The sequence below is a fragment of the Babylonia areolata genome, chromosome 9, assembly GCF_041734735.1.
Source record: "Babylonia areolata isolate BAREFJ2019XMU chromosome 9, ASM4173473v1, whole genome shotgun sequence".
Classification (NCBI taxonomy): Eukaryota; Metazoa; Mollusca; class Gastropoda; order Neogastropoda; family Buccinidae; genus Babylonia; species Babylonia areolata.
Window position 1 is genome coordinate 21,902,807 of NC_134884.1, and position 72,089 is coordinate 21,974,895.

At 40.9% G+C, this 72,089-nt stretch overlaps 4 protein-coding genes across 8 annotated transcripts in view; 3 read left to right on the forward strand and 1 right to left on the reverse strand.

The window, feature by feature from the left end:
* The window catches only part of LOC143285782 (uncharacterized), a 22,467-nt gene extending 19,106 nt beyond the window's left edge, over positions 1-3,361 (forward strand). For all 4 annotated transcript variants that reach the window (XM_076593197.1, XM_076593198.1, XM_076593199.1 and 1 more), the window contains one exon: positions 2,781-3,361. In XM_076593197.1, coding sequence (XP_076449312.1) covers positions 2,781-3,335 — 555 coding nt within the window. In that variant the 3' untranslated portion in view covers positions 3,336-3,361. The remainder of the gene's footprint in view (positions 1-2,780) is intronic.
* Positions 3,362-7,698: 4,337 nt separating this feature from the next.
* Positions 7,699-28,480, forward strand: LOC143286132 (dysbindin-A-like). Its single transcript, XM_076593729.1, has 8 exons — positions 7,699-7,852; positions 8,995-9,099; positions 10,642-10,702; positions 13,083-13,215; positions 17,211-17,366; positions 19,911-20,051; positions 20,844-20,957; positions 27,629-28,480. Exons 1-8 carry the CDS (start codon positions 7,791-7,793, stop codon positions 27,982-27,984), a joined length of 1,128 nt encoding a protein of 375 aa, XP_076449844.1. The 5' UTR covers positions 7,699-7,790; the 3' UTR covers positions 27,985-28,480.
* A 14,111-nt stretch (positions 28,481-42,591) lies between these two features.
* On the forward strand, positions 42,592-53,296 carry LOC143286134 (uncharacterized). Of its 2 annotated transcripts, none has more exons than XM_076593731.1 (3): positions 42,592-42,684; positions 44,432-47,664; positions 50,333-53,296. In XM_076593731.1, the coding sequence occupies exons 2-3, from the start codon at positions 44,456-44,458 to the stop codon at positions 50,670-50,672; spliced, it is 3,549 nt and encodes a 1,182-aa protein (XP_076449846.1). In that variant the 5' UTR covers positions 42,592-42,684; positions 44,432-44,455; the 3' UTR covers positions 50,673-53,296. The 2 variants fall into 2 exon arrangements, with proteins under 2 accessions (XP_076449846.1, XP_076449845.1); XM_076593730.1 differs by lacking the exon at positions 42,592-42,684 and adding an exon at positions 43,018-43,367.
* A 2,125-nt stretch (positions 53,297-55,421) lies between these two features.
* Positions 55,422-72,089, reverse strand: part of LOC143285783 (ATPase WRNIP1-like) — a 16,777-nt gene continuing 109 nt past the window's right edge. The window contains exons 1-9 of the mRNA XM_076593202.1: positions 71,741-72,089; positions 70,244-70,530; positions 67,275-67,469; positions 66,293-66,525; positions 62,906-63,144; positions 59,645-59,800; positions 57,273-57,352; positions 56,294-56,459; positions 55,422-55,698 (exon numbers count right to left, since the gene is read on the reverse strand). The exon at positions 71,741-72,089 is cut by the window's right edge and continues 109 nt beyond it. Of these exons, the coding sequence (XP_076449317.1) occupies positions 55,601-55,698; positions 56,294-56,459; positions 57,273-57,352; positions 59,645-59,800; positions 62,906-63,144; positions 66,293-66,525; positions 67,275-67,469; positions 70,244-70,530; positions 71,741-72,080 (1,794 nt within the window). The 5' untranslated portion in view covers positions 72,081-72,089 and the 3' untranslated portion in view covers positions 55,422-55,600. The remainder of the gene's footprint in view (positions 55,699-56,293; positions 56,460-57,272; positions 57,353-59,644; positions 59,801-62,905; positions 63,145-66,292; positions 66,526-67,274; positions 67,470-70,243; positions 70,531-71,740) is intronic.

Below are 72,089 nucleotides of genomic sequence, written 5' to 3' on the forward strand. Positions count from 1 at the left end.
CTCCCCCTCCTCCTCCACACACATGGAATAGTTAACCCCCTCAAACATTTCACTTAAAGTGTGTGTCAACGTTAAACCTGAATGTAAGTACCGGTGACCAGCTAACTTCAGTGGCCATGTCCAATCCAAAAAAAAGAAAAAAAAAGAGATATTGAAAGAAACAAAAATACGAAGACCTTAACGGGTGTGTTAAATGTGATAGACAATGAAAAGAAATGATGACAGAAAACACAAAAGACCTCAACAAATGTTACAAATGACAGAGACAGTTTTAAAAACAAAAAAAAACAAAAAAAAACACGGCGACAGAAAACACGGCAAAAGACCTCAACAGTTGTGGGAAATCATGAAATAGACAATTTAACAGAAAATATCGACAGAAACCACAAAAGACCTCAACAGCTGTGAGAAATGAAATGGACAAATAAAAAAGAAACAATGACAGAAAACACAAAAGAAAGGGAAACAGCCAAAAAGAAACACACAGAGTGTAAAAATTTGTTGTTTTTTGTTGTTGTTTTTTGCTTGTTTGGTTTTGTTTGGTTTTGTTGTTGTTGTTGTTGTTGTTTCTGAAAACAGGTGTGCTGAGGAGTATAATGGAAATGTCTGCATGCTTTGACGCTTTCTTGAAACAGAAGCTGTTGGAGGTGGTGGTGGTGGTGGTGTTACTGTTGTTATTGCTATTGTTGTGATTGCGGTTGTTATTGTATCACCATTTCATTGTCTCTCTCTTTTTTTTTTCTCTCCTTTTCTTTTATCTTATTTTTTTTCTTATTTTCTTTCTTTTTTTTTATCTTGTTTTATTTTGTTTTTTGTTCCCTCATCCCAATTGATTCCGGTCCTCAAAATCCTGAAAACTTTTCACCTTCGTTGCTGTTACTGTTGTTGTTGCTGTTGCTGTTGTTCTTGTTGCATCACCATTTCACAGTTCTCTTTTTTTTTCTTTTTTCCTTTTTTGTTTGTCTTTCTTCCCTTTTTTTTTTTCTTTTTTCTTTTTTTTTTATTCCCTCAAACGGTGGATCCCTACGTTACTGACACCCTTCAGCCTCATCGCCATTCTGGTCCTGGTGACGTTCGGGTTGTTCTTTCTTTCATACTTTACTTCTTCCTCCCTTTCTTTCTTTGTTTGCTTCTTCCTCCCTTTCTTTCTTTCTTTGCTTCTTCCTCCCTTTCTTTCTGTCTTTACTTCTTCCTCCCTTTCTTTGCTTCTTCCTCCCTTTCTCTCTTTCTTTACTTCTTCCTCCCTTTCTTTCTTTCTTTCTTTACTTCTTCCTCCCTTTCTTTCTTTCTTTGCTTCTTCCTCCCTTTCTTTCTTTACTTCTTCCTCCCCTTTCTTTCTTTCTTTACTTCTTCCTCCCTTTCTTTCTTTCTTTTCTTCTTCCTCCCATCCTTTCATTCTTTCTTTTCTTCTTCCTCCCTTTCTTTCTTTCTTTCTTTCTTTACTTCTTCCTCCCTTTCTTTCTTTCTTTCTTTCTTTCTTTACTTCTTCCTCCCTTTCTTTCTTTCTTTCTTTCTTTCTTTCTTTCTTTACTTCTTCCTCCCTTTCTTTCTTTCTTTCTTTCTTTACTTCTTCCTCCCTTTCTTTCTTTCTTTCTTTCTTTCTTTACTTCTTCCTCCCTTTCCTTCTTTCTTTTCTTCTTCCTCCCATCCTTTCATTCTTTCTTTTCTTCTTCCTCCCATCCTTTCTTTCTTTACTTCTTCCTCCCTTTCTTTCTTTCTTTTCTTCTTCCTCCCATCCTTTCTTTCTGTCTTTACTTCTTCCTCCCTTTCTTTCTTTACTTCTTCCTTTCATTCTTTCTTTACTTCTTCCTCCCTTTCTTTTTTTCTTTACTTCTTCCTCCCCTTTCTTTCTTCCTTACTTCTTCCTCCCTTTCTTTCTTTCTTTGCTTCTTCCTCCCTTTCTTTCTTTCTTTCTTTCTTTGCTTCTTCCTCCCATCCTTTCTTTCTGTCTTTACTTCTTCCTCCCTTTCTTTCTTTACTTCTTCCTCCCTTTCTTTCTTTCTTTGCTTCTTCCTCCCATCCTTTCTTTCTGTCTTTACTTCTTCCTCCGTTTCATTCTTTCTTTTCTTCTTCCTCCCATCCTTTCTTTCTGTCTTAACTTCTTCCTCCCTTTCTTTCTTTCTTTACTTCTTCCTCCCTTTCTTTCTTTCTTTTCTTCTTCCTCCCATCCTTTCTTTCTGTCTTTACTTCTTCCTCCCTTTCTTTCTTTACTTCTTCCTTTCATTCTTTCTTTCTTTACTTCTTCCTCCCTTTCTTTTTTTCTTTACTTCTTCCTCCCCTTTCTTTCTTCCTTACTTCTTCCTCCCTTTCTTTCTTTCTTTGCTTCTTCCTCCCTTTCTGTCTTTCTTTCATTCTTTGCTTCTTCCTCCCATCCTTTCTTTCTTTCTTTGCTTCTTCCTCCCTTTCTGTCTTTCTTTCATTCTTTGCTTCTTCCTCCCATCCTTTCTTTCTTTACTTCATCCTCCCTTTCTTTCTTTACTTCTTCCTCCCCTTTTTTCTTTCTTTGCTTCTTCCTCTCTTTCTTTACTTCTCTTCCTTTCTTTCTTTACTTCTTCCTCCCTTTCTTTCTTTCTTTCTTTCTTTACTCCTTCCTCTCTTTCTTTCTTTTTCTTTTTTTTATAATATTTTGAGATTCTCAGATTACTCAGCTGATCGGTTTTGGTTTTGTGGTTTTGCTTTGATTTGATGTTGTCGTTGTTGTTGTTGTTTCTTTTCAAGTTGTCTTCTTGTCCCTCCCCTCCCTCACCCCCACCCCCTCCTCCCCTACCTCCTCAAAACAGTGGGTCCTCAAACTGCTCAAACCCTTCACGCTGATCGCCATCCTCTTCCTGGTGACGTTCGGGGTCTACACCAACCTCTACGTCTTCCGCCTCTTCTCCCCACGCACCTTGCTGGCCGGGTGCCTGCTGCCCTACATCGGCTACACCGTGGGCGGCACCGTCGCCCTCATCCTCCGCCAGCCCTGCTACAGGGCCAAGACCATCGCCATCGAGACCGGCATCCAGAACACAAGCATCGGTTACCTGCTCCTGGTCTTCTCCCTACCGAAGCCGGACGGGGACATGGCGGCCGTGGGGCCCATGGCTTCCGCCCTGATGACGCCACTTCCGCTCCTTCTGCTGGTGGTGGTGTACCTGTTGTACAAGCGGTTTTGCAAGAAGAAGAAAGGGAAGAAGGGAGAGGGCGAGAATGGTGGGCCTGTTGATGGTAGAAGGGGAGAAAAAGAAGAAGAGGCGGTTGCTTTGAAAGAGGGGGAGGTGGATATTGTTGGTGAGGCGAAGGAGGAGAAAAACGGAAATGTAGTGAAGTATGATTCTGGTGAGAATACTGTTTGAAGGTGAGGCAGGGGGTGTGGAGGGGTGGGGGGCAAGGGGTTGAGTGGAGGGGAGGCGGGGTAGTGGCGAGAAAGAGGGTGGAAAGGCGGGGGGGAAGAAGAAGAGGCTGTTGCTTTGAAAGAGGGTGACGGGGGTATTATTGTTGACGAGGAGAGGCAGCGGGAAGAGAAAAACAGGAATGTAGTGAAGTATGATTCTGGTGAGAATACTGTTTGAAGGTGAAGTGGGGAGAGGGGGGGGGGCATGGGGGCGGGGCTGTGGAGGGTCGGCAAGGGGTTGAAACTGGTGACAAAAACAGTATACATGTAGCATATAACAGAACGATCGAAAACGTAAAGCTTACTGGTTATTGCGACTGTATCAACACATCATGGTTAAAAATTAATTAGAAAATATTCGCATATTTTATTCATCACCAGGACTGCCTTATTTAATATATTTTTTAAAAGTACACAAACGTTATTTTCAGAAATGCGTAATACTTACACTTCTGTATGAGATGTAATTATTACAGGCAAAAAATCATGCGCATTTATTAATACCATTACTCAGTACCAGCAGTTCTGCTCTGTGTATGAGAAGGAAATAGAAACACACAGAGAGAAGAGAGGTGTATATAAGTGTGTGTGTGTGTGTGTGTGTGTGTGTGTGTGTGTGTGTGTGTGTGTGTGTGAATTGTGCATAGAGCTGACTACGGTATACAATCGCCTAGAAATCCATAGAGTTACGTACTGCTGATATCGTAATTATACATGCTTGTTACAAAATCATCACCTTCGTCTATCTCTGTTTACTGTCTGTTGTTCTAAAAACATACTAAAATGTTCCTTGCGTCAGATAAACCCTTGTAAAAGATGTTTACAGGCAAGTGATCGTGTCCACAACTGGTGAAAACTTCATTGTACTTTTATAATAAAACATAAATGCCACTAATCAGCATCTTCAGTTTTGCTCTGTGTGTGCTGGTGTGTGAGTAAGAAGCAGACAGACACTCAGACACTGACATAAAGAGAGAGACGGAGTTTGCTGTTATTGTTACAGAAGAGAGGAAAAAGAACGAATTTGCATTCCATCGCGGATCTCTCTCTCTCTCTCTCTCTCTCTCTCTCTCTCTCTCTCTGTGACGTTTACCGGCCAACATGAAAGGTGTCTTTGAACACAAATAGGTTAAGTGCAATTTATTGTAGTGCTGCACAACGCCGCAGGGTCCTCCATGCGAATCAACAGTTGATGTGAAGTCCTGATTCATGGCTTTCCGCTTTATGACCCATTACTTTCAGTTGTCCGCCCCACTCTAACACAAACACACACACACACACACACACACACACACACAACCTGTTTAACCTCTCGGACTCACCACCACCACCACCACTACCTCTCTCTCTCCCCACTCACCCCCCCACCCCCACCCCCACCCCCTATGTTTTGTGCATGCGTGTGCAATTTTGACAATATTGCTGTTGTGAATGTTTTAGCTTTCTTTTTTTTTTTCTTTTTTCTTTTTTTATTCTCTCTCTCTTCAATTTTTTTTTTTTTGCCCAGAGGGCCGTGTGCAAACAAGCGCACTATGCCTACTCCATTGCCCTCGTGAAATGACATTTCGTTCGTTCGTTTGCTCTCTCTCATTCTCTCTCTCTCTTTGTCTGTCTCTGTCTCTCTCTCTCTCCCTCTCTCTCTCTCCCTCTCTCTCTCTGTCGCGTGTGTTTCTCTCTCTTACTCACCTTCTTCTCTCCCTCCCCCACCTTCCCGTTCTGTGTAAGTGTGTGTGTTGTGGACGATGCTGAAAGTCACGCCTTTCTTGTATATAAGTGCCTTGCAACACATCAAAAAATGGGAAGCAACTATACTTTAAAACTATGCGTGACGTATCGAGTTGCATGGCATCGCATCGCATTGTATGCTTGTTTTCGTAAAGCTTTCTAGTGAAGACTTGATAGTTATAAAACAGCCAAAAGTATTTGTGATAATCCGGATTATCTCGAGCCCATCAGTAGTGCACTGCGTTTTCAGTGTAAATTTCTTCCTATTTCTTTTTCTTTTAAGAGAGTATGCATTTTTGTCTTGATCAAATCGCTGCTCGCCCATGCAGTGGTACATAAAAAAAGTATCAATATACGCTCTGCAATGCAGCGGACAGACTTTTACAATCCGTTATGCATTGTAAAACTGGTTTGGATTCATGTGGGGGAGGGAGGAGGATGAAGATTGATTGACTGAGGAGGATGAAGATTGATTGACTGATTGAATCTTTAATGGGTAAAGAATTAGGCGCAGTAAAGGCCTTTTTGCAATTCTGTACATGAATCCAAACCAGTTTTACGATGCATAATGGATTGTAAAAATCTGTCCGCTGCATTGCAGAGCGCATTCTGTCACGTTACTTTTACTGTGTACCACAGGATGATCAGGACAAGCTGGAATGTATACTCTCTCAAAGAAAAAAAAAGAAGAAGAAAAAGAAGGAAGAGAAGAAGGCAGAAGAACAAGAACAAAAATAAGAATGACTTTGAAGAGGTGGGTGAAGACAAGAGCAACAAGAACGACTTTGAAGAGGTAGGTAAGGAACAAGAAGCAACAAGAACGACTTTGAAGAGGTGGGTGAAGAACAAGAAGCAACAATAACGACTTTGAAGTGGTGGGTGAGGGACAAGAGCAACAAGAACGACTTTGAAGTGGTGGGTGAAGAACAAGAAGCAACAAGAACGACTTTGAAGAGGTGGGTGAAGAACAAGAGCAACAAGAACGACTTTGAAGTGGTGGGTGAAGAACAAGAGCAACAAGAACGAATTTGAAAAAAAAAAAAAGAAGAGGAGGAGGCAAAGGAGCAAGAACAGAAACTACTCTGATTTTGAAGAAGAATTAAGGAGAACGTGAGAAGAAAAGGATGGTGTTTGTGTGTGTGTGGGGGGGGGGGGGGGGCGAGGGGGGGGGGGGGGGGGGGACGAGGGGGGGGCGGGGGGATGACAAGAACACGGACGATTTAGAACAGGACGAGCAGGAGGAGGAACAAGAACAACAATAACGATAGAAAATTGTAGTCCTGTGCATCATCATCGTGAACATCACCAAAACAATAAATCTTTTTGCACTTCCAAACAAAATTCCAGTTAAGTCAAGGGTACATTATTTTCTGATCATGAGACAGGGACACAATAAACTGTGACTTTCCATCATCTATTTGCAGTTTTGCTTTTGGGTGAGTTGTTTTTGTTTTGTTTTTTTCCCTCCAGAAAATCATTGCCCTGTGATTAATAAAGCTTGTTCAGCCATGCACAATGCATTGGAGGACTTCCAAGGCCTTTGTGATTTGAATAGGTTACATGCATAGATAACAAAACGGCAAAACGAACAGGACACTTCAACACGCATACACATGCTTAGTTCTTATGCGAACACACACACACACACACACACACACACACACACACACACACACACACACACACACACACACACACGTACCACGTCAATTAAGTTGTGTAGTTATTTTCCTTGCTGGCCGCGCGGTCACAGGCTGACTATCATTATTTATTATGAGTATTATTGTTGTTGTTGTCGCCGGCTGCTATTGTTCTCGTTGTTATTTATCTATCTCTATACTACACATAGAATCTTACTTCACTTCATGTAAACGTTTTGCACGCTGATCCTTGGACAGGCTCTCAACTGAACCCTCAGTGATCGATCTGACAGTGTTCTGATCTGGTTTATACACCTCTTCCGTTTTTTTTTTGTTTTTTTTTCTTTTTTAAATAGATGTGGTGTTGCGTACATGAATCAGTCCGGCACACGCTGCTTTAACACCTCACTGAGTCCTTGAAACTGAAACTGAATCTATTATTGGCCCCGGCGATGGTCAGCGGTGATCAGTTGTACAGTATATTGTTCACTGTGACTGGTTGTCGGCCCGGGTGGTAAACTGATTTCACGCGATGAAACTGTCCAATCGTTCTGGGTAGATGATATCCCCAATAATTTTTGTTGTATTTTGATCTATTCTGTTTTATTCCTTGACTGGCGAACTGTCGTGAAATGGGTTCAATGTGGCAAGAATTAGACTGTAATGCTTATAGTAAATGGACTGAGTAATATATTTGGTTTTCCTGAACAAAAGTGATGCAGTCCAAAGGGGAAGAAGCCTAGATAAAGAATGATGACTGACATTCTGTTCTGTAATTTCAGTCTTATCTCAGTCAGGTGACAGCCCTTCACAGACAATTATTAAGCATACTCGATCGTTAGTGGCTGTCAAAGGGTTAAAGCCAGTGGCCGAAATGCTCCAAGGGACGCAACTACTGTCACGGAAGAGGAAGTTCCTGATCACATGAAGGTCATGTGACAGTTTGTGATAATGGCGTAAAGTGCAGAAAAGAAAGTTACTTTTGGTGCGACAGTGAGAGTCTCAGGAGAGGACTGTTTCCCTGCTGAGTCGAGGGAGTGTTTGCAGCAACGATGAGCGTGTTCAGGTCTTTGAAAGGAACTTTCCAGAACGTGCAACAAGACATCGTCGATGGGTAAAAAAGAAAATTGTTGATAAGTGTTCGTCTGTTTCCGTTTTCGTTCTCGGTTACACCTTCAGTCAAACAACGTGTATGATTTATTGAGTTCATGATCTAAAGATTGGAATAAGATATGTGTCCTTTGTGTTGAAACTCAATGATTGAAAAGAATAATTGAGTATTCCAGACTGTAAAGATTAATTTGTAAACTTTTTTCCCGACCACTTTCTCTTCACCATTTTGTTCAAGTATTTTTTGTTTTGAGCATTATTATTCATCAGATATAAATCATCCTGATCCCGGATACGTATGCATGCGAATTAACGAAACCCAAAGACTCTCTCTCAATAAACAAACAAACAAAAGCAAAAAAACCAAACAAACTCCCGGATATGTGTGCATGCGAAGTAAACAAACACAAAGGCTCTCTCTCACAAAAAATAATCTGTTCATGCCCCTAATCCATCGCTAAAATATTGCCAGTCCTTTTGTCTTACCACTCACTTTCTCACTTTAACCCCACTTCTTCACTCATCCATCCGCCATATTCTCTTTTTCACTCCCTCAAACACCCACCACCCCCATTCCTGACACCACACCTTCCACCACCACCCCCACATGCGCGCACACATGCATGCATATAGTGGCACACATGTGCTGTGCTTGTCCATATATAAACACAGAGACACACATCCTTGCCCACACACATTGTTTTTGTAAAAAAAAAAAAAAAATGCACCACAGTGTATGATAGGAATTAGGACAATGTCTGGACTAATGGCTTTTTTTATGACTTGTCCACTTTTCTTCTGATGCTGTCATCCAATGTTAAAGCAATTTCAATCTTTTTTTGTGTGTGTAGTTGAGTGCGTGCGTGCATGCATGCGTGTGTGTTGTTGTGTTGTTGTTGTTGGTTTTTCTTTATCGAACTTGAGTATTTTAACTATTTAATTGTTCAAACTTGGGTAATGTATTTACCACATTCTGAGATAATTTTGTTTTCGATGTTTGAAATAATCTTCTTTTTTTTTTTCTTTTTTTAAGGCAACATTATTTAATCACTTCACACTAACAAGTTTTGTTTTGCTTTGTTTTTTTAAGAGAAAGCACAATGACTCATGCTTCGTTTTTTTTGTTTTTTTTTAAATAAATTTCAGTTTTAGAGCATTGACATCTCTTGACTCATCACCGCGACATGAGAAAGTCAAACAGCTGCGAGTGGATGGCAAAAGTTTGGACTGTGGAGCAGACTTACTGTACAGGTATCAGCTGTTTATAGATTTCCTGCAGCTTGCAGGTCTGATCCATTTTATATCTTCAGTAGGACTGGATTAGTGGATACAGGATAGTAATGACTGCAGGGGAACTGTAATGACTAGCTAATAATGTAGGAATTATGCTTGTATAGAAATGTAATTTTTTTCATATGCCTGTGTAATTCCAGAACTCACAAACACCAGCACAAAAGCATGAAAAAAAAAAAAAAGCTTTTTATTTGTCTTATTTTTGAGGCGCTGTGGCAGAATCTGTAAGGCGTCGGCCTGATGTTGTGTCCTCAGAGAAAGGTGCTTTACTCTGATGTCTTCACTCCAGCTGGGTGTGACTGTGACTGGGTACCTCACTTGGTTGGGGGAGATTAATAAAAGTGGCAGGAGAGGATTGAGTTCCGCCTTCCAATGCCAAGCCCTAGACACAGTGAATATGAATTCACTGCACCAGTGGCTGTCAAAGGCTCTGGGACCGTCACCCTTTTTAGTGAGGAATTGTACTTGGAGGTAATGAGCTGTCACAATGCATATCACACTGTCAGTAGTTGTGAGGGTATGGTATATTTGTTTTAAGAAGAAAAAGAGAGAGTTGAAAGCACAGTTTTCATGCACATCATCAACACCACATTGAACAGCATCAGCATCATCTGTCCATCATGTTCTCATCATTCTTATTCTCAATATAATTACCTTCATCATTGGTTAGCTGGAGATTTAGTTATCATTGTTATGCATGTTGTATACATGTGTGTGTGTGTGTGTGTGTGTGTGTGTGTGTGTGTGTGTGTGTGTGATATATATATATATATATATATATATATATATATATATATCATATATGTATATATTATATATATATATATATGTGTGTGTGTGTGTGTGTGTGCGTTGTTTCATGTGAGGTGCTTAGAGACCATTATATGGGGAGTTTATGTCATATAAACTATTTTCTATTATTATTATTATTCTTACATTGTGTCTCAACTATTATTTGTAGAAGTGTCTGTGCGTTGTCTCTACAATCACAAATATTTGTTACAGGACATAATACATAACTCATTCCTTCCTTGTAAGCCTGTGTGTGTGTGCTTGTACAGGATTGTTTGACTTTGGCTTGTGTTGTCGAGGTACTGTTCTGAGTGATGGAACAAAAATTCAAACATAACCAAGAAGAAGAAGAAAAAAAAGGAAATAAGCCTTATTAGTGGAGAGGGAGGACCTGAAACTGAAAGTAATACATTTTGTCTGATTAGGGAACATGATAATATGACCATCAGGAATTTGCAGTTTCATAGTTTTGGCATTAATGAAGAACAAGAATATAGTATGATATAAGCATTGGGATTTTGTGAAACGTTGGATGAAAGATTTTAAGTAGAACATTTTGTTTTCCCTATTATGTACCAGAAAATCATATATATTTGCAGTGATCATGACCAAGAGAGAGAGAGGAAACCAAACCAGGTGATCCAATCACTTGGCTATGACACTTTATGTAATAGTAACTAATACAGTGTGTTGTGGTGATGTGTGCAGATACCAGAGAGAATGGTCAGAACTCCACAACTACACTGCAGATACAGCCAAAAAAGCTGAGGTGAAATTTTGCAAATTTCTTCTTCACCTTTTATTTTGATTTTTATTAAAAAAAAAAAAAAAAAAAAAAAAAATTGTTGATATGATACAGATGCTTTTATCATGCCTATCCTCGGTCAGAGAACAAGCTCTAAGAACTTTACAAACATGGAGCCATTTGCACAGCAGGCTGTCTACCTGGGTAGAGCCGACTGAGAGCTGCCTTTAGGCGCTCATGACTCATTTCCTGCGTCACAGGCATCAGTCACATGCACATGCGCACACACACACACGTGAGCGTGTGTGTGTGTGTGTGTGTGTTAGACTAGAATTAATTTTACTACAGGGATGATTCTCTTGTTTCCCCAGGTTATTTAATGTGTACAAAATGGATGTTGTACATGGGACCTCAGTTTATCATCTCATCAAAATGACCAGCATCCAGACCATCTCTTGAGGTCTAATGGAGGGGAGGGGGGGGGGATTCTGGCAAGTGTGTGATTTGATCCCATGCGCTTAGATTATCTTGCTTCTTTGGCCAATGTGTCACCACTTAGGATCACTCTATGTCATTTTTGTGGTTCGTATCTCATTGATATGAGCAGATATTTTGTCAACACAGTAATGGAAGTCTGGAAAAAGTCTTTGGAAAATGAGAGAACCATTTCCAATGCTGGAAAAGTCTTGGAAAAACATGTTTTAAGTAAATCTAACTTTCAGGGTCTGGGAAGGTCTTGGAATTTTAATGAAAACCCTTGTCAAGTACCATTCAACAAAGAACTTAATGCATTCAGAAAACAAACAAATGAACAAACAGAAAGTTGTGAAAATTGAACATTGACACCATGATACCCGTCAATATCTGAACTCAACTGTCATTAATAGCATTTTAATAATCTACACAGTGAATCTCAAATCACTGCGCTGGCATTGCATAATATGCACATCATGCAGATTTCAGCTGTAATGTAAACAGCCTCAACCTTTTAACCAAACCAAATTCCTCCTCCTCCTCCTCCACCTCCTTATTCTGGTATCAATGTTCAAATTTCACATTTCTTATTGACATTAAAGAAATAAGACAATAAGACAAAAAAATACATACAGTTGGAAAGAAACAACAAGTCACTTGAACAAACCCAGGTTTGGCTTAGGGACTTGGAATAAGTGCCTGAGGAGAAAAGCCACTGCGCTGATACAGATAACGGGATAGCAATAAAAAGAAAAAAAAAAAGAAAGAGAGATTCAGACGGTTTAATTCCGATTCAGAGGGTTTTCACTATATCTGTTTAAGTTGCTATTAATAGGCAATACTCCAAGTCTAATGTGGGAAAGGGCTATCCTGAAGCACACTACATCAACACTCAATTATGGAAAGAAAGAGAGAGAGAGACTCAGAGAGGAAAAACAAAACAAAACAAAAAGTCATTGTTTAACTGTATTGATAACCTCCTGTCATTCTGACTCCCTTGCATCTTTCAAAATCAGATGTGGTCTCAAAACTTCACCTCTTCCTTCAGCAATAACATAAGTTGTGGAATGTCCACTTCTTTGCATGAGATGTGCTTTACTATGTGTGTATACATAGTTATGAATGTGTACATAAATACATGCATGTGTATGAATGTGTATTTGTGTGTGTGAGTGCCTATGTGTGTGTGTGTGTGTTTGACTGCCTATGTGTGTGGATGTGTGGGGGGGAGCTGCTATGCACATTATGTATGTTAAAATGTATGCATTCATTGTGTGTGTGTGTGTGTGTGTGTGTGTGTGTGTGTGTGTGTTTAGTTTGTTAGTCACATTTTGATGTGTGTATGCTACATTGATGTAATGTGTTACGTAAACAGAAGTGTTTTTGTAAAGCACCTAGAGTAGATTTCTGGATACTGTGCTATAATGTGCTGTATAAGTATCCAGTCCATTATTATTATCATTATTTTTAGTAATGTGTGGCCTTACCAGGCAGTGGACGGGGCAGTGAATTGATGCAGACAATGGGGTTGCATAAAAAAATGAAGAAGAAGAAAAAAAAAAAGACTATAGAGAGAGAGAGAGGGAAAAAAAAAGTCATTGTTTGACTGTAGTGTGTGGCCTTACCAGGAGGTGGACGGCGCAGTGAATTGATGCAGACAATGGGGTTGCACACACACACACACACACACACACACACACACACACACACACACACAAAAACTAGAGAGAGAGAGAGAGAGAGAAAAAAAAAAAGATGAAAAAGTCATTGTTTGACTGCAGTGTGTGGCCTTACCAGGAGGTGGACGGGGCAGTGAATTGATGCAGATAATGGGATAGCAAAAAAAAAAAAAAAAAGGAAAAGAAAAAAAATAGAAATAAAAAAAAAGAACAAAAAGTCATTGTTTGACTGTAGTGTGTGGCCTTACCAGGAGGTGGATGGCGCGGTAACGGACCTGTTCTCGAGGTACACCACGCGGTGGGAGGCCACCAGTCAACTGGAGGAGGAGGTGTCCACCCTGCCAGCCTTCGTTTCCAGTGTCGACGACATGATTCAGCTGATCGGTGAGAGAAGTGGTGTCTGTGAGACTGCAGATTGTTGCATGTGCATTGTGGGAGGAAGGTGGCAGAATGGTTAAAACGCTCAGCTGCCAATACAGAGAGTTCGTGAGGGTGTGGGTTCGATTCCCGTTCTGGCCCTTTCTCCCAAGTAGGACTGGAAAATCAGAATGAGCGTTTAGTCTTTTGGATGAGACTATAAACCGAGGTCCTGTGTGCAGCACGCACTTGGCGTACTGAAAAAGAACTCATGGCAGCGAGAGTGTTGTCCTCTGGCAAAAGTATGTAAAAAGAAATCCACTCTGATAGGTACACAAATGTATAAGCATGCACTCAAGGCCTGACAAGCACGTTGGGTTACGCTGCTGTCAGGCATCTGCCTAGCAGATGTGGTGTAGTGTATATATATATATATATGGATTTGTCCGAACGCAGTGACGCCTCCTTGAGGAACTGAAACTGTGTTTCTGTGTATGGGTCATTCTCCACAGCTGGGTGTCATTAGGGGTTGCCTCACTGAAAGTTGAAAGTTGAATATCAAGAAAAATATCAATCAACTATTGCACCTTTATTGTGTTCTAAATGCTTTCATCATGTATTAACAAGCATGCAAAGTTTGGAGTGAAAATATCATAAAGTTGACCCAGTGGAATGAAATGTGGTCAGGATGGTGGCGTGAAAGTGTGACATGAAAAGTGTTTCACTTCATCTCACATCACACTCAAATTTAAAATGCACAGGGAATATTGGCAATAATATCTAAAAGAAAAGGTTTTGATTAAAAGATTCACCTGTCTTTCCTCTTTTAAGCATGAATAAATCTTGAGAAATCAACGAAGTCAAACAGTGTTAAGCATGTCATGCTTTGTTTCCAGTGCAACAACTGGGAATGTTTTCATATAATGTGTGTGTGTGTGCGCGCACGCGCGCGCACACACACACACACAAACCAAATGATATTTGCTGATATCAGCTGTTTAGTTTCAACATGGGTCATATATGCTGGTTACATTTTCAGAGTCTTGGCTTTTGACATTTATGGGGTATGATTATATAGTTAAGTTGCAATCTCAGTAAACTGAAGCAAATTTATGCCAATGACCTCCTAGCTGCGCAGCAGGTGTTAGCTCATGTTACATTAGTGCCATTTAACTGAGCAGACAGGGGGGGTCCAGAAATATCATAATTATGATCCAGCTTGGGAAAGGTTCAGAATGCATGCACTTGAGGGTGTGTGTCTGTGTCTGTATGTACATGTTTGTGTGTGTGTGAGTGTGTGTGGGTTGTTTGTGTTTGTAGAAAGGAATTTTGCTTAATGTCACGTCACAAATGCCATTGATTGCAGACATTCTGTTAAAGTATCAATTTTCACATTTGATTGTAATCATTTTAAAAAAAAAATAGGAGAGGAGGGATCGTGAATAGTGAGTTGGGGGGGAATTGGCTAGACGGAGGGTGGAGTATTTGAAAACAAACAAACAAACAGACAAAAAAAAGTACAGTTTAAGAAAATTACTTAATTGGCTTTGTCTGCACAGGTTCTGAAACCAAATATAAACTACAGAAAGCAGAAAGTAAGCACTGGTTTCAGTTTCAAGTTAAGTGTAAAATAAAGTGTAAAATTCTAGGAGTGCACCTCTCCAAAATATCACCTGTACAATGGCTGAAATCTAGCTACAAACACAGTACAACACACAAATGGTTACCTTGTAGCGCACACCTTCTCAATACACTGCAGAAAATGTTGAATACCTGTTCATTGAAACACATATATATGAATAGAAATAAAAACCACTGTAACATGAAGCAGTGGAACAATCATGTTTGAAGGCACAGCTGTTTGTTCCTGCTGCTTGACATTGTCCATGGGCTGATCACTCTCTCTTGTGTGTGGGGGCGGGGAGGGGGGTGGTGGTGATATGTTTGTGTGAGTGGGTGGTGTGTGTTTATGTGTGTGTATTTGTGTGAGTGGGTGGTGTGTGTTTCTGTGCATGTGTTTGTGTGAGTGGATGGTGTGTGTTTGTGTGAGTGGGTGGTGTGTTTGTGCGTGTGTGTTTGTATGAGTGGGTGGTGTGTGTTTGTGTGCGTGGGTGGTGTGTGTTTCTGTGCATGTGTTTGTGTGAGTGGGTGGTGTGTGTTTGTGTGAGTGGATGGTGTGTGTTTGTGTGAGTGGGTGGTGTGTTTGTGCGTGTGTGTTTGTATGAGTGGGTGGTGTGTGTATATGTGTGTATGTGTGTGTGTGTGAGTGGGTGGTTTGTGTTTGTGTGAGTGAGTAGTTTGTGTGTGGGGGGGTGGGGGTGGGGGTTGTGAGTGGGTGTTTGTGTGTGAGTGTGGGTGTGAATGTGTGCATGTGTTTGGTTTTTCATGAAATGGAACATTTTGAAGCTGGTCAGACTCGTCATATTTCTGCTGTGAGTTTTGCATTCATCCATGTATGTCCATAATGTCCAAAGATGATCAAATCAGTGCAGGATTTCTTAGCAACACTTATGATTTGTACCTCATTGCTTCAACAACAGATGTTAACCCATTCAGTCCTAGGAAACTTAAGCCTCAGCAGGCTTCTCTCCCATATTGATGCAGTAAAAATGGCAGAAAATATCCTGAAGTCAGCTGGTATTTCCTCCAGAGTGATAAGTGGAGACACAGCCAGAAATAGTGCGGAAGTTTGTTCCCTTTGCTTGTAGTTTACATGTATATAATATATCTGGGAACATTGAAACAGTTTCCATGAAAGGATTTTCAACACCTAGAATTGCACGGGCACAGATGGAATGAGTTAAGTTTCTTTGCTTCCATCAGAGGATGTCATTAGCTGAGAGTGCCATCTCCTCCTCCTCCTCATTCTTCTTCTTCATTCATGGGCTGCAACTCCCATGATCACTTGAATGTATGAGTGGTCTTTTATGTGCATGACTCCACCGTGTAGGCAGCCATGCTCCCATTTTCGGGAGTGTGCATGCTGGGTCTGTGTTTACTCTCCATTACCCACCAAACGCTGACATGGACTGCAGGATTTTTAACGCTTGTATTTGATCTTCAACATGAGTTTACACACAAAGGGAAGGAGCTCAGGCACTTGCAGGTCTGCACATCTGTTGATCTCCAAGATCAGAAAAAATCTCTATCCTTTAAACCCACCAGACAGGGATTCAAACCAGAGTGCCATCTTCATAACGTCACAGGTTGCCGAGAAGAGATGAGGAGACAGAAAAGTGGAAGTATCATGGATAATTCCCTGTGGACTGCTGACACTGGGATTGTGACAGACGATCATGGGTGTGGCTGTGTGTTTGGGGGACTTGGAATGAGCAATGTGGGTGTAATGAAACTGAAATGGTGCAGATGATGGGTCAGCAAAAAACAACAACAAAGAACAAAACAAAAAAAAAAAGTATAATCTTTTTTTCTGAAATAGATTTGTTTTTGGATTAACAAGTAGTACTGCTGCTGTTGTTGTTGTCTCGTTCATCATTTATCAGATGGATTCCCCCGTCTCCTCGACAGAGGTGGCAGTACGTCGCATGTCCTCCAGTCCTCCGTAGAGCTTTCGGGCCACTGGGATTGGGTCGGGCCAGGTTTTCTCTCAGAGCACTTGGTGGAGCGGGCAGGACTGCAGCAGATGTTCTGTTGTCTGGCTGCCTGTTCTGCAGGGGCACTGCTCTGTGTTGCCGATACGGAGTTTCGTATACTGCTGTTATTACAGCTATTACTAATTCTGCTGCTGTTGGTACTAGTATTGACTGTGCTACTACTACTACTACTACTACTACTGAAGAAAAAAGACCATTTACAACTATTGCTTCTGCTACTACTGCTGCTGCTGCTACTACAGCTGAGCTGCTACTAATACCACTACAACTGCTGCTTTAGTTAAATGGCAGTCGCAGCTTTAACACCAACAACAATTGCTGCCACAATTATTATCAAATTGCTCAGATCCTGAGAAGAAGGTTCATTACTTGACATTCTTCCTTTCCTCTGTACGTGTGTGTCTTCAGATTCATTGCAGACCGACTTCCAGAGGCTTGAAGCAGAACTGGAGAAACTGGAGAACCTGTGCGAGGAAGAGGAAATGGAGCGCAGAAAGATGTCACACATGAAGCAGCTGTCTGCTTACAAAAAGGCGAAAAACGCAGAGGCCTTTTCTGTGAAAGGTATACACAAACATCCTCCTCTTTCTTGTCATGCTATTCTGCAGACCAGTGGGTTAGGGTATAGGATGCTTTATAAAAGAAACTTTGTTCCTAAAATTGATAATGATCATAATGATTTAATTTAGAAAGCGCCTTTCCAGGTAAAACATGCTCAATTGTGCTGTACAATGAAGAGACCAATGCTTAAAAAAAATGCATTTTAACACTAATGTGAAAAAAACCCACCTTCATGCACAACCCTTTACAGTCAGCCAACCAAACAAAGCACAAATGTATGTACACACACACACACACACACACACACACACACACACACTCATCACAGACTATACACACTCACTATACACATCACATAGACATGCCTAAATGATACAATATCATATGATATTTCTTTAAAAAATCATATCACAGCACTTAAAACTACTCCAGACATCACAGCACACCAAAAGCCATGTCACAGTACTGATATTTCACTTCCACGTCACACCGCACCAAAAGCCATGTCACAGTACTGATATTTCACTTCCACGTCACACCGCACCAAAAGCCATGTCACAGTACTGATGATTCACTTCCACATCACAGCACACCAAAAGCCATGTCACAGTACTGATAATTCACTTCCACATCACAGCACACCAAAAGCCATGTCAAAGTACTGATAATTCACTTCCACATCACAGCACACCAAAAGCCATGTCACAGTACTGATAATTCACTTCCACATCACAACACACCAAAAGCCATGTCACAGTACTGATATTTCACTTCCACATCACAGCACACCAAAAGCCATGTCACAGTACTGATATTTCACTTCCACATCACAACGCACCAAAAGCCATGTCACAGTACTGATAATTCACTTCCAGCTCGCACACCATAATACATTTAAAAATCTACATTTCAGAGTACAAAATTCGAAAGCGGTCACACCCTCGTCCTTCCCCACACCACACCACCATACAGAAAGGCGTACTCATTTGTAGGCATCATGCTAGGTGAAGCTGAAAAAGGTGCTGTCTCCAACTCTTTCAACAACGTAGGCGGCTTTGATTGACTAGACAGTGCACCGCCATTGGTGACTTCTGTCAACATTGAGGGGTTGATAAGACCATTTTTCACATTGTAACAAAGCTTGACAGCTGCAGCCAGTTTCCCACCAATAGAACAATGACTAACCTTTGATCCCTGACCCAGTTTGAAGTGAACAAATCCATTGTGTTGTTTTGACATGAACTGAAGCCTGTGACTGAGAGCATGTATCTGAAATATTTGGTGATGGGGAGTGTTTTTCACACACACACACACACACACACACACACACAGCACAACCATGCACATTTCAGAGCCACTGGGCGTGTTTTACACATTTAATTTTGGTCTGATTCCACCAACAGAAAACATCACAAAGAAAAAATGGAGCTGAATCAATGAGTTGTACTGAGGAGCAGGCAGACTGGATAGTTCCACTGCATGATGTATTCCGTCATGTTGTACACCTGCTGTGTTGCAACTCAACACTTTGAATTGAACACCAAATACTTATTTATCTGAAAAACCGGGTTGCTTCCCTTGGACCAAGTATTGATATTTCCGTGCTGCAGTGGGCATGTTCAGTTTCACACCTTCTCAGTCAGTTGTATTCTCACTTGGTGCTTTTAATGATTTTATAGCTTGTTGGCTTTAACCTCTACATTGTTCACCTGTTTTTGGTGGGGATGAAGGGTGCTGAGGGCGTTGCATGCGTTTTGTTGTATGAAGTATAGATTTGACTGTGCACACAGCTGTTGTAGGGCTGGATCAACAGAAACTGCAGTGCAGCTGCACTGATGGATTACAAGGTGTTAAGCGAAGTCTTCAATAACGTTCCTTCTTAACATTTTGTGTGGTAACCCAATGCAGGGTTCGAATTTAACTTTTTTTTTTTTTTTTTTAGTGCCAGTCGGGCACTCTGGACAAAACATTTGAGTGCCCAATTGTGGTTTTGAGTGCAAGCATAATAAAATGAAATAAAATCTTCCTTCGTTTCAGCGGTGTGCCCAGGAAAGTCTTTCTGCCAGGCTTCATTGTACACGCGCTGGCGCTTTGATTCGTACTCCTGCTGTTTATTCTTATTGTCATGATGAGCTTTTGTCTCTGTTTCGGGAGCCTTTTTTTCAGCATTGCATGTCTGAATCCAGTCGCGTATGCACAAAGATGCTGCTCCGCGAAGTGAGCTGCAGCAGACGACACTTTATGTTTCAATCGACTGCGTTCGAGCTTGCTTTCTTGGTGTGTCTTTTAATTGATTTTCTTTTGCCTCTGTCAATTTTTTAGTGCCAACTGGGCACGCTCGACAGAAAACGTGCATGCTTGAGCCAACTTTTCATAGCATTTGCACCTGGGCACCTGCTAATTCGAACCCTGATCATGCTCATGTTCCGGTCAGTAGGGCTGAGGTTTTTTTTCTTTCTTTCTCAAATTCTTTCACTCAGGCATGCTGTCATTTTTTTTTCTTTTCTTTTTCAAAGCCTGACTTCAGCACTGTTTTGTCTTTGACAGCCAAGCTATGGAACTTGCTGAAGGAGAGATCCAAAGAAGTGGAGATAAGAAAGTCGCACGCGATGAAAGAACGTCAGGAGGCCTTCTTGGACGCCTTTACCAGTGACATGGAATACTACAGAAAACACGGGCATACTGACAGTATGTGATGTCATCAGACTCTTCTGTGTATGTGTGTGTGTGTGTGTGTGTGCAGTGTGTAGTGTGTGCATATGTGTGTGTCACGGTGTGTGGCGTGCAGTGTGTGTGTGTGTGCTTTGTGCAGTGTGTGTGTGTGTGTGTGGTGTGTGTGCTTTGTGCAGTGTGTGTATGTATGTGTGTGTCATGGTGTAGGGCATGTAGTCTCAGTGTGTATGTGTGTGTGTGCCTGTGTGTGTGTGCCCATTTCCATGGATGAGTGTACGTTTGTGTGTAGGTGTTTGTAGACTGAGGATTTGAAAAATTGGCTTTTACTTCAGATCTGCGTTGTTCATGGGTGTTTGTGTGTTTGGTTGAATGTGGTTAGTCGTTTTGGGGGCATGGCTGCATGTTCAGCACATTGAAGCTCATTTCATTGAGAGGAATGCAATATACAGTTACAAATATCATTCATTGATATTATTATTGTTGCTGTTGTTCCTGTAGGCCATTGTGTGTGCATGTGTTTGTACCTTTGTACCTGTGTGACATTTCTCATTTTTGTGTCAGACAGTCTGGCATGTCAGAAGCCGTGTGTGTGTGTGTGTGTGTGTGTGTGTGTGTGTATGTGTTTGTGTGTGTGTGTGTGTGTGTGTGTGTGTGTGTGTCTTGTATACTCGCAAGGTTGAAAAGCAAGATTGAAAATGTATACAAATTTGTTGATTCTTCTTCCACACACAAATGCAAGCACACAAGTGTGAGTAATGACAGACCGGACTCTGATGAATCTTGAAGCTATGTGTGTGTGATTTTCAGAGCTGCCGAGCGTGACAGACTTCCCTAAGGTCAGCAGCCTGAGTGAGATCAGTATTGACGACGACAAGAAAGCCCTGGACGAGTTTCTTTCCTCGCCAGATGGAGAACACGGAGGTGAGTGGATCCGTATTACTTTATTATGCTACATGGAATCTACCGGTCTCAAGTCAGACTTGTCAGCCATGAGCCTGCTTAAAGGACGAAACTGATACAACCATCACATTATTATATCTTCGATCCCAAAGTCATTGCCAACAATGTTTCAGTTTTGTCCAGCTGATCATTTTGATTCGGATTGGATTTTTCAAACTCCCTGATTAAGCCCCCTGACTCCTCGTCAGTGAAGGGCTGTTGCCTCACCTGAAAAAAGACAGGCCTAACAGGTCGCCTCACCTGAAATAAGACAGACCTAACAGGTCGCCTCACCTGAAATAAGACAGACCTAACAGGTCGCCTCACCTGAAATAAGACAGACCTAACAGGTCGCCTCACCTGAAATAAGACAGACCTAACAGGTCACCTCACCTGAAATAAGACAGACCTGACAGGTCGCCTCACCTGAAATAAGACAGACCTAACAGGTCACCTGAAATAGGACACACCTAACAGGTCACCTGAAATAAGACAGACCTAACGGGTCACCTCACCTGAAATAAGACAGACCTAACAGGTCACCTGAAATAAGACAGACCTAACAGGTCACCTGAAATAAGACAGACCTAACAGGTCACCTCACCTGAAATAAGACAGACCTAACAGGTCACCTCACCTGAAATAAGACAGACCTAACAGGTCACCTGAAATAGGACACACCTAACAGGTCACCTGAAATAAGACAGACCTAACAGGTCACCTCACCTGAAATAAGACAGACCTAACAGGTCACCTCACCTGAAATAAGACAAACCTAACAGGTCGCCTCACCTGAAATAAGACAGACCTAACAGGTCACCTGAAATAAGACAGACCTAACAGGTCGCCTCACCTGAAATAAGACAGACCTAACAGGTCACCTGAAATAAGACAGACCTAACAGGTCACCTCACCTGAAATAAGACAGACCTAACAGGTCGCCTCACCTGAAATAAGACAGACCTAACAGGTCGCCTCACCTGAAATAAGACAGACCTAACAGGTCACGTCACCTGAAATAAGACAGACCTTACAGGTCACGTCACCTGAAATAAGACAGACCTAACAGGTCACCTGAAATAAGACAGAAATAAGACAGACCTAACAGGTCACCTGAAATAAGACAGACCTAACAGGTCGCCTCACCTGAAATAAGACAGACCTAACAGGTCACCTCACCTGAAATAAGACAGACCTAACAGGTCGCCTCACCTGAAATAAGACAGGCCTAACAGGTCACCTCACCTGAAATAAGACAGACCTAACAGGTCACCTGAAATAAGACAGACCTAACAGGTCACCTCACCTGAAATAAGACAGACCTAACAGGTCACCTGAAATAAGACAGACCTAACAGGTCACCTCACCTGAAATAAGACAGACCTAACAGGTCACCTCACCTGAAATAAGACAGACCAAACAGGTCACCTGAAATAAGACAGACCTAACAGGTCACCTCACCTGAAATAAGACAGACCTAACAGGTCACCTCACCTGAAATAAGACAGACCTAACAGGTCACCTGAAATAAGACAGACCTAACAGGTCACCTGAAATAAGACAGACCTGACAGGTCACCTCACCTGAATTAAGACAGACCTAACAGGTCACCTGAAATAAGACAGACCTAACAGGTCACCTCACCTGAAATAAGACAGATCTAACAGGTCACCTCACCTGAAATAAGACAGACCTAACAGGTCACCTCACCTGAAATAAGACAGACCTAACAGGTCACCTGAAATAAGACAGACCTAACAGGTCACCTGAAATAAGACAGACCTAACAGGTCACCTCACCTGAAATAAGACAGACCTAACAGGTCACCTCACCTGAAATAAGACAGACCTAACAGGTCGCCTCGCCTGAAATAAGACAGACCTAACAGGTCGCCTGAAATAAGACAGACCTAACAGGTCACCTGAAATAAGACACACCTAACAGGTCACCTCACCTGAAATAAGACAGACCTAACAGGTCACCTCACCTGAAATAAGACAGACCTAACAGGTCACCTCACCTGAAATAAGACAGACCTAACAGGTCACCTGAAATAAGACAGACCTAACAGGTCACCTCACCTGAAATAAGACAGATCTAACAGGTCACCTCACCTGAAATAAGACAGACCTAACAGGTCACCTGAAATAAGACAGACCTAACAGGTCACCTCACCTGAAATAAGACAGACCTAACAGGTCACCTCACCTGAAATAAGACAGACCTAACAGGTCACCTGAAATAAGACACACCTAACAGGTCACCTGAAATAAGACAGACCTGACAGGTCACCTCACCTGAATTAAGACAGACCTAACAGGTCACCTCACCTGAATTAAGACAGACCTAACAGGTCACCTGAAATAAGACAGACCTAACAGGTCACCTCACCTGAAATAAGACAGATCTAACAGGTCACCTCACCTGAAATAAGACAGACCTAACAGGTCACCTGAAATAAGACAGACCTGACAGGTCGCCTCACCTGAAATAAGACAGACCTAACAGGTCACCTGAAAAAAGACAGACCTAACAGGTCGCCTCACCTGAATTAAGACAGACCTAACAGGTCGCCTCACCTGAAATAAGACAGACCTAACAGGTCAACTGAAAAAAGACAGACCTAACAGGTCGCCTCACCTGAAATAAGACAGACCTAACAGGTCACCTGAAATAAGACAGACCTAACAGGTCACCTCACCTGAAATAAGACAGACGTAACAGGTCACCTCACCTGAAATAAGACAGACCTAACAGGTCGCCTCACCTGAAATAAGACAGACCTAACAGGTCACGTCACCTGAAATAAGACAGACCTAACAGGTCACCTGAAATAAGACAGAAATAAGACAGACCTAACAGGTCACCTGAAATAAGACAGACCTAACAGGTCGCCTCGCCTGAAATAAGACAGACCTAACAGGTCGCCTCACCTGAAATAAGACAGGCCTAACAGGTCACCTCACCTGAAATAAGACAGACCTAACAGGTCACCTGAAATAAGACAGACCTAACAGGTCACCTCACCTGAAATAAGACAGACCTAACAGGTCACCTCACCTGAAATAAGACAGACCTAACAGGTCACCTCACCTGAAATAAGACAGACCTAACAGGTCACCTGAAATAAGACACACCTAACAGGTCACCTGAAATAAGACAGACCTGACAGGTCACCTCAACTGAATTAAGACAGACCTAACAGGTCACCTGAAATAAGACAGACCTAACAGGTCACCTCACCTGAAATAAGACAGATCTAACAGGTCACCTCACCTGAAATAAGACAGACCTAACAGGTCACCTCACCTGAAATAAGACAGACCTAACAGGTCACCTGAAATAAGGCACACCTAACAGGTCACCTCACCTGAATTAAGACAGACCTAACAGGTCGCCTCACCTGAAATAAGGCACACCTAACAGGTCACCTCACCTGAATTAAGACAGACCTAACAGGTCACCTCACCTGAAATAAGACAGACCTAACAGGTCGCCTGAAATAAGACACACCTAACAGGTCGCCTCACCTGAATTAAGACAGACCTAACAGGTCGCCTGAAATAAGACACACCTAACAGGTCGCCTCACCTGAATTAAGATGGACCTAACAGGTTGCCTCACCTGAAATAAGACAGACAGACCTAACAGGTCGCCTCACCTGAAATAAGACACACCTAACAGGTCACCTTACCTGAATTAAGACAGACCTGACAGGTCGCCTCACCTGAAATAAGACAGACCTAACAGGTTGCCTGAAATAAGACACACCTAACAGGTCGCCTCACCTGAATTAAGACGGACCTAACAGGTCGCCTGAAATAAGACACACCTAACAGGTCGCCTCACCTGAAATAAGACAGACCTAACAGGTCACCTCACCTGAAATAAGACACACCTAACAGGTCACCTGAAATAAGACACACCTAACAGGTCACCTGAAATAAGACAGACCTGACAGGTCACCTCACCTGAATTAAGACAGACCTAACAGGTCACCTCACCTGAATTAAGACAGACCTAACAGGTCACCTGAAATAAGACAGACCTAACAGGTCACCTCACCTGAAATAAGACAGATCTAACAGGTCACCTCACCTGAAATAAGACAGACCTAACAGGTCACCTGAAATAAGACAGACCTGACAGGTCGCCTCACCTGAAATAAGACAGACCTAACAGGTCACCTGAAAAAAGACAGGCCTAACAGGTCGCCTCACCTGAAATAAGGCAGACCTAACAGGTCACCTGAAATAAGACAGACCTAACAGGTCACCTGAAATAAGGCAGACCTAACAGGTCACCTCACCTGTAATAAGACAGACCTAACAGGTCACCTCACCTGAAATAAGACAGACCTAACAGGTCACCTCACCTGAAATAAGACAGACCTAACAGGTCACCTGAAATAAGACAGACCTAACAGGTCACCTCACCTGAAATAAGACAGACCTAACAGGTCACCTCACAAGAAATAAGACAGACCTAACAGGTCACCTGAAATAAGACAGACCTAACAGGTCACCTCACCTGAAATAAGACAGACCTAACAGGTCGCCTGAAATAAGACACACCTAACAGGTCGCCTCACCTGAATTAAGACAGACCTAACAGGTCACCTGAAATAAGACACACCTAGCAGGTCGCCTCACCTGAATTAAGATGGACCTAACAGGTTGCCTCACCTGAAATAAGACAGACAGACCTAACAGGTCGCCTCACCTGAAATAAGACACACCTAACAGGTCACCTCACCTGAATTAAGACAGACCTGACAGGTCGCCTCACCTGAAATAAGACAGACCTAACAGGTTGCCTGAAATAAGACACACCTAACAGGTCGCCTCACCTGAATTAAGACGGACCTAACAGGTTGCCTGAAATAAGACACACCTAACAGGTCGCCTCACCTGAATTAAGATGGACCTAACAGGTTGCCTCACCTGAAATAAGACAGACAGACCTAACAGGTCGCCTCACCTGAAATAAGGCACACCTAACAGGTCACCTCACCTGAATTAAGACAGACCTAACAGGTCACCTCACCTGAAATAAGACAGACCTAACAGGTCGCCTGAATTAAGACACACCTAACAGGTCGCCTCACCTGAATTAAGACAGACCTAACAGGTTGCCTGAAATAAGACACACCTAACAGGTCGCCTCACCTGAATTAAGACAGACCTAACAGGTCGCCTGAAATAAGACACACCTAACAGGTCGCCTGAAATAAGACAGACCTAACAGGTCGCCTGAATTAAGACGGACCTAACAGGTCGCCTGAATTAAGACGGACCTAACAGGTCGCCTCACCTGAATTAAGACGGACCTAACAGGTTGCCTCACCTGAAATAAGACAGACAGACCTAACAGGTCGCCTCACCTGAAATAAGACACACCTAACAGGTCACCTCACCTGAATTAAGACAGACCTAACAGGTCACCTCACCTGAAATAAGACAGACCTAACAGGTCACCTCACCTGAAATAAGACAGACCTAACAGGTCACCTCACTGAAATAAGACAGACCTAACAGGTCACCTCACCTGAAATAAGACAGACCTAACGGGTCGTCTCACCTGAAATAAGACAGACTTAACAGGTCATCTGCTTGTCAGTTAACATTCTTTCTTAGGATTATTTCCTCTTGGGATTGCATTATGTTTTTTTCAGCAGAATCAGTGACCCCATTGATAAGCACACACAGCAAAATCAATGACCCCATTGATAAGCACACACACACACACACACACACACACACGAAAGTAGAAGGCGCTTTTTCAAACTCATGCCATACTGATCTTGTTTCACCAGAGTTCATCAGGTAAGGGGTCAAGTTTTGACACAAAAAGACATGAGATATGATGGAACATGCTGTGTTTGTTGATGACAGCTGAGTGATTATGCCACTTAAAGAAATAAAAAAACAAACTACATCCTTTGACAGTGTCAATATTGTTCATCCTTATACAATCAAGTTTACGCAGGAGTGCGTTTCAACATTTTTGTTCTTTCCTTTGACTCAGTTTACCTCTGGAATCATGTGCAGAAAAATAAACATTAGAAATTGGAAGATAAATAACAATGCCATTAAATTTATTTTTAGAAGTTCAGGATGATAATCTTGGTGAATGAAACTGTGTTTCCCCCGTTTCCTTGATTTTTTTTTAACGATTTATAAACTTTTTCCTCTGAAAATGCTCTGTAGTCATATTGTGGATGGAGAGACCTCCTCAAGGTGAAATCAGTTCACTTTTTTTTTCTTTGCTGTTTTCTTTTTTTTCTTTTCTTTGTTTTTTTAATTTAAAAAAAAATAATTTTAACCCATTCAACGTAGGGAAGTTGACAGGTTTGCAAGCTTCCGTGCCAAACTGATATGACCAAAAAAACCGGCAGAAAATATACTTTTTTTTCCTCCAAATTACACGTGTACACATCAGGAAATACTGTAGAAGTTAGTTCCCTTCCCTAATGGTTTATGCATATGTAGGAACACAAAAACCTGTTTCCATTAAACAAAATTTTGACACCAGAGAAACACATGGGCACAGGGCTCAGTGAGTTGAAGATATTTTTTTAATCCTTTTTTTTTTTTTTTTTTTTAATTTTTTAGTTATCATATTCATTTGGTTTTTTATCGTTGTTTTTTCAGGAGGGCTGTTCATTGAAGATGACTACACCACAGACTATAACGGAGCAGAGGAGCCTAGCGAGGACATCCCAGAGCTGGACGAAAACCGACCGATAAACTTTGACGATGACAGTCAGAAGATTGTCAGGGCAGCCCCTGACCAGGACTCATGCACAGACTTCGAAGAAGAATCATTGTCGACGACGGCAGAGACAGCCGATACTCAACAACAAGAAGCGGAAATCACACATGCTCATCAGGGGAAAACAGCGGAAAGCACCGTCGGGTCTGATGGAATGCATGAAAAGACTGACGGGGACGTATCTGAAGTGAAGAAGGCTGAGGAGGGAACTGCTGAGTTTTCGGCAGATACTTGATGCTTCAGCACATCATCAAAATGTTACATGTTTAATGTTGATTTAAGGGCATGCTGTGTAAACTGTTGAAGTATAAAACATATCTACAGACGCAGACCACACACCCCTATAACAGTATAAAACATATCTACAGACGCAGACCACACACCCCTATAACAGTATAAAACATATCTACAGACGCAGACCACACACCCCTATAAATCTACTGAACGCTGATAACATCCAATGATTAAGAGACTGAATTAGTGTATGCTGCAGGATTTGTTTGATTTTGATCTCAAAAGTCTTTTATTTACTGTCTTTTGAGTTGGTTCTTTTCGTTTGGTTGGTCAGGGTTTTTTGTTGTTGTTTTTTTCCTTTTTTAGAAGACTTTGGATTCTTTGTTTATGTTGTTTTAATACACAGTACTTATTGGCACAAATTCATAACACACAGGGAAAAAAGTATACACATGCACACACACACACACACACACACACACACACACACACACACACACACCAAGACAATAAAACATTGCAAATATAAACATCCCATCAAAAAAGCATGAAATATACTTCACACCCACACACCCACACACATGCACCCATACACCCACACCCCCAAAACCACATCCACACCAACCCAGTCCCACTCCCATCCCCAACCACTACACACACCCACACCCCCACACCCCTAACTTCTACATGCATCACATGTGCGCATGCGCGCGCACACACACACACACACACACAGGCTCGCGAGTGTGCGCACCCATACACACGCACGTGCGCACACATGGACACAGACACACACTCACATGGACATACACACAAAGAACACCCATTCACAAACACGCACACTAGTTGGACATTTCAGCAGGTAAGAAAAAACAAAAGATACAAGAGAGGCAAGGCCTTCAAGACTCACTTGTGATACACTTTAAAAAAAAAAAAAAAAATCCAAGCTTTTTATGTATTGAGTATAATTTCAAAATGTAATGTTGAAGATGAGAAAGATCAGTTTAAAGCAAATTAAGTCCCCTAGCATTAATTACAGAGTAATTTCCCTTTTTTACACTCTGCACCAAAACGTTTGCAAAATAAATGAAACTTCCATGCTTAGCAAAAGAAGTTCCTGTTTGAACAAAAAATGATAATAATGACTGCTCTTGTTGTTGGGTCAGAATATCAGATCAGAGTGCCAAGTTTAGAGAATACAAAAAATATAAATATAACAGTAAATGCAGTTTGCATATAATTAGGCTTCATTTTTTTAATTTTTTTGTGCCCATCCCAGAGGTGCAATATTGTTTTAAACAAGATGACTGGAAAGACCTGAATTTTTCCTATTTTTATGCCTAATTTGGTGTCAACTGACAAAGTATTTGCAGAGAAAATGTCAATGTTAAAGTTTACCACGGACACACAAACACACACACACACAGACAACCGAACACCGGGTTAAAACATAGACTCACTTTGTTTACACAGGTGAGTCAAAAAGGACACAAAAAAGCAGCTGCCTGTTTCATTACAATTACATACATGATTTGTCCAGTTTTAGATTGCTGTCTATTTCATGATCATTCTTCCAAGTTCTAGTCTTTAACTACGTACACATTTTATGTTTGTCTGACATTTCCTGTATACATTTTTTTTTTGTTTTTTGTTTTTTTTGTTCCAAGATTACTGTTATTTTATTTTATCATTATTTCAAAAACATCTTGTGATCTTAAGTGCTTCAAATCGTGCACTGAAGTGTGACATTAACGCTGTTAGTATTTTTCTTGCTGCCTCTTGTGTTTCACATAAATGTTGATTGTGTCGATGAAAGGTGCCAACTTGAAGCAAAGTAAATGTAAAGCATTAATACAAATTAATAGAAATTATATATATATATGTGTATCTGTATATATATATATATATATATAACCTATACTTTTCTGAAAGGAAAATAAGTAAACACACCATCCAGTTATGATAAATGCATACAGTAGTAGTAGTAGTAGGGACGGTGTCTGGTTACACCTAGACCGCGAGGTCTAATATTTGTCCCCTCTTGGTTTTGGTATTGATTGTTTTTGCGTAGGTCGGCCGTACCTAATGGGGTTTCTACTCATCATAGCCATAAAATAGTTCTTCTAGCTGCGGCAGTTTGTCAATCAGGTTCTTGAACTCATTCACAGATTTTGCAAATTGAACTGATTGAGGTAGTGCATTCCAGGGGTTAACGACTCTAAAAGAAAATGAGAATTTTCGCTTATTAGTTCTGGCATGCATTACAAACAATTTTCCTGCAGAGTTTCCAGTGACAGTTACAGGTGCATAGGAAAACAAAGAGTGCAAATCAACATCATCATAACCGTGGAAAATTTTTAACATCTTTATAAGATCACCTCGTAGTCATCTACCCTTCAGTGAATGAAGGTTCAAAAATTTTAGTCGGTCATGATAATTCATTTCTTTGCATTCCTTCAGCAGTTTAGTTGCACGCCTCTGGACTCTTTCGATTAGGATGGATTGCCTCTTTAGGCTTGCAGGACCCCAGATAACGTTTGCATATTCCAGATGTGGTCTCACAATAGACTTGTACAGTTTAGTGAACGTGTCTTTGTCTAAGAATGTGAAGGCTTCCTAGTACTTGGTTTGCCTTACCAACAATTCGATTTATGTGCGGGTCAAAATTAAGATTTTCATCAAACGTAACACCCAAATCTTTTTCTTCGTTACATCTTGTAATCTTTTGAACATTTTTACCCAGCTTCATTTCATACTTATTTGCAGGATTTTTCTTCCCCATATGCAGATGAACAAGCAGTTTGTGATAGGAAAATTCCTACAAGGACACAGACATGAATTTCTGACCTTGGGCACTCTTTTTTTTACATCCTGGAAGGGGAAGGAGACAGAACTTTCTGTCCTGGGGTACTCGAGGGGTTAAAATTGTTCCACGAAAACCAAAATATAAGCAAAAGTGAATGCAAAATTGTTCACACAATGTAAAGTGAATGCAAAATTGTTCACACAATGTTTTATATTATGAAAAAAAAAATTAGTTCAATGAGTAGAGTTAGAGTAGACTTTCCTTTTTTTTTTTTTAATAAGCACCTTCATAGAGGACCATGGCAGAACCAGGCCTTCATTCTCTGATCCAGTGTTCAGGGTTCAAGGCACTTTTTTGGCATGGTGCTATGTCCTTGGGGAAAGGCACTTCACTCCAGATTTTCCTCGCAGGTGTGAATGGGCACCTGACTTTGGTCGGGGAAGATTAAAACAGCAGAAGGAGAGGATTAGGCCCTGCCTTCCTGTGCTGAGCTCTAGACAGAGTAGATGTGAATCCACTGCCACGATGGCTGTGTAACAGTGTGGAACCTTTAACCTTCAACCAAATATAGCTCTCAGCTCTATTCAGACAGATGGTTATTCAGAAAAAGTCTTCTTCTTCTTCTTCGTTCGTGGACTGGAAGTCCCACGTTCACTCGATGTACACGAGTGGGCTTTTACGTGTATGACTGTTTTTACCCCACCATGAAGGCAGCCATACTCTGTTTTCGGGGGTGGAAAAAGTCAATTGTAACAGGAAAAACAGAAGGGAGCAAAATAAATGGTGATGCTGCACTGTGGCAATGCGTTCTCTTGGGGGATAGCAGCCTGAATTTCACACACAATAATATGTTATGACAAAAAATTAATACAATACAGCACAACTCAGTGCAATGCAGTGTAGTGCAATGTAATGCAATACAATACAATACATTACAATACATCACACACAAAAATATGCTAAGACAAAAATTAATACAATACAGCACAACTCAGTTAAGTACATACAATACGATACCATACAATACAACACAATACAGTTGAAATCAAAGTGCCTTCTGTTAAAAAAAAAAAAAAAAAAAAAAAAAAAAAAGCTATTCAGACGTGGATTGTTTCTGTGGCCCTATTTTTCAGCAAAAGACTTCTTGATCATTGATGTCTGTGGCTGCGTGTTGGAGGGAAATTAGTGATGACCTATAAACAGAACAATTTGGAACAAGAATTAGATTTTAAGAGAAGATGAGCATGCTTGAGTTTGCAAGAGTTTGTCTGTGTCAGACCTTCTTTTTTTTTTTTTTTTTTTTTTTTGGTTCATTTGTTTGTTATAGTCAAATTATAGATGGTTCAGAAATTTCTGAATGTAACAAAAAAAAAAAAAAAAAATCTTTTTCATACTGAGTACTTTTCATGCCATGTCCTGGTTCCATGTAACAAAGAAATTCCATGGTGCCAGAGCTTTGATTATCGAGTCATAACAAAAGATGAGATGAGCATTATCTTTATCATTGGTGTGAGAGAGAATGTGTGTATTGGAATGATCACGCGCAGTGATAGTTATGGTATACAAAGGATTACTTTATGCACTTTATGCATGCTTCCACGTAGCAGAAATCCAGGACCAAACATGTCATTTTCGTTCTTACTATGAGATGCTTGTGCATGTGTGCGTGTGTGTGTGTGTTGATTGGTCATTAATTTAAAGTCTGTTCACTAAAGTGATTTTAGATGTGTGTGTGTGTGTGTGTGTGTGTGTGTGTGTGTGTGCAAATACATGAATGCATGTGTATGTGATGCGTGAATGGGTGGACGTACACATGTGAGCCTGTGTGAGAGTGTGTGTAAGCACAAGCATATATAGACATGTGTGTGAGGCCTTAGAAATCAAATAATTGCATTATTTGTGATGTAAGGTTGAATGATAAGGCCTGAGAAATAGAATTATTGCATCATTTGTGATGTAAGGTCGAGTGTTAAGACCTGAGAAATCAAAAATTGCATAATTTGTGAAGCAAGGCTGAATGATAAAGCTTAAGAAATCAAATAATTGCAATATCCGTGATGTAAGGTTGGATATGCAGTCTTTCTTTTAGGACTTCAATGTTCCTGATGTTATTGCCTCTGCCCATATGCCATGCCCATCCTCAGCAGTATGGAGTAAAGCTCACCTTGTAGTGGAAGCAGGTTCAAATTCACCTATCCTCGATATGCCTATTGCCGATTCATTACTCTTTCATGGCATCTTGAGAATTTGACTATATGTCCCGTTTTGCTTAACCGTCATACCCCTTTTGCCTATCCATTCTCTCTCTCTCTCTCTCTCTCTCTCTCTGTGTGTGTCTCTGTCTCTCCCTTGCCCTATCTATGTATTTCAATGCCTAAAATCTTTATCCTTGAGTAATAAAGTTTTTCAGTCTCTCTCTCTAACACACACACACACACACACACACACACACACACTATATATATATATATATATATATATATATATATATATATATATATATATATATATATATATGTGTGTGTGTGTGTGTGTGTGTGTGTGTGTGTATCTCACACATGGACACACACACACACAATCTGTACAAGGATGAGTATTAAAATATTTTTGTGCACAGATTTCGATGCTCAGACTGCCACCAGAAAAGAGTGGTTTTACCAGTTTACTTAATACCCATCAAAAAGCAGCTGATGTCTTTACAAGTTCACAGATAAATGGGAAATATGTGAATTGGGATCACCAGTTTGGTGATAGGGGAATCGGGGAAAAGATGAATCAGAATTATCCTGTTTGCTGTATTTTTCTTTGCGTGCTGTCTTGACGCATAATACTTGACTCTGTCAATCTGACGATAACTTCCAGGTCTGTCGGTACTGTTGGAAGACATCTTATACTAAGGTTTGGACAGGGTGAATGTTTGTGTGCATGCGCACTGATTTTGATTGATTGATATGGATACTTACATAGCGCCTATCCTCTGTCAGAGACCAAGCTCTAAGCACTTTACAAACATTTACACAACAGGCTGCCTACCTGGGTAGAGTTGACTGACGGCTGCCACTGCTGTGTGTGCTTTTGCGGCTGCTGTTGTGTGTGTGTGTGTGTGTGTGTGTGTGTGTGTGTGTGTTGCATTCAAACACCTCATTCCTTTAATGTGATTTTTTTTTTCAAAGAGGTTGTGTATTGTTACATAACACAAAAAGACTGGCTGGTTGAATCATGTCATAAAGATTTAAACAGAATGGGACTACTGATTCTGTAACTGCTGTGAATTACCCAGGACTGTGTTTTACATTCATTACTACTTAGAAGGGCAGCAGATTAGTGTGTGGCCCAGGTTTGAAAGTGCATGACGAATTATGAAACTGGACCTCTCTTTCCTCTGCCACCTTTTGCTCCTCCTCCTTCTTCTTCTTCTTTTGCCTTCTTTTTGCTTTTGCGTCTTTTTCCATTTCTCTGTCTTCTTCATCTTTTGTCTTCCACTTCTTTCTGTTGAATCCATGTCGTTCTACCTGTTGTATGTTTTTGTTTGTTTGTTTGTTTTTGCTTCATCTGCTCGATGGGCGCAATAGCCGAGTGGTTAAAGCATTGGACTGTCAATCTGAGGGTCCCGGGTTCGAATCACGGTGACGGCGCCTGGTGGGTAAAGGGTGGAGATTTTTACGATCTCCCAGGTCAACATATGTGCAGACCTGCTAGTGCCTGAACCCCCTTCGTGTGTATATGCAAGCAGAAGATCAAATACGCATGTTAAAGATCCTGTAATCCATGTCAGCGTTCGGTGGGTTATGGAAACAAGAACATACCCAGCATGCACACCCCCGAAAACAGAGTATGGCTGCCTACATGGCGGATTAAAAACGGTTATACACGTAAAAGCCCACTCGTGTGCATACGAGTGAACGCAGAAGAAGAAGCAGCTTCATCTGCTCCTTCTCTTCATGTTCCTCACCTGTTCTTCCCACCATGTCAAGCAAATTATTACTGTAGATGAATGGCTGATAAAGAGGAGTCAGTAATTTTAAGAATCTGATTAAAATGGGTTTTTTTTTTCTGCAGCTCAGGTGCCCATGGAAATAGGGAGGAATGTACAAAACAGGGACCTTTTTCTCTGTTTCAGTTTTCTGTTGATTCTCAAGGCCTGACTAAGCGCGTTGGGTTACGCTGCTGGTCAGACATCGGCTTGGCAGATGTGGTGTAGCGTATATGGATTTGTCTGAACGCAGTGTCGCCTCCTTGAGCTACTGATACTGATACTGTTGATCCATGTCATTCTGCATTTTTTCTTCTTGTTTCGTCTGCTGCTTCTCTCCATATTCCTTACCTGTTCTTCCTGCAGAATATAACTGGAGGTGAACTCCTTCTTCATTACCAATAGAAACAAAAATGTCCCAAAGTCTGTGGTCCTTCATGCCCTGCTGTCATGGTGACCTCAGTTTCGATACCCCACCATTTGCATGCTTGGGGTGAGTCCTATCAATGTCTTCAGTGTCAGCAGATTCATGGGGGGCTGTTGTTGGAGGGACTTGGTGGCGGTCTCCACTCTGGGAGGGATGCTCACTCAGTCTGGCTCCACCACTAAGCCATTATTGTCATCAGTAGGGGGCATAGTAGATGGTGTCCTAAGTATGTTAAATCAGAACAGGCACCACTGAACACCGCCGAAGTGACTCAGCAGCAGTGCAGGGTCTCCTCTGGTGTGTGGCCGCATGGCTATCTAACATCGATAATTCCCTGTGGACTGCCGACGTTGGGAGTGTGACGGATGAAGCCGGTTGTGGCTGTGTTGAGCGGACTCAGAATGAGCAGTGTGGGAGTAATGCCATTGAAACGGTGTAGATGACAGGGCAGCAAAAAAAAAAAAAAAAAAAAAAAAAAAGGGAAAAAAAAAAGAAAAAAAGATAATAAGATAAAAGAATAAAAATAACTGGAGGTGAATAGCTGATATAAAGAAGTCAAGAATCTAAAGGTGTTATTTTTCTCACATCAGGTGACTGAAAATAGAGGGAAAATGTACAAGATCAGGCCTTTTTCTCTGTTTCATGATTTTGAAGAACTGTTTTACTGCTGTCTGTACAGTGTCTGTATGATAAGTGGGAAACCCGCAAAACTGTTTGTTTTGTTAATCCACTGAATGATAATCCAAATGCATGGTGTGTGTGGTGATTCCTTGTGCCATTGGATCTTCTTTTTGTTTCACTTCACTTGGTTGTAAGTGTACTCGTCTTTCCAAAAGTTCTTGATGCTATTTGTCAAGTTTTGTGAAACAATTCCAAATTGCCTTTAAGTCTGCATCTTAATTTAGGATTTTTTCTTCTTCTTCTTTTTTTTTTTTTTTTTGTTGTTGTTGTTGTTGTTTTTTGCTGTACATGTTGACTGCTTGATGCAGAACACTGTTTGAATGGCTTGACTCTTGCAGCATGGCAGGTAAGCATGAAACCATCCCTCTTATGGTGGGAAATATCATCTGCCAACACATCCTCCTTTGTGCGTGTGTGTGTGTGTGTGTGTGTGTGTGTGTGTGTGAGTGAGTGAGTACACCAGATTTAGGGACATTTTGGCTTCTATAAGATATATTTCAGTGATGATGGGGCTGATAAAGTTGCTGCTTTGGAGGGGTCCATTCAGACTACTTGACAAGTCTGTTCTCTCATAATATATCCTTGTGTAAACCAGGCAGAGAGACACAGTCACCTGCTGAAATGCCACTGAAATGAATGATTATTCATTGCTTAGAATGTTTTCAGAAATTTTAAACTCCAGTCCAGTTGGTATCCTCCTTTGATGCATTATATTTAATACTATTATTTATATTTACATTGTTGTAGGTTAATACTTGTTGATATGCATATACATATTCTCCTTCGCATGACAACTCATTCAATACACACCACAACCTCTTTAGACTTTTTCTTATAATAATTATACTTTTCCTCTGATACATAACATGAACTTTTTTTTTTTTACACACTAATATTCACATGCATTCCCTTTCCTTTATACACTACTTTACTCCTTTCTGTCTAGAAACACTTATAGTGAATAGACGTAAACAGAAGAAAACCTGCTGTGTTAGTCAGAAATTTGAGCAACAGTTCCGAAGACGCATCCGAGAAGTGGATGCCACTCAATTGTGTGGTCCCATCTTTTCAATCGGCAGGAGTGGCAACAGTAAACAGGTTCCACTGAACTGGGTGGCAGTTTCATTCTGTATCATGCTGTTCAGTTGATTCTGAATCTGGGTGCTACATTGCTGTTAGTGTTCATTGATGTAGTGAGGTTTTTGCTGAATCAGTATCTGTAGCATATGTTGACCCTTTGCTGTGTTTTATTGTGTCTCAACGACATTCCAATGGCATAGGATATGTTGTCAAAAGAAAACCAGAAAAGAGGTGACCTGGTTTGTTGATTGAGCTGTGATTTGTGGGGAGCATAGCTTTTTAAGATTTTATTTGTGTGGAAACTATACATCGAATGAAAAATAGTGCTTCCATATGAATTGAAGTGTACGTGTGTGTGTGTGTGTGTGTGTGTGTGTGTGTGTGTGCTGTAGTTGAGAGTGGAAGGGGAGAGTTAAGGATTGAAGACAATGGAGGAAGTTAATAAAGCCAGCTTGAGTTTTGGTTTGGTGGTGGGTTTTTTTTTATTGGGGGGAGAGGGTGGGGGGTTGCTTGGTTTCCCCCACCCCCCACTCCCCTCTTTTTTTTCTTTTGAGGGGTAGGAAGTGTCTGTTTATTTGTGTATCCATTCGTCTTTTTTTTTTTTTTTTTTTTTTTTTACTTTTTTTTTATTAAGGGATTTGAGATAGGTACTTGCCCAGAAATAAAATGCATGTCGTATATATACACATATATATTATATATGTATATGTATACACACACACACATATATATATATATATAGAGAGAGAGAGAGAGAGAGAGAGATGATCAAAAGCACCTTGTTTCGTTTTTTAAAATATTTTTAGCTGTTGCGAAGATGTATGATGCCAAGCTGTGAGTTCTAAAAAATGAACCACTTTAAAAACAAAACAACCTCTTGATGGCTGTATGCAGTGTTTAGTGTGATGATAATGTGTATGTATGATATTCAGTTGTGTCCAAATATGATCACCAGAACAGCAGAGGAGACATCTGCTGTCCTATCTGGGCTAGAATTTGATTATAGTGGAGAGTGTCTTGCCCAGGTTACATCCCCACTCTCTCAGCCAAGAGGGTTTTAGGAAAGTCAGCATTAGGATGGTTCCCAAAGGCCGACTAGCCACCAAGGCTGCAGTACTAAGAGCTAGCGCAATCTTGCCTCCTAATTTCATGATAAGATATTCCATAGGGATACACTCCATCTCTCTGTCTCTCTCATCTTATCTCTAGAGGTGAAGAATATGGTTCATTTCGTTGACCAGTTGCTTTAAATGTTCATGAATTATTCTGTTGAATGATGGTGAAAGAAAAGAAGGGGGGAAAAAACGAGAAGAAAATAAATGATCATTCTGGGTTTGGACATTTTCTGATCTATATGGTTCTTGATATTTGTTTGCGACTGTTGATATTTGTTTTGTGACATAAGGGAGATGCTGATGTACACAAGTTCGCAGAGGAGGCTGGATTTTTCAACTGCTTAGAGCATAAGTGCTGTTTTTGTGGGCATTGGATTTGTTAACGAATCCTCTATGAGTTTATTCTTCCTTTTGCAGAGCACCACTGTGTCTCTTGTACATACACCAAGGTTACTTTTAGTCTGCTGTGGGAGAAAACAGTGTATGATTATGCATGCATTTGCTCATTTGTCTTCGTTTGTTTTATGTTATTCGGGAATAAGTTTGTTGCTGGGATCTGGTGCTTCATTGAAAATCCTTGTTGTGCTGTTTAGTGCCAAGCGCTGATTTTTTGTTCCAAGTGTCAGGTGCTCTAGTGCTACCTCAAGATCAGAGAGATAATGAACATCCCACCACTTGTTCATATCATAATCAAGATAAAATCATAAACTGTGAAAGCTGCTTCTGAAGAATCAAAAAATGACGAATACGAATTATAAGCCAGGTACATCTGGACTGATAATGTCTTAGAATGAGCCTGGGAGATGGGATAATAGATGTGAGAGCAATGCAATTATGAGCAAACAGAACACTTTGAAGGGGCCGGAGGTGGGGGGCAACTGACACAGGATTGTAGAGAAGATGAATAGTATAATTCATTTAAAATCTTGAGAGTTAAATAGTAAACAATAAAAACAAACCAAATACAGTAACTTTGGTTTGTTCAAATGAGAACAAAGGCACACAACTCTCACCTAAGCCAATGTTGCTTACCATTTCCTGCACACAGGTAAATGAAAGGCAGAAAGTATCAAACTAAGACAGCTTTGAACAAGTTGACCTTTAAGAGCATCAGCCAATAGCTGGTTAAACTTCACCAGCAACTCAAGACAGGACTCAACCCCTCAAACCACACAGCCTTCACTAAATTCAAGACCCAAGCCCTGAAAAACTTCATCTTAAGGGCATCAGCCAAAAGGTTCTTTAAACTCAGTCCACTGACCAAGACATTAATCAGACAAAACTGACTGCTCTGAAATATGATCTTCTTGATAAAGGGATGTTCCATGGTTTGTGTCTTATGTGTTCACTTGTGTGCCACCTGATGGGGGGTACTAACCAGCACTGACTTGTATGTATGTATGATAGTCAGTGCCCTACTATGACCACCAGAACAACAGATGAGGCAACTGCTGTCCTGACTATTTGGGCTAAAATTTGATTATTGTTGCGAGTGTCTTGCCCAAGTTTCATCCCCACTCTCTCGGCCAAGAAGGTTTTAGGACAGCCAGCACTGTGATGGTTCCCAAAGGCCAACTAGCCCTCAAGGCTGCAGCACTGAGAGCCAGTACAATCTTGCCTCCTAATTTCAGTCATAGTTCTTCACAAAAGACTAAGCTGTAAATGACTTTCCATTGCAATGGAGAAATTATTGATCATACAGCTCTCACTTTGCTGTTGGTCCAACTGTAAGCTTATGTCAGTCTGTGATATAAGTGGAGCATTGGGCATAAGCCAGAGGGTAGGGCCCCCTTTATAGTTGCGTGCTTTTAGCACCTTTACTGCTGGCTTGCTTGCTTACTACTTATGCCCATCACTTCTGGTGGAGCATAGGCCATCGACGACCCCTCGCCATCGCACTCTGTTCTGGGCTGTTCTGGCCATTCCAGTCCAGAACTGACCCTCCACTTCTGTCTGACTTTAGCCAACACAGTAAAGATCTACTTAACATAGCCAGCACCACTCTGTTCAGCATGTTAGATAGGTTTCAGCTGAAAAAAAATTCAATTAAAAAATCTGTGTCTGCCTGTCTCAAAAGTTGCAACATTTTGGGGGTTGCTTGCGCTGCTTACAATCGGAACACAAATACTTGTTTTGTTTTGTTTTTGTGTGGGTTTTTGTTGTTGTTTTTCGCTGATGTTATCACCCTTTCACCATCTTTTGTTTGTTTTGTTTTGTTTTGTTTCAAAGAAATTTCTTGGTTCGAAGAGCAGGGCATGAAGGATATTTTGATTTAAAGAGAAAATATGTTGGGGAAGACAGAAAGTGCTTAAATGCTTGATTTGTTTTTGACTACTTACTCTCAAGTAAGCATGCAGTATGAAAACCAGGTTGCATGCTGATGCCTTTTGTATGTATGGTACTCAATCTATGTGACGTTGTGTGGGGTTGATTTGGGGCAGGCGGGTATGTGTATGTTTGGGGTGGGCATGCATGTGTGGGCATGCATTTGTAAATAAGAGCCAATAACTATGCAAAAAATGTTCCTGCACTTCTGCACAGATTCTCACACACATGTATTTGGATTCAATCAGTCAGCATTCATTTTGGATGGTGTTTACTGTTCTGCTTGATCATGCATGGAAATTGTAATTGGGTTGTATGCACTTGAAAATCAAATTATATGACAGAGTATAAATGGAAGAAAATGTTTGATGAGAATGGTATGATTATAAAAAATAAAATGGTGTAAAAAAAACACCCAACTTGTTTTGATATTGGGTGGTTCTTTTCAGTTGTGATTATGTTTCTTTTTCTCATTTCTTTATTGGATATTTATCCAACCATGTCAGTCTTTGTCTGCCCTTCACTCTCTCTCGATCTCTCTCTCTCTCTCTCTTGTCTCTGTGATCATAATTGATATTAGAGTTATTCATTTTATATATCAACATAATGTTGCATCTCTCATTCGTTCTATTTCATTCACACCCACACCCACACACATACACTCATGTGCATGCGTGCACAAGCAATATATCATTATTACAGGATATTTGTAGAGTGTATGTGCCAAAACAAACAATGGATTTACAGATGTATCACATTTAAAGGAACACATCTGACATTAAATGGCTTTTGCAACATCTCCACTGGCTCCCTGTCTCACACCGAATAAAGCACAAGGTCAGCACTCTATGTTATAAATGTATTCACAAAACTGCCCCTTCCTATCTCTGTGGCTGCCTTCACCTCTACACTCCATCTGGCTCACTACGATTGGCTTCGGATCCACAGTGGAGTGATGTCCTAGAGGTAACACGTCCGCCTAGGAAGCGAGAGAATCTCAGCGCGCTGGTTTGAATCACGGCTCAGCCGCCGATATTTTCTCCCCCTCCACTAGACCTTGAGTTGTGGTCTGGACGCTAGTCATTCGGATGAGATGATAAACCGAGGTCCCGTGTGCAGCATGCACTTAGCGCACGTAAAAGAACCCACGGCAACAAAAGGGTTGTTACTGGCAAAATTCTGTAGAAAAATCCACTTCAATAGGAAAAACAAATAAAACTGCATGCAGGAAAAAAAAAAAAAAAAAAAGGGTGGCGCTGTACTGTAGCGACGCGCTCTCCCTGGGGAGAGCAGCCCGAATCTCACACAGAGAAATCTATTGTGATAAAAAGAAATACAACAACAACAACAACTAAAATATACTGTTCTGAATAAACTAGAATGTAATCATACTTGATCTGGAAAATCAGAAAGAATAGGGATATTCCAGATTTTCCTTTTGATGTAAAATTGTGAATGCTTATATGATGCAACCCTATACCTGATTAGTTGCAAACTTACTAAACATAGAATGACATTGTGTTGACTGGGCACATTTTTTTTTCTTTTAAATTGAGAACAGAATTACAAACGTTTTATTTCTCTAGGGAAAGAAAATAATTAAGGAAACTTATACTTTTAAAAATTTAGATTCGGTTGTTGATGTTTTTTTTGTTTTTTTTAATCTATTCATGCAGCTGTCTGAAGGTAAAAAAAATTACATCAAAACAATGGTTGCGCTGCTGGTCAGGCATCTGTAAAAACGCTGTGACGCCTCGATCCTCGAGTAACTGAACTGAGATTTAGTTCAGTCTTCAATCTTGCAGTCATGCACACTGTCTTGCCGAGCAATTCAAGTGACTTGGGTGTGCACAACGCTTACAATAATAATAATAATTGTGTTAATGATAACAACAGTACTAAAATATTTGATAATAGTAATAATAATAATAATAATGTTAATGATAATAATAATAATAATAATAAGAGAGAGAGAGAGAGAGAGAGAGAGAGAGAGACGGAGAGAGAGCAAATGTATTGTTTTAGTGTTCGCAGCTTAACATCATTTATTTGTCTGATTGTTTTTGTTTGTTTTTTTGTGGGTTTTTTGTTTGTCCATAATTCCCTGTAAGACAAATAAATTGAGTGAGTCACACGCGTACACCCACTCAACGATTGTCATGAAGCAATAGGATTATTACGACAGAGTCATTTCCCTTCGACGATGCACTGACTATTTGAGGAAACTGCGTTTTCGTAATAATACACGGTGATAGGCGGACTGTTTCAGTCCACATACCTTTTCTTCTCATACGGTGAGTGATCCAGGGAAAACAATAATACTCTCAATTACATGGACTTCACTAACTGGTAAACTGTATTTAATGTCGCAGATGTAAAAGAAAAGAAAACCAACACACTGAGTCATTGTTACACAGGCTTTTCCAAAGCACGTGACATGGATAGAGATTCGGATCATTAAGTCAAGAAGAACTTTTCCGAAATTGTTTTCTGACAACATGATTTTAGTATTAGAGCTTCTAGTGATTGTAAAAGCAGCAGGCATCACGCTTTCACACAGAAGAGGCCCTTTATTATGAAAATAATAAGATATAAGTAAAGTTTTAGGAAACCTGTTTTCTGATGTAATACTATTTTTACGGGGCCAAGATGATTGGTTTCACTTTACGGCTCTTGTTGAGCAAGGGGTTGCGACCCGTTGCGAATGTCTACTTTCGCAAACGTGTAATATAACCATATCAGTGGATGCAGCTTGCAACTTCCTGCAGTGAGGGATTGTGTTCATGTACAACAGGCCGTTCGTTGGGAATGCTTTGTTTTGAAATGTATTATTTACACCTGTCTGCAAATTGTACAGAAAGTCAATACTTGGGCGCTATGGACACTTCCAACTGTACAAGCTAACACAGAGCAGTGGATTAAAACCCACATGTCTGTCATGATGCACACGGCTTATTATTAGGCCAGTTTCTGTATGGTAAGCAGCTTTTGAGAGTAGTTTCTGATGACAGTACTCAGTATGTTTCACCTTGTTGACTTACTCATGAATATGTGAGAGGAAATTTTTATTTAAATTTCAGGGTAGGAAAATTCCTGACTTTGACAATGAAGCCATCCAATCAGGCTAATGTTGAATCAGTGAAGCCTAACTGTCTGTTGTTACAAACCAATCAGATCTTGAAACACCACCATCATAAGACTCAGTTCATGGGAAACTTCTGTTTCTTTGCTATCAATAGATTGACATGTATGTTGTAATCCAGTAATTTGTGGCTCCATTTATTTTTAAATATAACACATCACAAAGCTAAAAATTGTACTTTAGCCAGAAAGTGATCTGCTAGACTAAAGGGTGGGGGATCTGGAGAGGTTATCTCTGTGTGTGTGTGTGTGTGTGTGTGTGTTGTAGAGTATGTTTTGTTATTATTGTTTTCTTTTTTTTAGGGGGTGAGGCTTTTTCCCCTTTCTGTTTGGGGTTTTATTTTCATTGGCCCAAGGCCTTCAGTAGAGCAATTCAGTATCCCCTAACTTCCTGACAACTGTCCAGGTGGACCAAGTTATGGAAGACTTTGTTTTTAAAACATGAACTGATCAGCTTTTTTTAATAACAGTAGTTTGACTTTAAATATGAGATCCACAAGTGAAATAGATTAAATGTTGATGGTAATGGCCTTGGTTGAACAAAAGATCTCAAACGAAACACCAAAGCTTAAACAAAAGAGAGAGAGAAAAAAAAAAGCCGTCATGAAATTGAATGCAGATCTCTATCAGTTCCATACCTGATTTCAAATGATACAGTAATCTTCTATTATCAATGAAAGAAATGAGTTTTTTTTTTGTAGACATTTTGAATTTGTCTGAGTAACCTTAGTTTGTAAAAAAAAAAAAAAAAAAAAAAAAAAAGGCACTATTTCAGAAACTTTGTTCTTATCCTGTTTATTTATCAAAATTTTGCTATCAGAACAAATTTCTAGAGTGCGGATGATTCAGTTTTAGTTGTATCCATGCATTGATTCTTTAAAGTTTGTTTTACCTTCACAGGTCAGATGCAGTCCTATTGCCACGATGAACGAACAACCTCAGGACATTGGAGCGGTGGTAGCCATTGTTGGGATCAAAGGATGGCAGTGTAAACTGTGCAGCACCACTTTTCCCCGTTCCTTCAGCATCGACCACCACATGATGGCGAACCATCACCCACTGGATCAACAGGAACCCGCACCACCCCATAGTGTCATCACTGCTCCTTCTAGCAGATCCAGTGATCATTTTCTGAATCAGGAAGTTGATGACATCATGGAGGATGTGAGCACTGCGAATGCCTCAAATAAGGCAAGTGGGGAGAACAGTAGAGTTGGAAAGAGTTCTTCTGGGAGCATAGGGTTTGCTCCCATAGGTTCAGAAACTTGCAACAATGTACTGTCTGCAGCTGAAGGTGGAAGAAGCTGGGGAAGAGATGGAGAATCTGCACGCATCAAAGTGGAGCCAGGTTTGAACACATTGCACCAAGAAAGTCTTCCCCTGCGTTCGGACAAAACATTTGAGCAGCAAAGTGTCAGTTCTTCAGTTGATATGGATAGCACGAGTCTGTGTGAACAAGGCAGCACAACACGCAAACACCAATCTGGAGTTGAAATGACTCAGAGAGATTCAGACTGGACAGCAACACTGATCCCTGCAGAAAGATGCTCACCATGGCCCTCGGTTCAAGGCGACAGGGCAGGCGGCAGATGCCCTGGACCACAAAAGGCAGCAAGTTCACTCAAACCTTACAAGGTGCGAACCTGCAGCTGTGGACAGCAGTTTGAATCCAAACCAGAATACAGACACCATCGCCGTGTGGTTCATTGTAGGCTGAAACATAAGGCATTTGTCTGTCACATTTGCAATGCTGAATACCAACAAAAGCGGGGTTTGAATCGTCATTTGTATCAAAAGGGGGAAACGCCCATTCCATGCAGTCAGTGTCCAAAACAGTTCCATGATCAGAATTCACTGGAAGAGCACCAAAAACACTGCCAGGGTTCTGAAGCACATAACTCCAAACCATCTGTAAGTGAGAGAGTGGTTGATAGCACCGACAACTCTATTCAGAACTCTTCATTTGATGAGAGTGAAAAGGCTGGCCATCTCAGGTCAGAGGACAGTTTTCCATGGGAGTGCTCCAAGTGCAAAAAGCACTTTGTAGAAAAATGCAAATTTCGCAAACATCTTGTAGAATGTGGGATTCTGGTTTGGAAAGATGGAAAGAGGCATTTTACCTGCAATCTCTGTGGCACAAGTTTCAGTCTGCTGGTTCAGTATCATCGGCACTATGTGCTTGACCACAAGCTGGCTTTTCTTAATGAGTCAAGCTCAGCACGCTTTTCACCTTTCATGGGGAACTCCCCAGTCCCTTCACCTGTGCCCTCAGTGACATCAGAGATCAACACAGCCATGGCTGGAGTCAGTCTGAACCAATCCAGACCAATGGATGTCACAGAGAACTCCAGCCCTAACTCAAGCATCATTGACTTGACGTCTGACACAAGCCTTCCCTTTTCCAGCACTATTGACTTGACTTCAGATGCTGGCTGTGATGAAGATGTAAAAAGCAGGGTTCAGGAGGACATAAGCCGCTTGGTTTCAAACCCACAAATTAGAAGCACAGCTCATTTGAAATCTGACTTGACCACCGCGGCAACAGTCAGCGCTTCAAACCCTTCACTTTCATCTTCTCTCCCAACAGTTTCTGATTCTTCTGGTCCTCTTTCACTCAGCACAACTGCAAGTTCTTTGGAACCTCCGTCACTTGGGTCTACCACTGGTTCAAGTTCAGATCAGAGGTCGTTTCCTTCTGATTACACTTCTTCCTGCCCTTTGTCTCTCACTTCTGCTTCGTCCGGACAGACCAGCGACAGGGAAAGCATTGTCATCAGTGATACAGAGGGCAGTGATTCATCTTCAGACAGTGATGATGAAGAGTGGGAGATCATTACGGACCAGGGCAGGGAAAAGGAAGAAGCTGGGAAGGAGAAGAAGACTGGACCTGATGGTGTCAACTGTGGTGAGGCAGGCAAGGGGGAAGACTTTTCTTTTGGAGACTTCTTTGGTCCACCACACCCGGGGCATCATTTCCACCCACCACCACATCCTCCCCATCCTGCTCATCATTTCCCACCACCGCCACCATTCTTCCCACCACATGGTCGTTTTCCCCCACCTTTTCATGCCTTCCATCATCATCGTCCAAGGTGTGATCGTGGAGCGTTCATGCGTGGAAGGTTCATGCACAGAGGGTTCATGCGTGGCTGTATGGCTTTTTTTGGAGCATCAAGGTTTGGTCCCCCAGGCTGGTTTGGTCAGGAAGACGGTGCATCTGACAACTCCCAACAGTCTAAAAATGCCACTGCCACTTCATGTGGTGAAGCAGCCGATACATCGTCCAAGCCTACATGCTCTGCTGCTCCACATCAAGAGAATGCTGAGAGACAATCAGCACAGGAACAGGAGAACTCTGCAAATGAGAACACTGCAAATGCTGGACCCTTTTCTCATGCAGAAAATTTCTGTAAATGGGCAGGAAAATGGAAAGAGGGCAAGGCGAGCAAGATGATGTGGAAGAGAATGTTCTGCAGTATGTTCAAGAACTTCCATGGTGAGGGAGAGAGTCTGCTCTGTCCAGAGTGCATGCAGACCTTCACAGAAGAGTCTGAGCTTGAGAAGCATTGTCGGGAGAACCACCCAACAACAGTAGAGTTCATCTGCTTCCTTTGTCAACAGGCTTTTTCCGAGCCTGTTCCCTACAGCAGGCATATCAGACAGCACTGTGAAAATTTCTTCCACATGAGGGGACGAGGTCGTGGTTGGGGCTTCAGGGGGATGGGTCGAAAGATCTTCAAACAGCTGTGGAAGGGAGGCGGTCCCTATGACATGTTCGGCAGTCATCTGTTCAGCCACGGTCATCAGCATCAGGAGGCGAGCGACAACGACTCCAACAGCCCAGATACCTCGTCCAAAGATTTCAAGGAATGTCCTGTCTGCAATAAAAGGTACCGAGCAAACAGCCGTGAAAGCTTCTTCGAGCGGCACGTCAACTCGCATTATGGTGTTGAAGTGTACAGCTACAAGTGTGAAGAGTGCGGGAAGAAGTTTCTGGAGAAGGGGAAGTTCACCGCGCATCAAGCTAAGCACAAGGCGTCCCCCTTTGTGTGCCAGGTGTGCGGGAAAAATTACCAGAGCAAAACATCACTCACACGGCATGAGAGGATTCATACAGGAGAACGTCCTCACAAGTGAGTTTGCGTTGTTTATTTAGCATTGTTCCTTGCTCTGTTTGTCCAACTGTTTGTCTCTCTGTTTAGAATATATTCTAAGAGGATGGGGACAAAGATTAATTCAGATAAAAATTGATGTCAGGCATTAGAATGCATAATTGAAGTATGTACGTATAATACAAACACTTAAAATAAAAAAAAAATAAAAAATTCCTGGTCAGTATATATTGTGTATTTTTACAGCTTTACTTTTTGCCTGTGCTTATGTACATGCATTCTTTCCATTGTTCCTGTTTTTACTTTCTTTTTTTTTTTTTGAAATGGAGGATAATCAGATAGTAACTCTGAACTACCAAAATCTTTAGTTATCATCTTCAAGCTTGCCTCTTTGTCTTTGAGTTTGAGAGTGCTCAGATTTTCTGAAAAACACTGCAGGTACATCTTTTTGGTGTAATTGACATCATCAGTCATGATTATGAAAGGAAGCCTAGAGTACAGCCACATAGTCCACTCCTAAATTGTGGATCACCATATTCTTTGTATTATCAGTGTCATCCACCGTTAAAGAATGATCTATCTACATATATGTTTTCCATCTCTCTAAAATGCCATTGGAAAAGCAAAAGCAGCACAGAAGATGGAGTTCTTAGAGTATTAGAATATGAGAAGAAAAAAGAAAAAAAGGGATCATATTTAATATTTCATTTTTTATCTGTTAATGATCATGTGTGGGTGTTGATGTGCATGGCAGGAGAAGAGGAAGGGTTTTGCTAACATGGTTGGTTGTGCACTTGCATGAAATCATGTTATCAATATCATTTCAGATGAGGAAGTAGGATAAGTTTTGTTTTTGTATTGGATTTCTTTTTCCCAAGAACAAAAACAAAAAGCAACAACCCCCCCCCCCACCCCCCTCCAAAAAAAACCCCAAAAACCAGTTGATTGGGGTTGAGGGGGAGGGGGGTCATGGATATGTGTAAGCAGTAGCTTTATTTTTTAAGCTTAATAAGTTCACTGCTTCAGAAAAATGGTAGTTTATAAATTGTTTTAAAACATGCTCATCTTTTCAAGGAACAAACAAAAAACAACAACAAACAAACAAAAAATGAAGCTAGTAACTTCAACTCTGAGATTAGAAGCACTTAGCCTTTGCTGGCTATTGTGGGTCATACACGACCCAGAATGGTACAAAAACACAAATATCCCAGCCAATTCTTAATATTTTTCTACAAAATTTCAGAAATGCTTCCTGCATCTAAAAGGCCAACTTTTGCTAAAACATGAAAAAAATTCATTAATTAGTCAATGAGTAATTAAAGGTGGTGTTTTAACTACACACGGATGCTTGTGTGGGTCGTGTATGACCCATGCTTTTTAAAGAGGAAAAAACGTGGTCACCCCTCGAAAGCTCATGTGGGTCATGCACGACCCACACCTTTTTGAAAGTGATTTCAGAAGGTTTAATTTGCAGTTAGTGAAGGAAAATAAAGAAGTTTTACTTTCAATAGCCTCACTACCCCACTACTTTTGTAAAAAGCTTTGGAAGAATATACAGGTTTTTGTCTCTTTACAAAGTATGGGTCATGCACGACCCACACAAGCTTGGAGGAATATATAGGTTTTTGTCTCTTTAAAGGTATGGGTCGTGGACGACCCACATGAGCTTCCGTGTGTAGTCAAAAACGACAGCCAGTGGAGGTTAAGTTAACAGTAACATACATAATACATGATGAGCATTATTGTATTGTGTTGCTTTTTGTCACAACAGACTTCTCTGTGTCAAATTCTGTTATCCTTGGGGAGTGCAGTGTTACCTTTTTTTTAATGTATGTCTGCATGTGTCTTTGTTTTAAAATATCTTAAAAGTGGAATTTTCTGCATAATTTAGCCAGGAACAGCCCTTTTGTAGTTGTCTTTTTTTTTTTTTCTTAAATGTGCAAAGCGCATGCTGCATGTAAGATTTTGGTTTATCACCCCATCAGAATGGCTAGCCTCAAGACCACCACTCAAGGTCTGGTGGAGGGGAAGAAAGTGCTGGGAAGTATGGAATTCGATCCCGCACGCTCTGATCTGTTCTGTTGTTTCCTACTCCTAGGCAGACATATTACCACTAGACCACTGCCCCACCATTTAACGTGTGTTTGTGTGTGTGTTTTTGTGCGTGTGTATCTATAGTTATTGTAATGTTATGTTGTTGTCATTGCAGGTATCGAGCCATGATAAGGGCTTAAGATCTGAGCTGTATTATTCGGTGTAATCATCACACATGTTGTTATCACTGCAGGTGTTGCTGTGTGTATATTCTAATATTGTAATTGCTGTGTTATCATTTCAGGTGTTTATAGACTTGTGTGGACTGGAGATCTGAGCAGTATTTTTCTTTGTATAATGTGTTATTATAAATATTGTTGTGTTGATTTTTTTTGTAATGATTGCATACATGTGTCAAGACTGAAGTGAGGGCTTAAGATCTGAGCATATATTGTATATATTTTATATATGTCTGTCAGTGTGTGTTTTTATTTTGTTATGGTGTTATTTCACTGTCCAGACTGACGAGAGTTTGAGATCTGAGCAGTATATTGCTCTCTCTCTCTCTCTGTAGTCTATCTGGAAAGTTAGATATCTAACTTTATATGTCTGTAGATATATATTATGATGTATTGTTATGTTTTTGATATTGCAGGTGTCCAGACTGTGGCGAGGGCTTCATCGAGCTGCGAGAACTGGAGAGACACCGCATGAAGCACACAGGCCAGGACCCGTTCCAGTGCAAGGTGTGCAACAAGGGCTTCACACTCAAGGACTCCCTGCTCAACCACATACGTAAGCAGCACCCAGACGAGAGCCCTGTCCTGGTCATGAGGAGAGCCATGGACCTGTCAGGGGCAGATCAGCCTCACAAACAACACTCCAGCTCCAAGGACGGTTTGTCGTCAGAAACGCAAGCAGGCAGCGTTACTACCGTGAAGGAGGAGAAGGGGTCTACTGAACAACAGGAACTGACGGTGATGGAACTGGACTGATTTGTTAGGGTAGGTATCAGAGTTGCTTGAATTTTAGTTTTAGCTTCGAGTCATTTCCTAGGGTACGCACGTTGGATGTACGCAAAGGTCAGTCATCTGCTCCTTTGCTCAAATTGTTGTCTTGTTATTTGGTTTTTGGGTTGTTGTTGTTTTTTTTAACAGCAGAAGTGGTGTAGCATTTGTGGATTAGGCCACACACTTCAACACCTTGAAACTGAAAACTGTGGTGTGATTCACTCTTACCATTGGTAGTGTTGCTTGAACTGAGGTACTCCAGTTGTTTGTGATCAGTGTTGGTATGTTTTACATATATAAAAGTTTGCAGTTTCCATGCACCTAGAAGAATCATTATTCCCCTGTAGGGATGCCAGGGGTCTTTCAGTATAAATAGCAACACCGCCTTCTGGAAATTCTGTGCTAGAAATTTCCTCTTTTCTGTCACTCTCTTTGTTTCTGTCTTTTCTCTTTCTTCACTGTTGTCTCCTTTTTCTGCCCTCCCAGTCCATTCCCCCAAGCTCTTTTTTCAAGCAAGCATTAACACTTTTTACTCTTTTCCACAGTCTGTGATGTATTATCTGTGCTGTTTTGCTCTGGCGATTAGGTAGCGAGATACAAATGTAAACACTGGGATGGGCACTAGCTGCCCATTCTGCAGTGTTATTTGCCTATATGGCTTTTTTTTTTATGTATTTTTTGTTTGGCTTGGAAGTTCTTCCCCCTCCCCCCCTTTTTTTTTTTTTTTTTGTAATCTGGGGATGATAAATTAAGTGGAAGGGCTGGTGTCCTCAGCATGGTCTAGTCTTATTTGTCATAAGGAGCGAAATGGTTGGGATACCTTGCCATAAGGAGCGAAATGGTTGGGATACCTTGTCATTAACCGTTTTGTGGGTTTGTCATAGTGTTTCTTTGTAGATGCGACAGTTTTGTGTTGATATGGTTGAGCATTTGTAATGTTTGACAGTCCTGATATGGCCCTGTGCGGTCGACTGGACTAGTAAAAGCAACAAGAATAACGAATCATTATTTTTTTTTTTTATTGTATCGGGTGAGGGTTACATTTTAAGTGCAGCTGAAAGCCAGCCAACTTTTCTTCTGCTCATTTCAAATAAATTTAATATTAAGTACATTTTGAAATATATATATATATTATTTCATTGGATTATATTATGTACATTATCATTATGAAATGTACATATAAAAAAATATATTAAATATGTCTGTGAACTAAGTTTTGTTTAACATTCCCCCAACACTTTTGAGCATTTTCTGTCAGAGGAAACTTTATTGCAGGCAGTCCTGAAACTTGTTGGACAGATGTCAGGGCATTGTTGCTCAAGTAGAGATTTATTTAGTTTGCAAAATGAGTGATTCCACTTGGCCCAGCTGGGTAATTCTTACCTGACAGTCAACTCATTTTACTGTGCTGACGAACAGGCTCTTCTGTCCCAATTTATGATGTGGTGTTTGTGAGAATCTGATTCTGAATACATAACCTTGTACCAAGGTTGCAACATGATTGGTTGATTAAAAAAAACACCCCAAAACCAAAAAAAAAAAAACACCCCAAAACAAAGAAAACTGTGTGTTAAATTAGCATTTCTAGTTTACTCTAGTATCTCTGTTGGTTTCTCTCAGGCAACACCCCTGTTAACAAATATCAACTTGGAATTTGTAGCTGCGTTTAAATTTCAATCATAAAAAAAAAGGAACACTTTGGCTGAAATTTTCAACTGTGTTTATATTTCACTCATCTAAAAAGGAATATTTCTACGACTACGGAAATAATGGTTCCTTTGGAAATTGAACATCAGCTGGGGACTGGAGAAGACAGATGGGTTGACCCATTCTTACTTGGAAACACACACGGTACATGCAGTTCCCCCAAGGCAGCAGACAGGCCCTTCAGATCAAGGGCAGGTAGGTAGTATCGTGACAACAGACAAGCCCTCATACATGCCTGAAAACTGGAATTTTGATTTTTTTATTACTTGAGAGAGACTGAGTTCTTTGCATTGAAATGTTGTAATAATTATTTTCTCATGAAGATTGGCCACATTTCAGATTGCATGCTGTGGGAATGACAACCCTAAACTAATTTAGCTGTGCTAAAAGTTCAGTTACTGTGTGGTCTTACATTGTTATTGATGCCATGTTTGATCTAAACTTGTGTCATTATTTATACTTTTGAAATCTTCCATACTCAAGCAGAAGCAAAACCTTGTGTTTTGTTGTGTGTTTTTTGTTCCATAGGACCCATAGCAGCATTAATGTTGTCACATCTGCGAAAGTTTGGAAATTGAAACTGAAAGCTCGGTGTATTTGTTGAATACTCAGAAAATATGTTTAATGCTTATTTCTAGTTATTGATTTTGTCTGTTACCGGTACTTGGAAAATGATATTGAACGCTCATTGAACTCGACAAACTTAACACCACCTGAGTGCTAATCATACTGTGAATACCACTAATGAATATATGTGTATGTTTATATGCAAGGAGTGAAACTGTAGCTTTTTTTTTTTTTGCTTTTTTTTTGTCTAATCAGATATTACTTTTCATGTTTGACTGTGATTATATTTTGAAAGATGTGTAACTGTCAGATAAATAAAATGGTAACAAACTCTAGTTTTATTGTCCTCTTATATAGATCTGTAAGTGATGAATGGATTTAGCTCTCTTGCTCGCTCTCTCACACACACACACACACAAAGACACACGCACACACACGTTTTTTTGTTGTTGTTGTTGTTTTTACCACTCTACCACTTTCGTAACATTTTCCATTGAAATACTAAGATTTTAAAATCCACTTGACCAAGGATGTTCTGCATCAGAAAGGATGGAGAAACAGAAATACCAACTCAAATCCATTCACCAGAACTGCATTTCCAGTACCACTCAGATGTAGACTTACCAGTGCCAAAACCAATATGATGTTTAAAGATGTGTAATTCCACTTTACAAATCCAGCAAACATGAGCCAGCAGTGCAGAACCTGGAATGGTTTAACAGATGTCTGACAGTGACCTGTCTTTTTCATTTGTGCATTCATACATCTCACTGAAGTCAAATAATATTTATTTATTCATTCAAGCACTGGGCAAACTGAATCTGTAAATTATACATTCACTGATACCTGACCACCATTCAAATGAACTGATAAATGTATCCACAAACTCCATCACTGGGTATATACATACATATATATATATATATAAACATGTAATCCACTGGGTATTCATATGATCTATACTGATCTTTTATGTTTTAATTAAACATGCTCCCTACACTGCCTTTACCAGTAATTTTCACCATCTCAGACAAGGCCTTTCAACCTAAGCAATCAAAGTGAAAGACTGCAAAAGAAATGGCTTGATTTTAAAGAAATCTGGAGTTTGGTTTACAGAGGAGCAAGCCAAACTCTAAATAAATCCTAATTAATGGTGTTCAGTTTCTCTTCAGTTCACTCTAAATGGGGGTACAGAGTTCATTTGCAGCCAAAGCAAGTAGCTATCTTCTCCTTTGATGATTCATCATGTCAGACTTGCTGAGTTGATAAGAGTTATTGGAACTAGTTTTGCACAGGATTAGCTTTTTTCTTTCTTTCCTGTTTTTTTCATTTGGCAGAATCAAGTATCCTTTCTTCTTTTTTTTTCAGTCCAAACTGAGGGTTTACTACATTTTGATGTTCCCATACCCCTGGCTACACTCCGTGAGTGCATCCAAAAAAAAAAAAAGCACAAAGGATGATGATGATAACATGGATTCTTACATAGTACCTATCTTTGTTCAACCAGCTCTAAGCGATTTACAAACACAGAGTTATTTGCACAACAGGATGCCTACCTGGTTAGAGCTGAATGATGGCTGCTAATTGGGCGCTCATCATTTGTTTCCAGTGTCATTCAATCAGGTTTCAATCACGCACACATGCTCATACAGACATGTAACATTTTACGTGTATGACCATTTTGTTTATTTACCCCACCATGTAGGCAGTCATACTCTGTTTTCAGGGGTGTGCATGCTGGGTATGTTCTTGTTTCCATAACCCATTGAACGCAGGTTTTTGGCTATATTCATTGTCCATTTCTGCTCTATCCAGACAGACTTTGGACAACAATGTTTAAAAGTAAATATTCCACCTATAAATGCAATCTGATTTTGGCTACACACCAGAAATCAAAGTCACTTCCATGTCAAAATGATCATTTGGCCTTTCCTTAAGTTCCTACAAATGTTTCATTTGAAGTTTTCTTTTAAGTTTTTTCTTCAGTTTTCCAACTTAAGTTCAAAGAAGTAGTGGATGATGGTGAACGTTTCATTTTCTGAACTGAATTCAATTTTCACTTCAGTAATTTCTGATTAACCTGTTCATAAAATTGTAAGGGAAAAGAGTGATACTATAAAGTATGGCACTGGACAGAAGTAGACAAAAACCATGAAATTTAACTAACCATATTTCTTTCTATATTTTATTTCTTCATGTATACTAACTGTGACACAGTTATGCTATGCATAAATGAAAACAACAAAACAATCACAATCTGTGAACAACCCTCACAAGGGACTTAGTAATGATAAAACAAATTTTTTTTGAATCTGACGGAAGTTTCAGCACCCTTCCCAGGTTCTTTCTGTGGTATTCATATCTCTGCAAAACTCTCCATTGTATACATTTGCATTGTGACATACACACACACACACTATATATATATATATAAATTACAAAAGCACACATTAGTGCATGCACACACACACACACACACATACACACACTCTCTCTCTCTCACTTACACAGATCTCAAAATGTTCACCACCATCATTACATGTCAGCCACTGCATCAAGTTTCATAACTCCGGTCACATATCACATCCAGTTAAACAATCACATAACAAAGTAAATCGTACAAATCACTGGTCAAGTGCTCAGGAGAAGAAGTCAGTGCCCAACAGTTCATCAGGAAAGTAGGTCTGATCCACTGGCCCGGCATAGTCAGGGTTGTACTTGTAGCCTTTGCTGTAGCCTTCAACAACCAACCATCACCTGCTATATAAGACATTTTACTTGAATCACCTTTCAGCGACAAAGTGTACAACTCATTCTCTGTTGTTGTTTTTTTGTTTTCTTTGTTTTTTTTGGGTTTTTTTTTGGGGGGGGGTAAGTAAGATTTTGATGAAAGTGTGGATAATTTTTCACTCATGAGGTACGGCGAAGATTAAGTTTACTCTATCCTGTAGCAAAAAAAAAAAAAAAGAAAAAAAAAGTGCAATGATCAATGAAAAAACATGTTTTAAACAGTCACAAAGACAGACATCACTGCATGAAAACTGTTCTGGTTCTGAGCACATTTACAGACAGCTTGTCTGGAAAACATGAAAGCAATTTCAACTCCCCCCCACCCCCGCCCCCTGAACTGAACACACACACACACACACAAATAAAAGTAATACCACTTAAGAAAGACAAAAACTTGAAGACCACACACATGCCACACAACCTTTTCTTGTGGCTCATGATTCCCCCTCCCCCCCCCCCCAAAAAAAAAGAATACAATCAATGAAATAATACAAATATATAAACCAACACAAAAGTACAAACAAACTTTCCCTGAGACTCACCCAAGTTTTTCATGAGGCGTGTGGGGGCATTGCGAAGATGCAGTGGAACCGAGGGTAGCGGCCCTTTGTGGTCGCGAACGCAAGCCTTTGCCTTTCCATAAGCCTTGTAAATCTCGACGGACTTGGGAGCTCTGGCCAGGTACACTGCACACTGTGCTAACAGTACCTGAACACACACATACCACACAACTGCTGTAACAATAGTTCTTTTTGTAGCAAATCAAACCGTTTCTTTGGAAAGCAACATTTCTATTTGGGTTTCACTCCTTGATTGAAATGGGCAGAGTGAATGAGAATTTCAGGAAAAACATTCTTCTGGAGAATATTTTCTCCTTTTTTTTATGTTTTTAAAAAATGTATTTGTTTGCCTTTATTTTTTTCAGATTCAGCACTGACATGCAAGATCTAACATCACAATTTTCACCATTAAAACCTCAAACCAAGGACTCCATAACTACCATATCTGTTATGATGGGCACAGAAGCCATGTGGCTGGAGCATAAGACTCAATCAGGATCTTCGGTTCAAATCCCTGTCTTGGTGAATAATGGATATACTGAGCTTACAGGTCAGGATGTCAGTGAAGGGCTGTCACCTCACTGAGATAACAGTGATGAGCTGTCACCTTACTGAGATAAGACACAGCTTACAGGTCAGGATGTCGGTCACCGTTCTTTAAATGGACTTCTTCAGTTTGGAATTGGATCACATTTGTTCAGCGAAATCAATCACACCATTGATAAATACACAAAAAGTAGTAACTATGCTTAAAACTCTGGTTGAATCTTAAATCACATTGCTTTTAATGCCAATTTCCATCATGTTATCACACAAGAAACGTTAAACAATCAAATAGTCATCTGGAAACACTGGGCTCAGAACTATTCACATGGACCCCCAAGGTCTCATTTACCCTTAGAGCTCTCCATACAAGCCTTTCTACAGGGATAGGGACAACACTTAGAGAATTGATGCTCACCTCACACTCTGGCATTCCAATCAGGTGGCAGCCCTGGTAGGCAGCAACAGCCTGGGGCAGGGCCTGAGGGTCTGCCAGACCTGAACACGACAGTGCTGCTGTCAACTCTTTTTTCTTTTTGTTAAGTCAGCAACCTGTGTAATGTTATTAATTCTAACACTCAAACTTTTTCTCACATCATCAACCAGACGTGTTTCTTTAACGTGAACACGCTTATGTGCCAGTGGCAAGAGGGCGTGGCGGGGCAAGGAGTTCATGCAAAATGAAACATATGCGAGGCGGGAAGTAGATTTTATGCTTACCTCGTGGCAAAGTTGTTCTGACGGCTACCTAGCCTTGACTCATGAGAACCTAGCCACTCTTGCCACAAGATGGACAAAAGAAACGCACCTTCCTAGTGTGTCCCACAAGAATCTTGCTTAACTGGCGTGCAAGAAATGCACCTCAGAATACCACAATCTGTTATCAACCCTAATGTTCAATCTGTTTTTATAATAGTAATAATAATAATAACAACATCTATATAGCGCTAAATCTTGTGCAGAGACAAATCAAAGCGCTTTCACACCAGTCATTCAAACGCATGCATAACTCTTAAACTGGAAGAAAAAAACCCAAAAAACTGAAGACAAGGAAGAGGCAGGGAAGGGAGGCTATTTGGGGAAGAGGTGGGTTTAAAGGCCAGACCTGAAAGAGCTGAGTGTAGAGACCTGATAAAGCGAAAGAGGAAGTTAATTCCAATTACAAGGTCTAGAGACAGAGAAAGAACGGCGGCCAACAGTCGAGTGCTTGAATCTGGGTATGCGTAACAGAGTGGATCTGAAGCCGATCGTAGTGAGCGAGATGGAGTGTAGAGGTGAAGGCAGCCACAGAGATAGGAAGTGGCAGATTTGTGAATACATTTATAACATGGAGTGCTGATCTTGTACTTTATTCTGTGTGAGACAGGGAACCAGTGGAGATGTTGCAAAAGAGGAGTGATGTGCTCAGATCTTTTCTTTCTGAGGACGAGTCGGGCAGCAGAGTTTTGTATGCGCTGAAGGGGCTGAATGGATGAAGCAGGCAAACCAGACAATAGAGAGTTACAGTAGTCAAGGCGAGAGAGAATGAGAGAAACGACAAGTCTAGATGCTGCATCAGTAGACAGATATTTCTGGACGGAACTGATGCGCCGCAGTTGACAGCAGCAGGATTGACATGTCTGAATGATAAATTTTTGCATGGTCATTGTGTTGTCAAGGACAACACCGAGGTTCCTGACTGACGTGGAAAGAGGGATGGATGTAGTGCCAAGTTTGATTGTGTCAATTGTGATGGAAGACAGTTTCTGTTTAGTTCCTATGATCATTGCTTCAGTTTTGTCCGCGTTCAGTTGTAACTTATTTTATGTCAGCAACTTGAACATCTCAATTTTTGCTGTCAAATCTGACGCTGAAACATTTTCCTTTTGTCAGCAACCTGAACACTGCAGTCAACTCAGATGCTCTTTGTTTTTTTGTTTTTTTTAAAACCTGAATACCATTTGGGGAATACCATGTGGAGTGATGGCCTAGAGGTAACGCGTCCGCCTAGGAAGCGAGAGAATCTGAGCATGCGGGTTCGAATCACGGCTCAGCCGCCAATATTTTCTCCCCCTCCACTAGACCTTGAGTGGTGGTCTGGACGCTAGTCATTCGGATGAGACGATAAACCTAGGCCCCATGTGCAGCATGCACTTAGCGCACGTAAAAGAACCCACAGCAACAAAAGGGTTGTTCCTGGCAAAATTCTGTAGAAAAATTCACTTTGATGGAAAAAATAAATAAAAACTGCACGCAAGAAAAAATACAAAAAAATGGGTTGCGCTGTAGTATAGTGACGCACTCTCCCAGAGAAATCTGTTGTGATAAAAAGACACATACAAATACAAATTATGTTGCTGTCAACTGATGCCTTTTTTTTTGTTGTTGTTGTCAGGAACCTGAACACTGTAATACTGCTGTTGACTGTGACACTCAAACTTTTGGGCTTTATCTAATGTCATCAAATGAACTGTCCCTGGACAAAATCTACTTTGATAGTAAAACAAATACACTTGCGGGCAGAAAAAAAAAAACAAAGAAAAAAAGGATGGTGCTGTACTGTGGTGATGTGAATTTCAAGCAGACAAATCTGCTGGGACAAAAGAGCAATAGAATACAATACAATGCAATACAATACAACATAACACAATATAATACAATGCAATGCAATACAATACAACACAATACTTTACAATACAATACAAAGTGACTAGCACACATTCTTTTTCTCTACAGTTCTTTCATTCCTCATATGCAGCCAATTCTTTTCTCTTTTCCTACACATCTGCCAGCTCAAAACTGCAAACTCACCGACGTCTTCACTTGCAAAACGAATGAGTCGCCTAGCAATGTACAGAGGGTTTTCTCCCCCTTCCAACATGCGCGCCAGCCAGTAGAGGGAGGCACTGGTGTCAGAGCCACGCATTGACTTGTGCAGTGCGGAAATGATGTTGTAGTGCTCCTCTCCTGAAACCACACATAAATTTAGGTCTCACGCTAACTACTTCTTCGTTCGTGGGCTGCAACTCCCACGTTCACTTGTATGTATACAAGTGGGCTTTTACATGTATGACCGTTTTTACCCTGCCATGTAGGCAGCCATACTCAGTTTCCAGGGGTGTGCATGCTAGGTATGTTCTTGTTTCCATAACCCACTGAACGCTGATATTGATTACAGGATCTTTAACGTGCGTATTTGATCTTCTGCTTGTGTAAATGCATGAAGGGGGTTCAGGCACTAGCAGGTCTGCGTATATGTTGACCTGAGAGATCGGAAAAATCTCCACCCTTTACCCACCAGGCGCCGTCACCGAGATTTGAACCCAGGGCCCTCAGACTGAAAGTCCAATGCTTTAACCACTCAGCTACTGCACCCATCACATCTTACGCTAACAAGTGGTGGTGGTCCGTTGAGTTTGATGACATCTATGTGCGGGGGTAGACTCGCAGGTGACTGTCGAGTCCAAGGCAGGGGTGACAAAGACATCCACAATGGGGACAGAGAAACTGGCCTGGGGGATTGGGTACCTCTACTGCTGTCTTCCTTTCTGCATGGGCCTCAGTGATGCTGTCACGTTGGTTGTCCCCAAATACCTCTGTTGCTTCACTCATCAGAGTACGCCATTCCAGTTCGATGCTGTGCGTGCTCCGCAAGCTGCTTGGGGGTGGGCGATGTTGGCTTTACTTGTGACAATAAATACTGTCATAAAAAGAAACAGCCTCTGGCTCTTTCTGTAGGGCAGGAGAGCTGGAGGGGATGGAGTGGGGGGGGGGAGGGGGAGAAGAAAAACAAGAAATCCTGAAAGTGTAATAATGAAGGAAATCGTCCACATATGGCGTCAACAACAACAAAACCAGACCCCTTCAAAATGCATACTAACTGATCATGATAACTATGTATAATAGTCGTTCGTTTTCGACTATGACCACCAGAACAGCAGAGGAGGTAGCTGTTCTCCCGACTATGTGGGCTAGAACTTGATTGTAGTGGAGAGAGTCTTTCCCAAGTTAGATCCCTACTCTCTCGGCCAATAGGGTTTTAGGACAGTTGACGTTGGGATGGTTCCCAAAGGCCAACTAGACCCAAGGCTGCAGCACTAAGAGCCAATGCAATATTACAACATGAACTTCTGACATAAATGCTGTCATAAAAAGAATCAGCCTCTGGCTCTCTTTCTGTGGGGCCGGGGAGCTGGAGGGAGAAGGAAAACAAAAAATCCTGAAAGTAAAAATATGAAAGAATTAATTCAGACCACAAATATGGCAACAACAACAAAACCAAACCCACCTTCTTCTTCTTCTTCTGCATTCGTGGGCTACAACTCCCACGTTCACTCATATGCACACGAGTGGGCTTTTACGTATATGACCGTTTTTACCCCACCATATAGGCAGCCATACTCCGCTTTCGGGGGTGTGCATGCTGGGAATGTTCTTGTTTCCATAACCCACCGAACGCTGACATGGATTACAGGATCTTTAACGTGCGTATTTGATCTTCTGCTTGCATATACACACGAAGGGGGTTCAGGCACTAGCAGGTCTGCACATATGTTGACCTGGGAGATCGTAAAAATCTCCACCCTTCACCCACCAGGTGCCGTCACCGTGATTCGAACCCGGGACCCTGAGATTGAAAGTCCAACGCTTTAACCATTCGGCTATTGCGCCTGTCACCAAACCCACCAAAATGCAATTAATTGATCGTGCAAAGTAAACAACTTCTGAAAATCAGACGTAAATAAATAATTACAACCTACCAAAAAAAGGTTCAAACAGCAAAAACACAGTTTTCCATAAATATTTGAAATTTTCAAAAGGTAAGTCAACTCACCAAATCAGAAACAATCTAAAAACTATGTAACTACAGATATGAATTTGTAGATATATACACAAGAGAGAAAACAGAACCACAATATGCAAAAATACAAATGAAGGAAATCCAAAGATAAAATTTTTTTTTTATCTATGACAGCCCCAGTTACACACCTGCTTTGTCATACAACAAAGCATAATAAGTAAATAAAACAAAGCATGAGAAGTAAATACGTTGACAAATATAAGAGAGATCAAGGTGAACGTTTCTCTGATATGAGGCCTGGGTGCTAGTTCTTCTGATGAGATGATGAACCAAGATCCTGCATGCACTTAGTGTATGTAAATTAAGCACAAAGCAACAAAAAGGGTTGTCCCTGGCAAAATTCTGTTGAATAATCCACTTTCATTATAAAACGAACACACTTGCAAACAGAAAAAAAAGGGAGAAAAAACCAAGGCAGTGCTTTACAGTGGTGACGTGCTGCTCTCTGCTCTCTCCAGGGGGAGGAGAGCAGCACAAATTTCACACAGTGAGATCTGTTGTCACTAAGAAGTACTACAATACAATACCAATGGCACAAACAACATACCTGTTCTGTCGTACAGCGAGTGTGATTGCCAAAGCCCTTCTTTAATATCATCCACCGTCACCACACGACTTTGAGCAGAAGCTGACATGAAATCTGTTGTCACTAAGAAGTACTACAATACAATACCAATGGCACAAACAACATACCTGTTCTGTCGTACAGCGAGTGTGATTGCCGAAGCCCTTCTTTAATATCATCCACCGTCACCACACGACGTTGAGCAGAAGCTGACATGAAATATGTTGTCACTAAGAAGTATTACAATACAATACCAAGGACACAAACAACATACCTGTTCTGTTGTACAGCGAGTGTGATTGCTGAAGCCCTTCTTTAATATCATTAATCATCACCACATGACTTTGAGGAGAAGCTGACATGAAATCTGTTGTCACTAAGAAGTACTACAATACAATACCAATGGCACAAACATCACACCTGTTCTGTTGTACAGCACGTGTGATCACTGAAATCCTTCTTTTGTATCATCCACTGTCACCACACGACTCTGAGGAGAAGCTGATGTGAAATATGTTGTACTACAATGCAATACCATTACATAAACAACATACCTGTTCTAACATATTACAATGCAATATCATTACATAAACAACATACCTGTTCTATCATATTACAAAGCAATATCATTACATAAACAACATACCTGCTCTATCATACAGCACGTGCGATCGCTGGAGACCTTCTTTGATATCATCCACCGTCACCACACGACTTTGAGGAGGAGAAGCTGATGCGTCTGTCCCATGTCCTCTGCTGTTGCTCTGTGAGTGAGCTCCCTTGGCCTCTACCGCCATCTGCAGGCCGTTGAGAGCAGCTCGAGCATCGCCGTCTACCAAGTTGGAGAGCAGTTCCAGGGCCTCCTTGTTGACGGACACCTCTGACCTTACGACAAGAAGAACAGCAAAAATGTTGTACTGTATTGTATCATTGTATTGTATCATTCTTCTTCTCCTTACAACATATTTCTTTGTGTGAAATCCGGGCTGCTCTCCTCCAGTGACAACTTTTTGTTGCCATGGGTTCTTTTATGTGCGCTAAGTGCATGCTGCACACATGACCATGGTTTATCGTCTCATCCGAAAGGTGTAGCGGAAGGGGAGAAAATACTGGCGATTGTGGGGTTCGAACCAGTGCGCTCAAATTCTCTAGCTTCCTAGGCAGACGCGTTACCACTGGGCCAGCACTCTACTCGTTACTGAGCATTTCTTGTGCTTGGTATTGGTATTGCAGACTGATGCTCATACCTCCCAAGCAGGCAGTTATTACTGCACATTTCTTGTGCTTAATAATAATAATAATAATGATGATGATGCAGACTGATGATCACACCTGCCAAGCAGGGAGCTCCTACTGTGCATTTCTTGTGCTTAATTATAATGATAATAATAATAATATTAAAGAAATAATAATAATGATGATGATGATGGTGATGATAATAATGAAATGATGATGATAATGATGATGATGATAATGATGATGATGATGACAATCACAACTCCCATGCAGGAAGCTCTTACTGTGCATTTCTTGTGCTTAATAATAATAATAATAACAAAGAATAATAATAATGACGACGACGATGACACAACAACAACAATAATAATAACAATAATGATGATGATGATGATGAAGACTGATAATCAAACCTGCCAAGCAGGGAGCTCCTACTGTGCATTTCTTGTGCTTAATAATAATAATAACAATAAAGAATAATAATATTGATGATGAAAATAATGATAATAATGATGATAATGATGATGATAATACTAATAATAATGATGATGATGATGATGATGATGATGATGATGATGATGATGCATACTGATGATCACACCTGCCAAACAGGAAGCTTTTACTGTGCATTTCTTGTGCTTAATAATAACAATAACAATAATAATAATGCAGCGTGATGATCACACCTCCCAAGCAGTGAGCTTGTGGTGTTTACAGCAAAAATACATCAGTGTGTAGCGCACACCATGGCTACAAGAGTGTTGCCCTCCACACGTGTTCAGCGCTTGACGTTTAGTTCATCTGAGGAGCGAACTTAACCCTGCATTCAACTCAGGAGGGAAAGGAACCGCCTAAAAATAACACGCTACCACCGGAAGGGTTAGAGCTTTAACTTGGAAGAACTGAGAGCACAAAACGCTACGAGTTCTCTTTCATGTTGCGTCTCCAGCCATTATCAGCTGTTGGGAGGAAGAAAGACCAGTGTGCTGTTCCGCGCGATGGCAGCGGCCACAGGGAGAAAACAACACCTCTTCGGTAACTTTTGATAACACATTGCTTGTCAATGCAATCGCTTAATGAATAGTATGGTTTGAAAGAGCACAGTCTTAGCTTTAAAATGATAGGAAACTCAAATGTGACCATCCGATTATTTTTCTCGGGACAACTGTTTGAAAAAAGCAGGTATGCTTACCACCAGTTTGTTAACATGCATTTTGACACATTTTTAACACACTTAATCTAATCTCACAAAATTCGCTCAACACAGACAATACATTCCATGCACAGCATTACACATCAGCATGCCTCTCACTAACCTGTGTTGATAGCTGGAAATTCTGAAGGAAGCTGTGGCGTGTTAAAGATCACAACTGTTTTGCAGCTTGTACAAGTACTCCACAGGCACACTGATTCAGTCATTCACGCACATTGAAGAAAAGAGAGAGAAGGAAACAGAACGAAAGAAAGGAAGGGATGAAGGAGAGAAAGAGAGGGAAGGAAACAGCACGAAAGAAAGACAGAGAAGAAAACAGAATGGAAGAAAGAAATGTGAGAGAACAGAATGTGAAGGAAAACCAAACTCATGGTACTTCTGCTATGAAAGAAACACACCACCGCCAGTCACAATTGTCAGCACAGTTCTGTCAAGTAAATACTGCTATCTTAAAAAATATTTTCCAGCCAAGGAAAGTAGTACCAGCAACAAAAAGAGAAGTGTCCACTCTTTTCAACAGTGCAAACATTAATGCCACAGAAATAGGAGTATGCTCACCAGCCCGCTCAAAAGAGGCGTGCAAATTGCCACGCTTTAATAGAAGACAAAGAAGGGTCAGTGACGGGTTAGCAAGCACAGCAGCTGGTACTTATCAGTGTCTGGCACTATCAGGCCTGTCAGGGGGATCTCGCAGATGGCTAAGTGTGTGGTTCTGCTTATAGCCTAGACAGCAGTGCCTCTGGCAAATTCTGCAGAAGAAATCCACTGTGATAGGTACACAAATATATAAGCATACACTCAAACCCTGACTAAGCGCACTGGGTTATGCTGCTGGTCAAGCACCTGCCTATACAGCAGATGTGGTGTTGCGTATATGGTTTTGTCCGAACGCTGTGATACCTCTTTGAGAAACTAAAACTGAAAAACCTCTATATATCATACAGCATTGTTTTAGGTAACCAGTACTTTTAACCTTCATCCTCACCATATTTCTGATTGCGACTGACAAATTGTCAGTCCTGCAAAATTCGCCCTGTAGGATGCTACCAAGAAATTGCTTGACAACTACTACACTATCGGTTCTGGCAGTTTCAGTAGACAACAGACAAAGGTAGGATGTGCCATGCAAAAGTGTCAGGGGAAGAAATTCCTTTGAATGCAATGTTTGAAAACCTGTTCAAATTTATGGTAAAGCAATGAATTTTATGTGAAATAACCTGAATCGCTGACAAACTGCTTTCAAAATTAATTGGCCCAGAGGCAGCTTCTTAGCAGATTTTGCTCTTTTTTTTATTTTATTAATTCAAAACCCGTTCACCACCAGTCAATTTAGAGTGAAAAATTCCCTTGTTCTATAAACACCAGAAATTATGGTGTTTAAGAATAGCTTGGGATTCCCCTGTCATGTATAGAAAATATGGCCAATCCTACAACCAAAAAATAAGAGCAGTAGGTTCATGGATAACAGACCCTTGACCTGGTCGCATCTCAGTGACGTGGGTGCTCTACCTAGCTAGTGCTGAAATGCGACATTGGCAGTGATAGGTAAAACGGAAACTTGAAGATCACCCTGAAAAACGTTACCTATCGCAGCTGTCATCACCCTCCAGAGTGTCTGTTTCCGTGTCCACCACCACTGCTCCAATATGCGGCAACGCCCGACGCAAGATGCTCAGAATGCTTTCCGCGGACAATTTTTCCAGCACGATGACTCGACAGCGGCTGAGCAATGCACTGTTCACTTGAAACGATGGGTTCTCCGTGGTGGCTCCAATCAGTGTGATCGTACCATCCTCCACATGAGGCAGCAAGACATCCTGAAAGAGAGGGGTAAAAAGCAAAAAACAAAAAAAACAAAAACAAAAAAACTTTGAGCAAATCATGTTCATGATCATATATGATTTCTGGAAAGGAGAGAGGTGAAAATGGGCATGAATCCTGCATGAGTAAAAAAACAAACAAAAAAAACCCACAGACTTTTTAAGAAAAAAAAAAGGGTGGGTTGAGGGGTGGCCTGGGGGGCGGGGGGGGGGGGGGGGGGCATGGAAGTGGGGTAAAGGGGGGAAAAGCCAGTGTACACTGGTGATTTTCATGTGTGCTAAACATCAGAAAACAAGTATCGACTTGTGAAAAATAAATAATAAAAAAACCAAAAAAACAACAACAATTCTTAACTGAAAAGAAAAATAGACTCATATCCCATGCAGGTTTGACCAGGGACACACACACACACACACACACATACATGCTCCCATGCAAGTTTGAAATTTGTTCTTGACCATGAACATATGTACATGTTACATTAAAGTTAAGACACGATCATGACTTTCTGCCAAGTGAGTTGACAGGAAAATAATGCATTTCAAGTTGCACGTGCCTGGCTTGGCAGCACTGATAGAAAAAGTGTGTGGTGTGTGTGTGTGTGTGTGTGTGTGTGTGTGTGTGTGTGTGTGTATGCATGTTTGTGCATGTGTCTATTTTTTTAATACACACACTGATGTCAAAGTCATATGCTGCTTATTCAAATACATTTCCCCTAAACACACAATGATTACGTGAACAATACCTGTTGCGTTTTGTTGAAACGATGGATCTCATCCAGAAACATCACAGTTTTTTTGCGAAACATTCTCTGATCATTGCGAGCGATCTTGATGGTCTCCTTGACCTCATTCACTCCGCAGACTGCGGCAGACAGAGACAGAAATTTGGCATTGCCTCGGGCTCTACAGTTGTTGGCAACAATCCTGGCAAGAGTGGTCTGCAACAGATATTCATGATATAATAATAATAATAATAATAATGGATACTTATATAGCACACTATCCAGAAATCTGCTCTAGGTGCTTTACAAAAACGCTTTTGATAACATAAAACATTATATCTACATTACATACACACACCAAAATGTGACCACACACACACACACACACACGCACGCACGCACGCACGCGCACACACACACGCACGCACGCACACACACACACACACTGCATACATACATTTTAACATACATGTGTATCTAACAGCTACCCTAACACATACGCACACATAGGCAGGCACAAACTTACATAAACACACGCACACACAATACACATTCATATACATGCATGTAGTTGTGGACCTGCCACAATTGAACTTATTGCTGAGGGAAAAGGTGAGTTTTGAGATGAGATTTAAAAGATGCGAGGGAATCAGAATGACGGAGGTTATCAGGGAGCTTGTTCCACGTCTTTGGCGATTGAAAAGAAAACGATCTGTGTCCATAATGTAAATATTTGAGTTTATGGTTTCTAAACATTTGGCAAGAGTACTGAAATATCTTAAAAATCAGTTACTCTGCAACATATATTTATAAGACTATGTGAACATTTTAGTTTATGGTTTTTAAACATTTAGCAAGAGCATTGTAATATCTTAAACATCAGTTATATCAGATTTTTTCCCCCTTCAAACAAACCCTCTCGTTCCCATTCCCTCTTCTTTCTAATTAAGCAACTTAGCCAGTTTTTCAAGCTTTCCACACACCTAACACGTCTTCCAGTTCTGAAACATTACCTTTTTTAATTGTTAAGAATAACATATGATTTATTAAATGTGCATATACAGATGAATAAAGCAAAAATACAACAACAAAAATACCCACCTTCCAGTGGTAACACACAGACACACACATGCCCTATGAATTTTGCAAAGCAAACATTCCCACATATTTTTCAGATTTTTTTCTTACTTGCTTTTTCTTTTTCGTGTTTACTTCCCCACCTTTCCACCATATTCCATAAGGATTAAGAAAATTAAGGTATTCATGGAAAACACACAAATAAAGTAGGGTAGGAGTAGGTAAACAAAAACAGTTCATCAACTGATAGCACTCACAGGATTTTTTTTTTCTTTCCACCTGGTGACTTACAGACAGCTAGATACTGAGTGTATAATCTGAGACTTCAATGTTTCATTACTTCTCTTCTTCCAGTTATGTCCATTGGTCATCACTGATCTTTACTGACATTTTCCGGGATCAGAGCACTTGTGTGGAGAGAAGGGACAGAGAGAGAAAGCCTAACATTTAAGATAAAATTAATTCTTTTAAAAAAATCTTAAAAGCTAGGGGTGCGATCGTTAAACTCCTCCAGTTTAGCCAGGGACACAGTTGATGTTTTTTTTCAGGGGGATCTCAATACCTTTGATGTAAAAGCACTGATGGATGGAGACAGGATGTTCTCCACCCAAATGTGGAAGAGGGGAACTAGGGAGGGGTGAGAGGATAGGGGTGGACTGACAGAAATCAGAAATGATTCTAGCGGGCACTGATTATTTTGCTCAAGTTTTGCCCTATTTCCATTTTTGGAAAACTTCATCTGCACTAAAATCAATAGGTTGCGTGCACAGCACAGTTGGTCAGGCACTGAGCTTCTGATCCAGTGCTCAGAACTCTTTCTCTCTCTCTATCTGTGTGTGTGTGTGTGTGTGTGTGTGTGTGCGTGCGTGCGTGCGTGCGTGCGTGCGTGCGTGCGTGCGCGCGCACGCTCACATATGTGTGTGTGTGTGTGTGTGTATGTCTCTGTGTGTGTGTTTATGTATGTGTTTCAGAGAGAGAGAGAGAGAGAGAGAGAGAGAGAGGGAGGAGAAGAGTGTATTTATTTATAGTCTGTTCATCTAAGATGATGATATTAGACTGAAAATAAATGATATTATTATTATCATCATTTGGATTATTATCATTTCTATCATAATGATGATTGTTATTATTAATTAGAAATCGACATTTCTGTATATTCAAATCAAAAGGGGGGCGGTTGAGGTGGAGGGGAGGGGTGCAGGGGGGGGGGGGGGGGGGGGGGGGGGGGGGGGGGGGGGGGGGGGGGGGGGGGGGTTGAGGCCCATTTCAGCATGGCGTGAATTTGGGAAAGGCTCTTTGCTCCAATTTCCATCATGCCATCCAGGCATGAATGGGTACCTGTCTTTAGTTGGGGAAGGATAAAATGGTGGAAGGTGAGGATGGGGCCCTGCCTTTCTAGGCCGATCTCTAGATGCAGTGTATATGAATTCACTATCCTGATGGCCATAACAGAAGGCTAAAGGGCCTTTGACATAAATATTTGCAATGTACTGTGTTGCACTGTTTTGTATTATCTTTTGTCATGACGGATTTCTTGATGTGAAATTAAGGCTGCTTTCTGCAAGGTAAGCACTTCACTATAGTGTAGCAACCCCCCAAACAGGAAATTTTCTATCTAAAATTACGTTTGAGTAACATACTTACCGTGACCCACTAGTGCAGACTCCGGCAGGGGTCTGACATTCCTGTCCTGTGCAAACTATTATCTGCCTATGCGGAGAAAACGAAAGTAGCTATGGCCGATAACCTCCCGGAAGTAGGTAACCTCCCCTTTGCCCCCCTGACTAGTGCCCTCTTTTTACCAAACCCCCATTATTTTCCTGCCCACAAATATATGCTTCACTATCCAGGGACAACCCTTTTGCTGCCGTGGCTTCTTTAACAAGTGTCTCAACATTTGGTTCTGACCTTACCTTGCCACAGCCTGGAGGTCCCCACAGGATGAGGGAGGGGATATGATCTGATGACAGCAGCGAATACAGCATGCTGTCCCTTCCCACTGCCTTGTCCTGACCCACATAATCCTCCAGACCCTTGGGCCGCATGCGCTCTGCCAGAGGGGCGAAAGACTCCGCTTTGTTCGTTGATACGCTCTTGGCTGGCTGCTGTCTGTCGGACTGTGTGCTCTTGCCAGGAAATAAAGGTGTGCTTTTTGTGGATGATGCAGCACCGTGTGTGGATCTGGCTGGTGAATATGAAACTGAAATTAAACAAAATAAATGAATGAATCATAAATGATATATAACTGAAAGAAAATGGTCAGCAACTGAAGCAGATTACCAACAAAATGAATGAGTCAATAAATCATAAACAATAAATAAACACAGCTGAAACAAACTATTCAGCAACTGAAACAAATTACATGGATATGTATATTTACCATATTTGAAGTTAGTTGAAAGTTCTATGAAGCTGTCAGTATTTTATTACCTTAAATTGTAAATATGCCAACTGAAATAAATGATAATGTTGACCTTGACATCATTTTCAACAAGCAAGCATACAGTTACAATGTCCCAGTGATGCATAACCCACATGGCTTGCATTTCCTGTCCCAGAGTAAATACACACCACATCAAAAGTATAAAAGTGTCATTATATGCTTGAAGAATGTACTGGTGCACAAGCTCTGTCCTACAAGCAGGGATCCTCATTTCTTTGGACAGGGACAAATATTATAGATGTATATATTGGGAATCTGGTTCTTTAACTCTTGTACTGTGTTGAGCAAGGCTGAAATCAAGTTTTATCTTTCTGGCAAGGAGAACAAATTAATGTTTACTATACTTTTGTCAGAAGAGAATCTTGAGGATTCCAGGACTAAAAACTATAATCAAATGAACTCATTAAGTCAGCTTTTCAATTTGCACATACAGTGAATACTGCATTTCTTAACTTCACACTACACAGAATAGTACTACACTGATCAATACTGCACATCTCATACTGACTCCACAATAACTTCAATCTTGAAGAAACTTTACTCTGACATCATGCAGCCTTATACACTTGGAATTATGCAACCGTGATTCAAACCTATAAACCCTCTCTCACACTCTTTGGGCTGAATAAAAGGCAGTTAAGCAAAAAACCAACCACACACCATAGAAATATATCAACTTTATGCAATCACATGGAATATTTGTACATGCTAGGGTAACATGGGTATGTGGAAATTGTTTGTTAAAAAAGATGTAACTCTTATATCTCTATCCATTGCTCAAACCGGTGTGTGTGTGTGTGTGTGTGTGGAGGTAGTGGTGCGGGTCTGGGGTTTACGGGCCTCATGGTGTTTTTTTCATGGGTTTTTATTTTATGTTATGATGTGACTTCTCTCAATACATTCTGTGGTATGATGGTTACTGTGACTGTACCATACCACAGTGTGAGGAAATTAAGAGGGTCATTACCATTCCGTTCCACGCTGACATCATCGGACGTTTCGTGCTTTTCTTCTCTGTCAATATTCACCGTTCGAGGTTCACTTTCTGTCTCTGTCGTTTCTTTGATCTTTGGCTTTTTGGACGAATTCGGTGACACAGCAGGCCGCATCGGTTGCAAAGAGCCCCATGTGGTCGAACTCTTCCTTTTTGTGGATGTATTTGTACCTTTGCGTTCATTTGCATCGAATGTGCCACCAGTATCTTCCTCGCCTGTGTTCGATTCCACAACTTGGTTGTTGAGGCATTCGTTGACGTGCGTGTTAATTGATGATGCTGGGAACACGCGGCCACACACTGGGCATTCCATTCGTAGTTC

Excerpts from the sequence above, each read along its gene's own strand:
- LOC143286132 (XM_076593729.1), top strand. The coding sequence starts at position 7,791 with ATGAGCGTGTTCAGGTCTTTGAAAGGAACTTTCCAGAACGTGCAACAA. Across the intron at positions 7,853-8,994 it reads CAACAAGACATCGTCGATGG|TTTTAGAGCATTGACATCTC; the intron begins GTAAAAAAGAAA and ends AATAAATTTCAG. Across the intron at positions 13,216-17,210 it reads CGACATGATTCAGCTGATCG|ATTCATTGCAGACCGACTTC; the intron begins GTGAGAGAAGTG and ends GTGTGTCTTCAG.
- LOC143286134 (XM_076593730.1), top strand. Across the intron at positions 47,665-50,332 it reads ACAGGAGAACGTCCTCACAA|GTGTCCAGACTGTGGCGAGG; the intron begins GTGAGTTTGCGT and ends TTGATATTGCAG.